The sequence below is a fragment of the Aedes aegypti genome, chromosome 3, assembly GCF_002204515.2.
Source record: "Aedes aegypti strain LVP_AGWG chromosome 3, AaegL5.0 Primary Assembly, whole genome shotgun sequence".
NCBI classification, from domain to species: Eukaryota; Metazoa; Arthropoda; class Insecta; order Diptera; family Culicidae; genus Aedes; species Aedes aegypti.
Genome location: NC_035109.1, coordinates 365195206 through 365267294, shown reverse-complemented (window position 1 = coordinate 365267294; position 72089 = coordinate 365195206). Strand labels below are relative to the sequence as shown.

At 38.5% G+C, this 72089-nt stretch overlaps 3 protein-coding genes across 15 annotated transcripts; 1 reads left to right on the top strand and 2 right to left on the bottom strand.

Moving 5' to 3' along the window:
* Positions 1-12952: 12952 nt before the first annotated feature.
* On the bottom strand, positions 12953-17629 carry LOC110678267 (cylicin-2-like). The gene is made up of 5 exons (XM_021850889.1): positions 17488-17629; positions 15651-16237; positions 15129-15509; positions 13793-14295; positions 12953-13511 (listed from the first exon to the last, which is right to left on the bottom strand). Exons 1-5 carry the CDS (start codon positions 17627-17629, stop codon positions 12953-12955), a joined length of 2172 nt encoding a protein of 723 aa, XP_021706581.1.
* Positions 17630-23184: 5555 nt separating this feature from the next.
* Positions 23185-47366, top strand: LOC5574762 (leucine-rich repeats and immunoglobulin-like domains protein 1). 13 transcript variants are annotated; one of them, XM_021852442.1, is made up of 10 exons: positions 23185-23424; positions 24099-24155; positions 24436-24676; positions 36637-36780; positions 37556-37905; positions 44523-44673; positions 44833-44990; positions 45222-45368; positions 45437-45866; positions 46319-47366. In XM_021852442.1, exons 3-10 carry the CDS (start codon positions 24601-24603, stop codon positions 46504-46506), a joined length of 1644 nt encoding a protein of 547 aa, XP_021708134.1. In that variant the 5' UTR covers positions 23185-23424; positions 24099-24155; positions 24436-24600; the 3' UTR covers positions 46507-47366. The 13 variants fall into 13 exon arrangements, with proteins under 13 accessions (XP_021708134.1, XP_021708131.1, XP_021708133.1 ...); XM_021852439.1 differs by having other exon boundaries at positions 24099-24212; XM_021852441.1 differs by having other exon boundaries at positions 23991-24155.
* Positions 47367-59659: 12293 nt separating this feature from the next.
* Positions 59660-61148, bottom strand: LOC5574763. Its single transcript, XM_001661597.2, has 3 exons — positions 60295-61148; positions 60035-60236; positions 59660-59972 (listed from the first exon to the last, which is right to left on the bottom strand). The coding sequence occupies exons 1-3, from the start codon at positions 61095-61097 to the stop codon at positions 59742-59744; spliced, it is 1236 nt and encodes a 411-aa protein (XP_001661647.1). The 5' UTR covers positions 61098-61148; the 3' UTR covers positions 59660-59741.
* Between the last annotated feature and the right edge of the window lie 10941 nt (positions 61149-72089).

The window sequence follows — 72089 nt, the reverse complement described above, 5'->3', positions numbered from 1 at the left end:
GAAAATGGTCCTAAACGGACCGAAACGTCGGGAAAAATAAAAAAATAGCGTTTTTAATTCCCTGAAGACTGCTCAGCCAACATTGGTTCAATAGAGTTTATTATGAAAACTATTCAAAAAAAAAAGCATCGGCATTCAATAATGCTGGAATATGATCATTTTCCATCGACTTGGGATATTTAAAAGGTTCTGTCAGACCTTCGTATCAAAGCGTGCCACTGTGCAACTGGCGAAGACCTATTTTGCGCCATCACTTGTATGTTTTAGTCAAAAGTCACTCAGCTAGATGGAAAACGTCAGAAGCAGCAAGAGCAACTTTTGACTGCTGCGGGAAGCTGCACCCCGCTTTGACCGAGTGCTGTGTTTGAAGCGTTACAATGGCCAAAGTTTTGGCGAACCATTCTGGGCGTGAACCGAAATTGCTTGGCTTTCTGGGATAGTTTGGGAACTCGCGTAATTACAAATGGCAACCGTTTATGTCTGGATTACCGCAATGGATAAGATGTTTTTTTCATCTTGCGATATTCACACCTAGCTTTATGATTTTTCCATTTTTTTAAATATATCAGTCGTTAACCCCAACTTTTCCGAGTGCTTTGATTTCCCGAAAAATATTTTAATACGCACGAGATTTGGGAAATACCCGCTCTGTGCATCTGCATTTGGGCAATATTTCCACAAAAGGGCAAAGTTCAATAGTCAACCCGTTCCCATATAAAAATGCCATCAAAATAATGAGTAAAACATGCCATGGTCTAAGGTAGGGCTGTGCACTATGAGGATTTATCGGTATCGGCAATATATCGGATTTGACATTATCGATATCGAACCGATATCCGATAATTTTCAAAAGAGATATTTAAAAGTAAAACCGACAATTTTGGCTTTCTTTGACTCTCACTGTTGCATTGTAGAGTGCATAACTTCAATTTTGAAGTGATACTTTGCCAAACCCAACGGATAGCTAAAATTTTATTTAACCATTTTCGATACGTATTATACAATAAATGAATATTGTTCTGATTATCGGGATTGTTATCGAACCGATAATAATTTCATCGATATCGGAACATATCAGGACGAGAGATATCGGATATCGTATCGATAAAATTGGCCCGATAATATCGATAATATCGATATTTGCACAGCCCTAGTCTAAGGCTGGAGAAACTCTTAACCTGGTGAATATTTTATTGGATACAGAGAGAAATCTTTTGAACAGAAACGATATCTCACCATAAAACAATCAAATGTTTCTCCTTTGTAGTAAACTATATTTTAGATAGGGGGAGATCCCCCAGTACCGGACAGCACCCAATACCGGACAAAGTCGAAAAATTGAGAAATCATGGTCCAATCAAGATTGCGTATTAGAAGGAAAGAAAGCTATAATTGAGACTAATGTTTGCGTAGAATAACATAACCTTGAAATATGTATGCCTTTTTTGAAAAGTAGAAAAGTTTGAAAATCTTAAAAAAAATTACGTATCGCCTTAATTTTGAGCCTATTTAGTAATTATATCAAATATGAAAAAATACTTTGGATCACGCAAGCATGATCGAACATAATCCTAATTTGATAGTATGAATGTATTTTGTACCATAATTGAACAAAATATAGACAAATTGAAATTTTTGTTAAGCGCCTCCTGTCCCCCAGTTTCGGACAGCTTGATTTGTTATATGATATCTTTGTAATTATTGCACCAGTGTCTCTAAATACATTCATTTTTCATGGATTTCATCGATCATGGCATCAAACATGCAATAAAATTAAGAAGAATAAACAATCAGAACAACATCGTAAAATGTGCAATTTTTCATCATATATGAAAGAAGTTTTTTGATGGACATCTTGCAAATTAAGAAAAACTCAAATTGTTCTTGTAAATGTGGCAAATGCATTGAATTGGCAATTATATAATATTCCTATAGTAAAAACATTCAATGATGCTCAAATTTACAGAATTCGAGGCATTTCCAGATCGTGTCCGGTATTGGGTGCCACCTTTCAAGATCGATCAATTTGGTACTAATATACATCAACAAAATCGAATGTCAAAATTCATATTTATGTTTTCGAATTTGTTTTTGTATACTATAAAAATGATAAAATTTATATTTATATATGGGTAACACGAGCACATAAAACCAATATCTTTCGACTTATGAATTTAGTGTCTTAAGTGTCCGGTACTGGGGGATCTCCCCCTATAGATCCAAAACAGCATCTTCTAAGGAATCCACCAAAAATTTTGTGTAGAATTTCGTCAAAATTCTTATAAAACATTTCTCAAGGATAAAAGACCACACTGTTTATTTATTCAACAAAGATCTGGTCTTGAACTCAAGATTAATCTAACAATAGATTTGTTGGGAATGATTGGAAAAATTCACTGTAAATCTGCAGAAATCCATACAAAATTTCTTCCGGGGCCTCATGAGGACTTTTTCCTACGGCACGAGTTTGATAGATTATTTCAATGAAAATGTCCAAGAGTTTAATAGTTCTCTCGAAATTTACCAAATATTTGTACAGCTCAGTTTTTGTCAACTTCTACGAATAAACTAAAAATTTGGAAGCTGAGATCAGCTGAGGATCTTTATTATCATAAAACTAATAACATTTTCAGCGTTCTTTCGAAGAACTTTCAAGAAAGTAGTTAAATATCATATCGATTCTAATTGGGATTCCTGAAAAACTAAAACTGGGATCCTATTGGGATTCCTGAATATCTAAAATTTACTCCTGTCTTTTTGTCTATCTTGTCTGATGATTTGCTAATTGTATTTAGCATATCATTAGACAAGACAGACAAGAAGACAGGCAAGAAGACAAACGAGAAGAAAAACAATAAGACAGACAATACATACAAGACAGACGAAAAGACAGACAAGAAGACATACAAGAATACAAACAAAAAGACTTACGAGAAGCTAGACAGGAAGACAGACAAGGAGACAGACAATAAGACAGACAATAAGACAGACAAGAAGACAGACAAGATAACAGACAAGAAGACAGAAAAGAAGACAGACAAAAAGATTAACAAGAACACAGACAAAAAGACAGATAAAACGACAGACAAGGCATACAAGAAGACAGAAAAGACTTCTTGTATAGACAGACAAGACAAACAAAAGACAGACAAGAAGACAGAAAAGAAAACAGACAAAAAGACAGACAAGAATACAGATTCATTCCTGTGGAATCAAGGCAGTTTGCGAGTGCTGTTTGGAAGGAAAGATGTCACGAAAACCATTTCCCAAGAAGGTCAAGCAGCAATCGAAGGCGATCATGGATCTCGTGCATAGCGACTTGTGCGGACCGATGAATACGAATACTCCAGGTGGTTATAGGTATTTTCTAACCTTTATCGACGACCACACCTGCTATTCATGGATTTATTTCCAGCGCAACAAATCGGAGACTGTTGATTATTTCGATCATTACGTGCAATTGATGAAAACGCAACATGGACGGATTCCGAAGATACTGCGATCTGATCAAGGAGGAGAATATCGCAGCAAAGGCTTGGAGGAGCTGTGCAACGAGTTTGTCATACTACAGCAATTCACGACTGCCTACACACCCCAAAAGAATGTTGTGGCACAGCGCAGGAACAGACACCTGGTGGAAATGTCGTGTTGCATGTTGCTGGATGCAAGGATGGCATACCGGTATTGGGCAGAGGCGGTGAGTACAGCAAATTTTCTTCAGAACGTTCTACCAACAAGAGTCAAGACCATGACACCGTACGAGAGCGTATTTGGGTACAAACCGGATCTGTCTGAGCTACACGTTTTCGGTTCAAAAGCTTATGTGCACATTCCGAACGAGCAACGTATAAAGCTGGAGCCGAAAATGAAGAAGATGACGTTTGTTGGATACTCTCTGCAGCACAAGGGGTACCAGATGATCGGCTTAGAATCAAACAAGATCGTGATCAGCCGAGACGTGCGGTTCCTGTTGGAAGACGAGCAGAACATCTTCAGCGCGGAGGAGGTAGTTTCAAAAGATGCAGTAGAATACGAATTCCAGGATAGAGATGAGCAAGAGATGCTAGTGTCACAGCAAACAGTTACACCAGCCAATGATAAGGATCAAGAACTGGTGGATCACGAAGAGGATGGAAACGTTACTGTATTTGAAGATGCCAATGAGTTTGAAAAAGACGAGGATTCGGATGGAAGCATTATCAATGATGATTCAATGCTGGAGGAGCCTACAGTCGCAGTCCGACGTTCCGAGCGGAGCACTAAGGTGGGACTCCCGCCAAAGTATCGAGTGGATATGCTGACCGAAAGTTCGTCTTTCAAACAGAATGTAGAGCCTCGATCATACCGTGAAGCAGTTAGCGGCCCGGAGTGTGAGCAGTGGATGGCAGCCATCGAGGAAGAACTTCAATTGCTAAGAGAGAATGGCACCTGGGATGAAGTCAACCTACCAATCGGAATAAAACCCGTTGGTTGTCGGTAGATCTTCAAGAAGAAGCAGGATGCAACATGAAAGGAGATCCGGTACAAGGCACGTCTTGTAGCACAGGGCTACATGCAGGTTTATGGCCAGGACTTCGATGAAGTGTACGCGCCTGTAGCGAAGCAGGTGACGCTCCGTGTATTTTTGACGATCGTTGCAAGAAAAAAATTTGCTGGTGAAGCACATCGATACCAAACCCGCTTATTTGTACGGGACGCTGGATGAACAGATTTTTATGACATGCCTACTGAAGAGGAGCCTTTATGGACTGAAACAGTCGGCGAGAATGTGAAAACATCGGATCGATGATACAATGAAGAAAATGGGCTTCAATGCGTCGGATGCGGATCGTTGTTTGTATATACGACATTGAAACGGTAAGAGAACTTTCATCATTTTCTATGTAGATGACGTGTTGGTGGCGAGCTCGAGCAAGGAGGAGTACGTCCGACTATTGAAGAGCCTGGAAAATGAGTTCAAGCTAACCGAATTAGGAGACGTTTATAGCTACCTCGGAATCGACATCGAGAAGCGCTGTTAGAAGCACGACTTGAATCGAACAGCTTTGGTCCGGCAGTTGGCTGAACGATTTGAGATGCATGAAACGAGAACAAACAAAATTCCTATGGATCCGGCTTCATCCAACAAAAGGAGGAGCGAGAGAAGCTTCCGAACAACGACAAGTTTCAAAGCCTCATCGGAGGTTTATTGTATTTAGCCGTGACCACCAGACCGGACATCGCGGTAAGCACTTCCATTCAAGGTTAACAGGTGAGCAAACGATGGATTGATTATCACTATCGTCGATCGAAGCTGAATACATCTCGCTGTCCATATGCTGCCAAGAACTGGAATGGCTGCTGAGACTGCTGATACTGCTGAAAGGCTTTGGTGTAGAAATCGTTCAACCAGTTAAGATCGAAGAAGACAGCCAGAGCTGCATCAAGCTTCTTCAGAATTATAACACCAAGCGCTCAAAGCATGCTGACACCCGCTTTCATTCGAGATTTGTCGAACAAAGGGAAGATCAACGTGGAATATTGTCCGACTTCGGATATGCTTGCCGATATGCTAACGAAGCCGCTCAACCAAGTCAAATTGGAAGATTTCCGATCAAGAGTTGGCCTGATCCCATGTTGAGGAGGAGTCTTGTAGATCGTAGCAACACGCGATCTAATAACATGATCATTGTAACGATCTTAGTAACCTAAGTTGTTTATATCAAATAAATTTTCATTAGTTTTTCGCTCACCACCAAGAATAGGTGGAGCAGAGCAGCAAGAAACGTAAAAAGGGGAGCAAAAGGTCGTATTCTAAGCAGCCAGAGCTGTTTTCAGACGCGAGATAACGCTGACCAAGTCTGAGTGCTCCAAGGAGCTGTGCCGAGCAGCTGACGATAACACCTGGGGACGCTTATCGAGTAATTATGGCGAATGTGAAGGGTCCATCAATGTCGGTTGAAACGTGCGCTTAAAAGCTGTGGGTTATTGTTGAGGGTCTCTTCCCAACGCATGATCAGACACTTTGGCCACCAACACCGTATGTCGACGAGGAAGAAACAAACGCCGAAGGTCTTTGGGTCTTCAATGACGAGCTTGTAGCAGCGGCGAAAGCATTGAAGATGAAAAAGGCCTCTTGACCGGATAGAATACCGATCCTAGCGTACCCGGATATTTTGCTGAAGGTGATGCAGAAATGCTTGGACGAAGGTCACTTCTCAGATGTATGGAAGATCCAGAAGCTGGTGCTGCTATCGAAGCTAGGAAAACAATCCGGTGAAATTCATCATACAGGCCTATATGCTTGCTGGATACACTGGGCAAACTCTTGGAACGGATTGTCCCAAACAGGGTGGCTAAATATACGGAGAGCAAGAACAGACTATCAGAAAAGCAGTTCGGATTTTGGAAGGGAAAGTCGACAGTAGACACAATTCTGACGGTCCATCGCCACAGCGCTGCATAGAGTGCGGGTTCTTGACTACCTGTTACGTATTCTGCAGAGCTACTTTGAAAATCGTGTGTTGTTGTTTGCAACCGACGCCGGACGGAAGGAGTTAGGAGTAACGGCGGGAGCTCCGCAAGGGTCCGATGCTGTGAAATGGAATGTACGACAGGGTCCTATCACCGGAGTTACGGATGGGCGTCGAGATCGTCGGCATTGCTGATGACGTCTTCCTAACAGTAATAGGCGAAACGTTGGACGAAGTGGAAGTGCTAGCTACGGAGGCAATGAGCACGGTCGAGTACTGGATGAATGGAGTCAAGCTGAAGATAACCCACCACAAAACGGAGGTGCTACTAGCCAGCAATCGCAAAGCGGTTCAACACGCTGAGATTGCCGACTGAGGACATGTCATTGCATCACAGCGTTTGCTCGGACACCTGGGCGTGATGTTAGACGATCGGCGACCAACGCACTTACAAGGATCTTGCGGAACGCTCATGGCCCGAGAAACAGTAGGAGGCGTCTTCTGGTTAGCATATCATCGTCGATACTGAGATACAGTGTTCCGGCCTGAGGTGCAGCACTGCAAACCAAGCGCGATCGGGACAAGCTCAACAGCACATTCTGGCTCATTGCCATGAGAGTAGCAAGCGCATACAGAATAATATCGTCGAAGGCAGTATGTGTGATCACCCTGGGAGAAGACATCGAGTGTTATCAGTGGAGAGACACTAAACAGGTGAGGAAATTGGCGATGATCGGCTCTCTGGTCAAGTGGCAGCCATCATGGGATGCCACCGAGAAAGGTTGGTGGACCCACAGATTCATCCAGAATGTGTCAACCTGGGTAAACAGGGAGCATGGCGTAGTGAACTTCCTGAACCTGACACAGTTCCTGTCCGATCACGGTTGCTTCAAACAGTATTTGCATCGGTTCTGCTACGCGCTGTCACCGTTCTGTTCCGTGTGTTGTGAGAGAGATGAAATGACGGAACATTTTGTCTTCGATTGCCACGAAGTACGAAGGTGGCTGCTTTTGAAAAGGACTTCAATGCAGACAAAATGTTAAGCAACGTGGTTAGCGATTGTTAAATTTGGAATCTGGCGAGCAATATCGTGGTGAAGATAACATCTTTCTTGCAGAGAAGCTAGTGGGAAGAGTAGCGAAATGAGAGGCAGAGAGCAGTACCTGGCATCGGGTCGACGGGGCACTAATAAACCGGAAGTCAACCCCCAACCGGAATCGTTTGTGCAGACGTCTCTCCAACCAGTAGGGTAAAATGGTCCAAAATGCCACTTTAAGGATTTGTGTCGTTTTCTCCTAATGAGATCCACATTTTAACGCCATTCGAAGTCCTAACAGTAACTTTACAATATTTGCCAGTCAGCATCATGAAAACATTTCCCAAATTTGAGTTTTTTTACGGGTTTAAATCGTGTAGAAAAGTTGGTTGAAAAATGGGGGTGGTTCAAAATGACCAAATGGATGGGGTAGAATGCCATTTAGTATGGAGAACTAGTAGTTAGCAACCAAGTTTCTCCATGAGTTTACTTTACGCTTATTCCTTAACGAAATCATCGGAAAACTTTAATATTTAGGCAAAAAAGTGAGAAATGTTTAATTTCACCGGAAAATTAAGGAAAAATCTTTGAGTTTATGTCCAAGGGTTGTGGCGGTAACTCTTGGGTAAACATATTTCAACACCGTTTGGCAAAGAATACAAATTGGAACGTTCTAGGAATGATTTAATGAGGTGAGCCATTTTAACCCATCAGTGAGTCTTGGACCATGTTCCCCTACTAGTGACAACCTCTGACGCCGGGTGGATTCAGGAGGAGAAGGAAGCGAGAAGGGAAGAAGAGGATAAACGACGGAAGGAGACAGAGAAGCGGAGGAAGATGAAAAGGCAGTCTGCTCAACATGCAAGAGCACAGAGCGGGAATACGTCGATGGCGAAATAGAAGTGCAGATGCACTCAGATTGCAGATGAAATTGTTAATTGACAAAGAGCATTAAAAAATTCTCATAAGTAGAAGAAGCATGAGGCATTTCTGACAAAATATGAAGTAATATTCGATTTCGTTATTACAGATAACGATCATAAAATTATGATCAGTTTTGAAAAAAGGCGGTTTCAACGTGTTAGTATTAAATATTTCACATTTTCTCAATGTAAAAGAAGCAAAAAGCCTTACTTGACTGGAATGTTCGGTTTAGTCTATTAGCAGGTCTGTTGAGATAGAAACATAAACATTGCCATCTCATCATCTTGGTTGATTACTCAACCGTTTCTCAGAGTTAGTAGGTATGTATTCGTTGCTATAGGACACAATTTTGGAATGTCTATTGAATAAATGTTGATTCATAGCTGTTACAGTGGTAAGCAACACTTATGCCGATAGCTACATTTGTAGGAAAGCAATTATCTGATGAAGATCAATTTTGTCGGCTCAAATGCCTATGGCGTTTGTTCAACGGTAAGCTTCCCGATCAGAAATTTATATTAAACTGAAGAGCCTTATTATGCCTTTGATACTTAAATTTGTAATTAGTTAGGATGAAATGAGCTGAAATTGTTTCAACTTCCTAGGCCATAGAGCATCTTTATGCTTGTACAAAAATTATTCTTCCTCAAAGAAAGTTCTCAGATAGCTGTGGAAGAAACAGAATCTGTACTCGCTTGAAGCGAACCGCCAGAAAGAAGAACAATTTTGCAAAATTATATAATTGTACACCACAATAATGAACTGATATTTTGTAAGCCATTCGTTATAAAAAATTGAAAAAAAAAATGGATTTGTTTAGTAATGTTCAATATACATATTAATTTATCACCGTGGCTAAAAATTGCTACACTCACACTTTACCGATTTCTTTTCGGGATACCCATTGCTATTGTTTCCACCTTCAAGTAGGAGTCACTCCGGCATTTTCCGCGGAAGCCGGTGAAGTCCACCTGCTTAATGTTTCATGTTGAATTGTTGAAACAAGAAGATACGCCACAAGATGAAGCCTTCAACGGTGCTACACTTGGATGCTCATCCACCTTCGTCGTCGCGCCGTTGAATGGACTTTTCGTCGTCTTTCAATTCCAATACCTACCCCCAAATTTATTCCAAGATAGGTTGGAGGAAAAGCAAAGGGCTCGTTTGCGAAGACGTGATTTATATTCGCGCTGTAAGCGAAGCGATAAATCCGCAATAAACACTAGAAGAGATTTTTCGCTGAATTGGATGGGATCGTATCCGGCAATGTATAATCACAAACACATTATTATTCGCTGGAGGATTGACGAAGCACGGATACTGATTGGATGGCTGGTAATAATGAAGGACTTTATCGTTGAGATCGATGTAGTAATTAAGTTTTGTTTTCAGTATTTGTACATTCTTTTAAGTTTTACGAAATTTCTCTGCATCTTATTCAGCATTTTTCATGTTTCATTTTTTGAGTATTTAGCGTGGTTTGAATTTATAGCTGCGAATGTTACCAAGAGGTTAAGTAAGATATAGTTATATAAATAATTCGGTTTGGTTTGATAATTATTTTACTTTTTAAATCTTAAAACTAAAATGGTTCAAATCTTAAACCAATCTTAAATCAAATTTTAACCAAACCAAGCATAATGTGCTCTTTACTTCGAATGGTACAGTGCTGTATAAGTGATTCCAAAATAAGTCAACTCTTCCCTCTAATATATTTATTTAATCAGCCACAAATACTATCCCACCAAAACAGTTCCCCATCGAAATGAAAACTCAATCCCAGCTTCTGGCCAGCCAACCACAAAGGTGTCAAATAAATAACAAACAAATTGCGAAGCCATGTTGGCACTCCCTCGGAGACCCTTTACCACCTGGGAATTTTTGGCTCCGGAGGAAGAAAGTGTGGCTAACTGACGGATCCTGCTCCCAACTATGAACCAACAACTAGATTAAAAGTTTGCTCTTGTTTAAAATGCAACCTGACCAATGCAGACACCTCAAACATTTCAATCAGCAAGCTTATGAAAATGCTCTTATTCATTTACCAATAGGTAACAATTAAAACTTGCTGGGGGAATTTTCAGATTAATTGACAGTTCATTTAACATATAACTCTTGCAAGCTCAAATTATTTTAAGTGTGGGAATAGTTCGAGGAGAGCAGTATCGTAGTAGCTAGAAAGCTGTTCAATTAAGGAACATTCACTTGAATCACTTAAAAAAATGATTGATATACGGAAAAATTATTGCTATTTGGTTATTTTTGACGTAGAATTTGAAATTATTTTTTTTGCTGCAATCTAATGGCAAAATATTCGGATGAATGTTACGATCTTGAAAAAGGAACACTGAATTGATAGAAAAGGCGTAGCAAACTCTTCACAATTTATTCAAACAAATTTGCACAAAAGAAACTATTCACCGCCTCCGTCACGATCAAATCGAGCAGGTCCATTCGACACTCAAAGCACTCGGGGGAAAACTTCCGAATCAGATTGAATAACCATGGACTACATCAAAGCTTCCCAGTGGATAATCCTTCCCAAAGAAGTGCAAACCTGTGCGGTGGTGCCACAAGCCGAGACACGTTCCGCCCTATTCGGTTTCCCGCCACCCTGAACTGCATGGGAGGAGATTTCAACCGTTGAGCTCCTACGATGCAATCGCTGCATCTGTTTTTAAGGTGAAAATTAATCGAAGTTTAATTTATAAATTTTCAAGATCACAGATCTGAAGAACCTGATAGCCATTCACGCTGAAAATTTTATCGAATGGTCACCACCACCGGACGACCAATGATCAATTTTTCTGCTAGAACGGTTGTTTGGTTCCCCAGATTTGTGCTCTTGAGTATTTGAAGCCTAGCTTCGATTTATCTTTACCCTAAGTGTGATACGAATAAACAGATACCATGACCCCACAGTTATGGATCAAATAGTGTGGAGTCCAACTTATAAAATTCAATAAAACGACATGGAAAACGTAACATTTTAATTTAAAAGCACGAATTGAATCGTTTCAAATTGGAACTTCGGTTAGTAAACTGTTTTGAGTGTAATATTTGCACAGGATTACATAAAAATTAAAAATTGTATCGGTTTCTGAAAACCATATTATGGATCAATTTTCATATTATGGATCAAATTGTGACATATTACGGATCAGTGCGCAAAATCAAGAGATTTTCAACTCAATGCATCTGTATTGCATGATTTGGCGAAAGTCAACAATGTGTCACATACTACTGCAAAAAACAGCAGTGTTAGAGCTGAAAACAAGGGTAAAAAGCCATTTTTTGTCATACTACATTGTAGTAACTGAGACATGAACTGTTTTCGCTCCACACCAAGTTTTCTACTCATTTTTGTCTGCTAAAAAACGAAATTGGCAAACCGTGATCTTTTATTAGTTTAATCCTTAGTGCTATTGTCTGAAAATGTTGAATCCAATGCTTATAATGGCAGAAATCTACATTCTTTGGAAGTGATCCATAACCGTGGTAAACAATCATATCCTGGTCCATATTATGGATCACTAGTAAGAAGTGCTAATATTCGGTATTTAGAATCAGCAATAAAGAAAAATGTTTGCCAAAGATTAATTCATACTAAATGGAAGCGAACGAGCATGTTTTATGCTATAACATTTGAATTTTAGCACCTGTGAGAGCTTATGAATGCTGACGGCACTTCTTACAGAAAACGGCCATATAATGATAGCTGTGTGGTACCAACTAAACATTTGCCAAATACATCGTTATTTAGCGGTTGAATGTTGTGCTTAACATTACAAATGGTAGAAGACAAATAGTGTAACATGGGAAAAATATGTTTTACGTCAACGTTTATGTTTTGAGCGAGTTATCCGATGTTGAACGCCAAAGTGATCCGTCACTGTGGGTGATCCGTAACTGTGTGGGCATGGTATAGATAGTTTACACTCCTACCAATGCCATGAACTTCACGACTTTTTTTCTGTTTGTTTGTTTGTAGCAATTGCAAGAAAATACTTCTTAATCCTTTCCATCCCGCAAAAGCAGCCAAACGAACCGTCATTGAATCAAATCAGCCAGTCAGAATGTCAGAGCGGATTTCCATCCAACTGCGGGAATCGAGTGCAGGGATTTACTCTGTTGCGGCACTTTGTGTTGCTGATTTTTCGCCAGGGATGCTTTCTTATGCTTCAGGATATTAAAGCTCTATTGGGATGCGTTCTGCTCTCCTACAAAGAGTTTTGAAAGTACTACTACAATCATTACATGTTAAAATTGCCAAAGAATTTCGATATAATTAATAAAAAATCGTTTTGAATATACAAGCTCCGTTTGTCTTGTCTGTCTTCTTGTCTGACTTCTTGTCTGACTCTCGTCTGACTTCTTGTCTGACTTTTGATCTGACTTCTTGTCTGACTTCTTGCCTGAATTCTCGTCTAACTTCTCGTCTGAATTTTCGTCTGTCTTCTCCTCTGACTTCTCGTCTGACTTCTCGTCTGACTTCTCGACTGAATTTGAGTCTGACTTTTCGTCCGACTTCTCGTCTGTCTACCCGTCTGACTTCTCGTCTGTCTTCCCGTCTGACTTCTTGTTTGACTTCTCGTCTGACTTCTTGTCTGACGTTTCGTCTGACTTCTTGTCTGACTTCTTGTCTGACGTTTCGTCTGACTTCTCGTCTGACTTCTCGTCTGACTTCTCGTCTGACTTTTTGTCTGACTTCTTGTCTGACTTCTTGTCTGACTTTTTGTCTGACTTCTCGTCTGACTTCTTGTCTGACGTTTCGTCTAACTTCTCGTCTGAATTTTCGTCTGACTTCTCCTCTGACTTCTCGTCTGACTTTTCGTCTGACTTCTCGACTGAATTTGGGTCTGACTTTTCGTCTGACTTCTCGTCTGTCTTCTCGTTTAACTTCTCGTCTGACTTCTCGTCTGACTTCTTGTCTGACTTCTCGTCTGTCTTCTTGTCTGACTTCTCGACTAAATTTGAGTCTGACTTTTCGTCTGACTTCTCGTCTGTCTTCCCGTCTGACTTCTTATCTGACTTCTCGTCTGGCTTCTTGTCTAACTTCTCGTCTGACTTCTCGTCTGTCTTCTTGTCTGACTCTTGTCTGACTTCTTGTTTGACTTTTGATCTGACTTTTTGTCTGACTTCTTGGATGAATTCTCGTCTGAATTTTCGTCTGACTTCTCGACTGAATTTGGGTCTGACTTCTTGTCTGACTTCTCGTCTGTCTTCTCGTTTAACTTCTCGTCTGACTTCTCGTCTGACTTCTTGTCTGACTTCTCGTCTGCCTTCTTGTCTGACTTCTCGACTGAATTTGAGTCTGACTTTTCGTCCGACTTCTCGTCTGTCTTCCCGTCTGACTACTCGTCTGTCTTCCCGTCTGACTTCTTGTTTGACTTCTCGTCTGACTTCTTGTCTGACGTTTCGTCTGACTTCTTGTCTGACTTCTTGTCTGACGTTTCGTCTGACTTCTCGTCTGACTTCTCGTCTGACTTTTTGTCTGACTTCTTGTCTGACTTCTTGTCTGACTTTTTGTCTGACTTCTCGTCTGACTTCTTGTCTGACGTTTCGTCTAACTTCTCGTCTGAATTTTCGTCTGACTTCTCCTCTGACTTCTCGTCTGACTTTTCGTCTGACTTCTCGACTGAATTTGGGTCTGACTTTTCGTCTGACTTCTCGTCTGTCTTCTCGTTTAACTTCTCGTCTGACTTCTCGTCTGACTTCTTGTCTGACTTCTCGTCTGTCTTCTTGTCTGACTTCTCGACTAAATTTGAGTCTGACTTTTCGTCTGACTTCTCGTCTGTCTTCCCGTCTGACTTCTTATCTGACTTCTCGTCTGGCTTCTTGTCTAACTTCTCGTCTGACTTCTCGTCTGTCTTCTTGTCTGACTCTTGTCTGACTTCTTGTTTGACTTTTGATCTGACTTTTTGTCTGACTTCTTGGATGAATTCTCGTCTGAATTTTCGTCTGACTTCTCGACTGAATTTGGGTCTGACTTCTTGTCTGACTTCTCGTCTGTCTTCTCGTTTAACTTCTCGTCTGACTTCTCGTCTGACTTCTTGTCTGACTTCTCGTCTGCCTTCTTGTCTGACTTCTCGACTGAATTTGAGTCTGACTTTTCGTCCGACTTCTCGTCTGTCTTCCCGTCTGACTACTCGTCTGTCTTCCCGTCTGACTTCTTGTCTGACTTCTCGTCTGACTTCTCGTCTGGCTTCTCGTCTAACTTCTCGTCTGACTACTCGTCTGTCTTCTTGTCTGACTTCTCGTCTAACTTCTCGTCTAACTTCTCGTCTGACTTCTCGTCTGACTTTTTGTTCCCAGACAACCAGAAATCGCATGAAAGTTCACGTTACAACTCGTTTATTTATACTAATTACATCAAACTCGCTAAACACCGAGGATAAACTCGTCATATTGATGAGTTTCCTCGCATAAAACACTTCTTTTCTGAGTTCATTTGTACATTTTGTTTCGTCCCGTACACACGTACAAAGTAAGTCGAATTAATTCGTAGCAGCTGTCAAATCATCACTTGTTATCATAAGTTAAGTCGCATAATATTGCAGGTTAGTTCGGTAGAACATATATACACTCGCATTGTATGTCACATAATATATGCACGCAAATCGCCTCCACTTTTGTACGTAGAAGGCCGTTTCGCAACATCTTATAAGTGAAATCTTGCACATATAGAGCCTCCAGGTGATTTCGTTATACGTACATTTTGGTTGTCTGGGTTTGACTTCTCGTCTGACTTCTTGTCTGACGTTTCGTCTGACTTCTCGTCTGACTTTTTGTCTGACTTCTTGTCTGACTTCTTGTCTGACTTTTTGTCTGACTTCTCGTCTGACTTCTCGTCTGACTTCTTGTCTGACTTCTCGTCTGACTTCTTGTCTGACTTCTCGTCTGACTTCTTGTCTGACTTCTTGTCTGACTTTTTGTCTGACTTCTCGTCTGACTTCTCGTCTGACTTCTCGTCTGGCTTTTTGTCTAACTTCTCGTCTGACTTCTCGTCTGGCTCCTTGTCTGACTTCTCATCTGTCTTCTTGTCTGACTTTTTGTCCGACTTCTCGACTGAATTTGAGTCTGATTTTTCGTCTGACTTCTCGTCAGACGGGAAGACAGACGAGAAGTCAGACGAAAAGTCAGACTTCTTGTCTGACTTCTGGTCTAACTTCTCGTCTGACTTCTCGTCTTACTCCTTGTCTGTCTTCTTGTCTGACTTTTTGTCTGACTTCTCGACTGAATTTGGGTCTGACTTCTCGTCTAATTTCTCGTTTAACTTCTCTTCTGACTTCTCGTCTGACTTCTTGTCTGACTTCTCATCTGACTTCTTGTCTGACGTTGCGTCTGACTTCTCGTCTAACTTTTTGTCTGACTTCTTGTCTGACTTCTTGTCTGACTTTTTGTCTGACTTCTCGTCTGACTTCTTGTCTGACTTTTTGTCTGACTTCTCGTCTGTCTTCTTGTCTGACTTCTCGACTGAATTTGAGTCTGACTTTTCGTCTGACTTCTCGTCTGTCTTCCCGTCTGACTTCTTGTCTGACTTCTTGTCTGACTTCTCGTCTGACTTCTTGTCTGATTTCTCATCTGACTTCTCGTCTGACTTTTTGTCTGAATTTTTGTATGACTTTTTGTCTGACGTTTCGTCTGAATTCTCGTCTGACTTCTCGTCTGACTTCTCTTCTGACTTCTCGTCTGAATTTTCGTCTGACTTCTCGTCTGACTTCTCGTCTGACTTCTCGTCTGACTTTTCGTCTGACTTCTCATCTGACTTCTTGTCTGATTTCTCGTCTGACTTCTTGTCTGACTTTTCGTCTGACTTCTTGTCTGACGTTTCGTCTGAATTCTCGTCTGACTTCTCGTCTGACTACTTGTCTGACTTCTTGTCTGACTTCTTGTCTAATTTCTCGTCTGAACCCAGACAACCAGAAGTCGCATAAAAGTTCACGTAATAACTCGTTTATTCATACCAATTACATCAATCCCGCAAAACACGGTGGATAAAATCGTCTTATTATTCATCACATAGTACATGCACGTTTATCGCCTCCACTTTTGTACGTAGATGGCCTTTTCGTAACACCTTATAAGTGGATATTTTGCACATACAGAGCCTCCTGGTGATTTCGATATACGTACATTTTGGTTGTCTGGGAATTCTCGTCTGACTGTCTTGTCTGTCTTGTCTGTCTTGTCTGTCTTGTCTGTCTTGTCTGTCTTGTCTGTCTTGTCTGTCTTGTCTGTCTTGTCTGTCTTGTCTGTCTTGTCTGTCTTGTCTGTCTTGTCTGTCTTGTCTGTCTTGTCTGTCTTGTCTGTCTTGTCTGTCTTGTCTGTCTTGTCTGTCTTGTCTGTCTTGTCTGTCTTGTCTGTCTTGTCTGTCTTGTCTGTCTTGTCTGTCTTGTCTGTCTTGTCTGTCTTGTCTGTCTTGTCTGTCTTGTCTGTCTTGTCTGTCTTGTCTGTCTTGTCTGTCTTTTTGTATATCTGCTTGTCTGTATTCTTGTCTGTCTTTTTGACTGTTTTCTTGCGTGTCTTCTTGTATGTCCTATTGTCTGTATTCTTGTCTGTATTTTTGTCTGTCTTAATGTCTACCTTCTTGTCTGTCTTCTTGTCTCTTCCTGTCTGTCTATTTGTCGCTCTTCCTATTTGTCTTGCTGTCTGCTTTGTTGTCTGCCTTCTTATATTTCTAATTTGTCGTGTTGTCTGTCTCAGAAATTTTAGTATGAGATGAAGATGATTTTCTAGTTTCAAATGGTTACTATGAAAAAAGTTTAGTTATTGGAAAATATAATGTTTGAACAGCAAATAAGATTACTGTATAATTTCCAAATTCTATTACAGTGAAAACTTATTGCTCTTGAGGCCCAACCGCGTAAGGCACAGCTCCAAGTCCCGCTGTATCTTGATGGTGGTCGTTTTCATAACGTTGAAGCTTTTCCTAATATCAGTGAGTGTCCGACATAAATATGGAGCCGAAATGTCATCTTCTGGCTGCTGCTGAACGGATAAGTTCTCATCACTTCCGATGTAGCTTCTTTCGGTGTAGGAGCAGATCAGGGTATCCAAAAGTGATTCTGTACTTGAGCGATTAAGAGGCGGATCGACGTCACCGTAATGCTTTTTGCGTAGACGGGTTACATAGTTCAGTGAAGCTTGCAGTTGATCCTCCAGTTCGGCACAGCGGTCTATGGCTTGATCGAGATAGATAATTTCTTCTTCCATACTGATTGCACACGTGGACGTTTTAAAAGGTTTTAGACGTGGTTTTACGTTTTACTGTTGATGTTTGACGTTTGACGTAGGATTCGTAGTAACCATAGAAAACTCCAGGCTGCTTTGACTAGTTTTTGTTCCAATGAAGCATAGAAAATATAGAACGAAAATAAGAAAAAACTGAAGTGACAAATTCTGGAAGAAAATATGGTTGTCTATATAATAAAGATTCATAAACCAACTTTTGACTCAATATCACCTTCTATATTCCTTTTACAGCATAGATTCTTCACTTCGAGTTAGAGAACCATAGAAAAAGTTTGATTTCATGGATATCTCTATGGCTTCTTGGATTGCATTTGCGCTGGTTTTGCGTTCTATAATTCTATGGTCCGTTTAATATCGAGTTATGGACAGTTGATTGTATTTCTAGTATCTGGTTTTGCTACAGATCAACACTCTATTATACCAAAAGCTTAAGGCTTAAAGAAGATAATTAGAGATATGTATTTGTCACATACTCATCAGTTGCTCCATGTTTTTTTTACATGTTTCCTTTATTATTAGCCATTTTTCGAATATATCAATGAAAAATGGCATATTTTTTAAGACAATCTTGAACCCATGTTTCGTAGGTTGCCAACAGACCTTGTTCCCACCGAGCACCCAAAACTCGATTTCCACTTTTCCAACCGTCTTCTCTAACAATCATTCGTCTTCTTCAAATTACGGACAAATGATGCTGCCGCAATCAACAGTCACTGTGCGACATATTTCGTACCGCTCGAGAAGAGCTAGGATGTCATCAGCCAAGGTCGGCTGTTGTGTGGGAAAGCTCATATTTATCAATGTAAAAGAACACCCAACGCCCACTCCCCGGCAACATCACCACCGATGAAGATAAACCTAATGGTTAGTTGCTGTGCTTGAAGATTGTGCTGTGAGAATACGATGCCTAAAAAGTTGCTGTAAAGATTAATTTTCTTGGCTTGTTTGTTGGCTGCTGCTTGGTTCGCCAAAGACCAACCAAATATACAAAAGACATACATCTTCGATGATAAGTAGATAAAGTACAGTCATAAAACGTAAAATTACATTCATGTGAAAGAAAAACCCCTATTGGTGTCGTAGTATCTCTTCATACATGTGATCAGCTTCGTTTGGAATTATGAGAGAGCCTCAAACCAAACAAAGTGTGAAACATAAAGCCATTATCAACAACAACTACTTTAGTTTACTTTATTTTGTGCTTCCCTCAGAGATACAAATTGTTCATTGTACTTTACGATATCAAGAGCATCAACATCAACAGTCTATGAAAATATCTATAACAAGCTGTGTGCTGAGTTGATTTACAGTTCTTCTTCTTCTTTCTGGCGTTACGTCCCCACTGGGATAGAGCATGCTTCTCAGCTTAGTGTTCTTATGAGCACTCCCACAGTTATTAACTGAGAGCTTACTATGCCATTGACCATTTTTGCATGCGTATATCGTGTGGCAGGTACGAAGATACTCTATGCCCTGGGAAGTCGAGAAAATTTCCAACCCGAAAAGATCCTCGACTGGTGGGTTTCGAACCCACGACCCTCAGCTTGGTCTTGCTGAATAGCTGCGCGTTTACCGCTACGGCTATCTGGGTTGATTCACAGTTCTCATGTTTGAAATTGTCGTCAATCTCTTGCTATCATGACCAAGTTGTCGTCTCTCTGTCATAGGAGCAAACTCAACTGCCAGCACCTATCCAGTGTTTCACTGCTTCTGAAAAACTCGTGCTTTTCGCTTGGTTTTATTCCGAGTAGAAATTCAGGAGAGCAAATCACCCTTTAGAGAACCTTGGTCTCGTGTGGAGTGAAGCTCTCTCTCTCTCTCTCGACAGGATTGTTTTGGTTTAGGTTTTCCTTGTTTACGACTGAACCATGCGAAAGGAAAATGGAAATACAGTAAACTGTAGAGAATGACATGCGATGATTGACAGGAAAAATTGGAACGCTTATATGAGAAAAATTGTCGCGTAGTGCCCAAATTTCGAGCACTCATTCTTGAGGTTTTATTATTCGGAACAGTATCCAAAGAACAGTTTAACGATAGTTCGAGTAGATGATAAGGCAATTTTGCACGATACATCATACTGAGGAGTATAGTTTCACTAGTTTCTCCGAAATTGATCATTGAAAAAAGCTTGGAGATAACGCCTTTTTGAATTGAACATTTTAGTTTGTCATAGAACATAAAAGCTTTCCCAGACAACCAGAATGTACTTATAATGAAATCACCTTTTGCGTTATGCGATTCTTATGTGCGCAAAGTTTCACGTATAAGATGTCGTGAAAAAGCCTTATACGTACAAAAGCGGAGGCGATATACGTGCCTATTTTATGTGATGCAAAATAGCATGTTATGCGAGTGTGTAGATTTTATTGCGAACTAATTTGTACTCCCATGCGACTTTATTTATGATAACAAAATTTATTTGACAGCTGCTACGGATTGATCCGATTTACTTTGTACGAGTATATGGGACGAAACGAAATGTACATACTCAGTCAACATTTTGGTTGGTATAACTTTTGTTATTTATCATTCTATATGAATCAATTCAATCGTATAGAATGCACAAAAAGGCTATATACCTACCAAAGTGGAGGCTATATGCGTACTTGTCACGACTTTTTCGGACTTTCTGCGATATACGATGCCACAAAATTTGGATGAAAATAAAAAAAAAAGTTTTCAGCGAGTCTGGAAAGTAAGTAAGGAACGCGGGACCTCTGGATCAGGAATCGGGCACCTTACCACTGTACCACCAAGGATTACATATCCGTTGGGTGATTATTTGCCAGTATTAATACATGTTTCATGTACAGCGACAAATACTTTGTTGTTCTTTGAGGCCCATCGTCAGCAGCTAGACAAAGTTTGGGTGGCAATTTTTGCTAAGTTATTGCGATTTCATACGATGCTCTCTCGATTGATTTATGATCTGTAAGTTTATATAACATAACGCGATTCTATGTTGCACTATTTACGACATGTTTTGTTGTCAATACAGATTGTCGTTTATGAATCGTATTGGGGATTTATTTACAATTTTTATTGACATTGATAACGCTTAATATGGCATCTTGTGCGATTCTGATTTTGGACGCGTTAATATGTGATTTTGGATGTACATTCTTATATGGTTCACTGCCCAGTAAACACACCATCGTATATGATGGGATATAAGAGTACAAATGTGGAGGCAATATACGTACATGTGCCATAAGGCTGCATGCAAGATGTACGTATATTGCCTCCACATTTGTGCTCTTATATCCCATCATATACGATGGTGTGTTTACTGGGTGAGTAACTAATAAAATTGCATTTTATGCGAGGAAACACATCGATGAAAATGTTTCATCCACCATTTAGTGCGGATGTGATGCAATGTGTATGAGTAAACGACTTAGCTCGTAAATTGTTATGCGACTTCTGATTGTCTGGGTTAACATTAATTTCCATCAAGTTGACTGTTCTTGGTAAGTAGTTTCAAACCAAAGTAGAGGACGATTCTTCTGCTTTGTTCCTAATGTGAACCAGCTCTAGTTTTTTTGGCCCAATGGATCGGGCCCGGGACATCCTGTCTACTGCGAATCGCTGCAGTTGATATAGGGCATGTTCATAGCCTGATTTTTATACACCTATAAATCAGTGAAAAATAAACAGTTTCTAATATATTTTTTAATATTTACAAATGCATTATCCATGAACGTATACCCATACTGGAAAGAATATTCCAAGTGAAATTAAGAGAGTTATCCAACAATCAACTTGTGCGAATGCGTTGGCCCGTTTTCTCCTTCGACGATGGAGTGAAAACATTGTCAAGGATGGAAAATATGGAAATGTAAAGTTTAAGTAAGATTTCAGAGTACCGTCAAGCTCCCATTCACCGTGCATTGAAGAAAAAATTGCACTTCAATAAATTGTATAACTTTGCCAAATAATTTGAAGCGTACTAGAATACCACTACGTAGCGTGCAATTATATAATTATTCAGGAAAAAAATATAAAACTCGTGTTTGATAACAAAAAAATACTCTAAAAATATGTTTGAAAATGTAATGTTAAGGTCGCCTCGTACCGTGCTATGTCACCATTTACCGTGCATATAGTTTTCGTCATGATTTAATTTTGTATCTTGAAGAAACGTTGGTAATGGAGCAACTATGTTGCTAGTAGTGTGCGCACTCATTTTTAAGAATATTAAAATCTTCATTTATAATAAAAACCATAAAACGTTTAAAAATTTACTAAATAAATAATTTTTCATTAAAATCGTTATAGGAGGTTTGACTGTATTGTCCAAACCATTTCATATTCATTCAAACACTCAATATGAAGTTTTTTAATCACGACATAACAATAGATCTAATATTACCGAATAATTTCAAGCTTTTTACAGTAATGCACGGTAATAGGAACCATACATATTGAAAAGGGTCCATTTACCGTGCATTTGGGTTTTGACTGAAACACAATGAAAAATTATAAATTGCATAAAATTTCATTGCTCATACGATGAAATACATCTAACTAGTAGTATCCACAGTGTAAACTTGTTGAAATATTGAAAAAATTTCTTACTCTAACGTTAAAATTAAAAATGGTAATTTTTGGCGTTTCTACTAAGAGTGTTGAAAAATCTCATTATCAAACAGAATTCACGTGATTTTGACTACATAAACTAGGTTTTTCAAAATGCTTTGTGACAAAAACTACTTCATTTTATTAATTTTATCTTATTTTGCTGACAAAAGAATAATTTGTGAAAATTGTATGAATATTTTGTAGGAATTTGTATATGTGCACGGTGAATGGAGCCCGCACGGTGACTGGTGACTTAACGGTACCGTAAACCGTGTATCACTATTTTACTTTTTTTTGTAATTTGATCTCTTAGAATTTGTATTTGTATTTGTATTAAAAACCGCAAGATTGGAAGCTATATACTATTCGTGGCACTTTTGATTCACTTCGGAAGTGTTTTTTTAAGTTACTGAGCTAATAATTGGCCACAATATGCGTCGTATCGAAGCGCTCCGTATTGCAAAGTTTCAGACAATTCTGCCGAGAAAAACCCCCCATACCAAAGTGAATCATGGCAGTACCCAAGTAGTCCGCACCTTACGCCTTAGGATAGGCAATTTTCATTGAGATTCTTTTATAAAATAACAAAGATCAACTTAGTACCGGTTACGGAAACAAAAATAAGCTGATATTTGCGCGCTAAAATGAACACTTAGTTCATTTATAGAAGAAAAATCTACCCACCAACACAGAATTGAACTCCTAATCCAAATTCGAGCAGTTGAGTTCATCTGCTTAACCATTGGCAACGCTATCATTCCTCCCACTTCATCCAACCGAGTTCTCGAGAGCATGGCCTAGCCACGTGAAGCCAGCGCGGCCACAGTTGACTTCGGCTCTCACCTAAATAGGAGCGAACCCCTTCTATTCTCAATCTAATTCTCATCGCAGCCGACCACCGAAAAGTTTCAGACTAGAAAACAGCTGTGAAAACCGCACGCACTTTCCGACCACGTCTTCACGCTGGCAACCAGTGATGGCTCTCTATCAGTCTTTTGCGCGAGGGATAAACGGTCGGACCGGATTCTAGCGGCAGATCCTAGCTTGTTTGATTTGGCGCGAAAACGGTGCGTTTCGTGGAAAGCTGGCAGCGAGTACATAGAAGCGTTGTTTTGTAGTAACCATTTCCGGCTATTGCAAGGTCGAACAGTGCGTGAGTGCGTGTGTGGGTGGTGAGTAGGGTGGTCCGTATTGGTCAAACTATAAACATCTTTAGTTGCAACCCCCAAGTTTGTTAATTTGGAGCCTCAGAAGCTACTGTGAAAGTTTGAGCGATATTCGTCAACTGTAAGACGAGGGTTAAACGAGCTTGAAGTTTGTATGGAGAAAATCAACCAACTATATGGGTAAAACGGTTCCAATTACATTTTTGACCATAGATGGCGCTGTAGACGATGAATTTCTTCCATAATTCATATGAAGATTCCCTAATCAGCTTCGCTAGGTAGAACTTTTTTGATTCTTAACGAAAGGACTTCTGATTTATTGCAGCTTCTTCTATATTGATTAAAGAATTTTCAAATCAATTATGAAGAAAATTCATCAAGTACAGTGCCATCTATGGTTTAAAATGTAATTAGAATAATTTTCCCCATATATTTGGTTGATTTTCTCAGTACAAACTTCAAGCTCATTTAGCCCCTTTGGAGTGGACGGATTCCGCCAAAATTTTCATAGTAGATACTGGAAATCTAAATGAACAAATTTAGGGGATACAACTTAAGATTGTTGTTGTTAGATCATTATGGGCCAACCTAATGTGCACTAGGCGGAAGCACATTAGCTCGTCGTAACGCAATCCGGGCATGAGCGCCGAGTGCATCGAATTGCGCTTTTTGTGTTGCAGTTGATTGCATTATTGTGCAGTTGCGGTGAAAGATTGTTTGGTTTTGAGTGATGAATGGTCAGTTTACGTGCTGGCAATAGTTAGCTGGATGTGGAACGAACGTGCTCCCGTACGGTACTGCCTGTGCTATTGGTGAAGTTGGATTGAATTGTGTGGCTTTGTGCAGGAAGCTTCATTCCCATCGATTCAGATTCACAAGGATTGATGGGTTTTATTGGAACAGCTTCCGACAAGTGAACCTGGGCCACATCAATCGAAAAAATGTCATTGGTTTCAAAGTACTTCAACAAAAGGGGTTCATTACGATATCCAGAGAAAAGTTTTCTATCATCAACAGAAACTGAGATTCTTACCAGTAAATTGGGTGGAGCTGACAGTAACAAGCATCGACGATTCTTAAACCTGAAAAGTGTCGTTTTCCATATTGGGACTTATTTTGATTGATAAGGGTACATCCTAAGTGACAGTTCGAAAGTGAATAGCAAAATAGCTTCTGGATAATATGCTGGATGTAATAAATCGCAGTTGCAGCTGCCTCAGATGGATAAAGGTGCTGATGTTCATGCTGTTTGTTCAAGGTAATTAAAAATAAAATAACTAACTTTTCAAAATGATAACGAATAATGTCAGATTTTGCAAAGTAATCAAATGAAACACCTTTAAAATGAAGACTTTACTATCCTTATGACGGATTTCACGCCAACTCGACAAAGGGATTGGCAGCACCCCTTCAGAATTCAATGAAACTTTCTGGGTGTGAAGACTATGTGAAACTAAGATACTTTGCATACTTTGTTTTTTCAAAATAGATCTAGACTAACATTTGGAAAGGGTCAAAGTTTTTTTTAACTTTTTTATAAACCCGTATAACTCGAAAACGTTAAGACCTACAAAAAAGTGTTGTATGAGGGACTGTCGTGAAATTTCCTGACGTTTTAGTAAAATATATTAAAAAAATAAAAACACATTTTCTACACTGCAAAAAAAAAAAATTCAAAACTTCAAAGTCGATTTAAAAAAAACGGCCACTTCAGATTTTGATCATCCTTAAGCAAAAAGTTTCGTAATTAAATTTACTAAAAGTCGTCAATACATTGCAAATTGGGCATATTTTAAAGAAAAAAGTTTTTCTAACATCGAAATTTTCAAGTCCCAAAGATTTTTTCTTACTTTTTTTATAAATCCGTATAACTCGAAAACGGCAAGACCTACAAAAAAGTGTTGTATGGGGGACTGTCGTGAAATTTCCTGACGTTTCAGAAAAAAATATTAAAAAAATAAAAACACTTTTTAACACTGAGAAAAAAATATTCAAAACTTTAAAGTCGATTAAAAAAAAAACGGCCATTTCAGAATTTGATCATCCTTAAGCAAAAAGTTACGTAATCAAATTTACTAAAAGTCGTCCATACATTGCAAATTGGGCATATTTTAGGGAAAAAAGTTCTTCTAACATCGAATTTTTTAAGTCTCAAAGTTTTTTTTTTACTTTTTTTATAAACCCGTATAACTCGAAAGCGGTAAGACCTACAAAAAAGTGTTGTATGGGGGACTGTCGTGAAATTTCCTGAAGTTTGAGAAAAAAATATTGAAAAAATAAAAACACATTTTCTACACTGAAAAAAAAAATTCAAAACTTTAAAGTCGATTTAAAAAATAACGGCCACTTCTGATTGTGATCATCCTTAAGCAAAAAGTTTCGTAATTAAATTTACTAAAAGTCGTCAATACATTGCAAATTGGGCATATTTTGAAGAAAAAAGTTTTTCTAACATCGAATTTTTTAAGTCCAAAATGAACTTTTATTTAATATTTATTTCGCTTCAAATTGTCTAGTATGATCATATTTTCAAGTGATAAATGAGTTTTAATCACAAAATAGATTATATTTGTTTGATTGGGAGTAGTTAAAAGAAATAAAACGGAATTATACAGTTTTTTTTAAATTAAATTCAATTGATCTCGCACCATACCGCTTATGAGAAAATCAACTCCTTCTAACAATCCGATGGTTTTTTTATGGTTGGAAAGATATCACAATAATATTTAAATTCTTATTTGGTCAAAGCCAATTTTAACAGGTGTCTGGAAAGGGTCAATATTATGCTTATGAAAAAAGTTGTTTTTATTTTTATTATTGCTATATATCATAAAACGTAGTATCTGCACATGAATATTTACATTATTTTGGGCTTTACTGAATAAATTGAATATTTTTGGTTCATCCTCTGAATTAGTATACCGTTTGGCTGCAATTTGTGTATCACTAGTAGGCATAAAACAATGATATTTTTGGGTACCAGGGACAGTTCTAATCTTATCAAACAATTCCACCAATTCCTCTGACATTTTAACATATTGTTCATTAGATATATAACAGAAATTTAATTTGGTGATACATGTATCAGTTTGTTTCACTGCCCAGTCGAATAGTTCTCGCGGAGTTGCGATTGTGTTTTTATAGTATTTAGCAAGACTTGCTTTTTTTGCCATTCGCTTGAGAGTGCCACCAATAGCGTCACAGGGGCCTTTGCCGTGGGATGTGGCAAAGAAGTGCCACTCTGCTTCCAATCCATGTATTTTCTTGAAATTACAAAAGCAGGCAATTTTTTTTCTATTTTTATAATGAGCTGCAGCTCCATCTGACTTAAAAATAACTTTTGATTTGTTTAACAAAATGTATCAATTTTGAAATAAATAGCTGAACTGCTACTGTGTCATGGGTCTGATATTATGATAAAACTAACATTTTCCAATTTATTATCTTTTTTATGATAAATTTAGAATTGGTAATTATTCCAGTGATATTCTTGAGCAGCGTTATAATTTTCAGAAAAGTCGCTAATTAACAGTATTTAACCTTGTTTTAAGGAGTCTTTTTTGTTTCGTGAAAAAGAAGACTGTTATGTGCAAATAAAATCATGAGGTATGAGCTTATAAACTTTTTTTTAGGTAGATAACAATACAAACATATTCATTATTTCTTATTCATCTGGCGTTTAACGCGGGTACGTTTAGTAAGTTATTTTCACAAAACTTTTTCTAGAAGAGAATTTAATGGGATATGGATAAGGTTGTAACTTTTCAATGTTTGCAATACTGTTGTGATACCTTTAGAACCATAAAAATCCGTCGGATTGTTAGACGGAGTTTATTTCCTCATAGGCAGAGGCGAAGTCCATTGATTGCCTTCATTTAAAAAAACATAATCACTGTATAATTCCGTTTTTTAACTATTCTCAATAAAAAATACAATCTATTTTCTGATTCAAACTCATTTATCACTTGAAAACACGACATATTTGACGGTTTAAAACAAAATCTTTGAAAAAAAATTTCAGTTTTGGACTTGAAAAATTCGAAGTTAGAAAAACTTTTTTCCCTAAAATTTGCCCAATTTGCAATGTATGGACGACTTTTAGTAAATTTATTTACGAAACTTTTTGCTTAAGGATAATCAAAATCTGAAATGGCAGTTTTTTTAAATCGACTTTAATGTTTTGATTTTTTTTTTCAGTGTAGAAAATTTGTTTTTATTTATTCAATTTTTTTTTTCTCAAACTTCAGGAAATTTCACGACAGTCCCCCTGTTTGTGCAAACGTCCAATATATGTACTCTTACCTTACCATGATTCCAACACATGTATGAAACTAATAGAGCGTATACATTATTTATTCAATAAATATAACCAGAAGTTCTCGTGCCTCCGCCATGGCAGGACGGCTAGAAAGTCGGTCGTGTTTTACTTCTTTTTATACCAATTATCACACAACGTAATAAGGGTCCAATCCGCTGAGCGATCACCCCCATACAACACTTTTTTGTAGGTCTTGCCATTTTCGAGTTATACGAGTTTATAAAAAAAAAAAAGTAAAAAAAATACTTTGGGACTTAAAAAAATCGATGTTAGAAAAACTTTTTTCTCTGAAATATGCCCAATTTGCAATGTATGGGCGACTTTTAGTAAATTTAATTACGAAACTTTTTGCTTAAGGATGATCAAAATCTGAAGTGGCCGTTTTTCTAAATCGACTTTAAAGTTTTGAATGTTTTTTTTTTTCAGTGTAGAAAATGTGTTTTTATTTTTTTAATATTTTTTTCTAAAACGTCAGAAAATTTCACGAAAGTCCCCCATACAACACTTTTTTGTACCTACCTTACCGTTTTTGAGTTATACGGGTTTATAAAAAAAAAAGTAAAAAAACTTTGACCCTTTCCAAATGTTAGTCTAGATCGATTTTGAAAAAAAACAAAGTATGTAAAGTATCTTAGTTTCACATAGTCTTCACACCCAGAAAGTTTCATTGAATTCTGAAGGGGTGCTGCCAATCCCTTTGTCGAGTTGGCGTGAAATCCGTCTTATGGCTATATCAGCGGTTTAGGATCGAAGCCAAGCTAAGGACGATTTCTTAGATCTTTTCAATCTAGAAATTATTATGGTTCTCATAAATGCTTGATAATATCTTTTGCAACTTTTTTGATTTTCCATACAAAATTGTCAACTTTGTCAAACCGTTATTGCTTTTAAATTTGTGAATGCAAAAATCACTGAAGAATTATGCTGAAATTCATGTTATATCTGAAGAGTTGTGAAATTTTAAGTCAAATCAAAGTTTTGTATGGAAAATTGAAAAAGTTGCAAATGTATTATCCAATTCTGTATCTAAAGTGCAAAGATTTTAAGCTTTAATGATGTACTTCTTCTGACAATACCCACATAGCACACATTGTTACTAGTTAGTCACAGCAACGGCTGCTTGACATATCCAATAGTTATAAACAGTGGCGCGGGAAATGGGTAGAACAAGTGGGACATATCATACGCACTAAAATACCTGGGTATTACGGTCGAAGGATTGTCCTACCCATGATAGAAAACGAAGTGAATTTCTAAAGCCAGATGTAGATATTCTTGAAATGATTGTCATGCGCATTCCTTTAAGTTTTTCTTGACAAATAACTAGAATATGTATGAAGAACTATCAAGAGAATCCTAAAGAATCGTTTATGGATTATCCCAAGACCGATAGCATCGCGTACTTACTAATGCATCTTAAACAAAGCTCGCTTGCTGTACACAGCACTAGCGTTGTGCTGTTGGAGATGGCCGATAATGCTCTTGATTTCTCAAGACATTCCTGGAAGAATCTGTTGACGATCTGTTGAGCAACTCACACAGAACTCCAGAAACACATACCCTAGGAGTTCTTGACTGAATTTTCGTAAACATTTCTACGACATATTCCTTAATTAATCCTTTGAAAATGATTAGATCATATTTCCCATGATTCTCAAAAGTGGAGTGTATTTTGGATAATTTTTCAAAAAAGTAAGTTGAAGCATTTACCAAGAATCTTCAGTTTCTTGAGTAATTTTACAATCAGCCCAGAAGTTTCTAATTTCGGTGATATCCAGTTTACACCACTGCTATCACAAGTCAGATTGAGTTGATATCGTTGTCCAACATATCTTCTAATGATTCTTCACGACTTTTTGTATTTAATTAGGCAAACGCACAAAAATTTCTCAGTACATTTTCTCAAAGCCTACTTTTTGCATATGCGACTAACTTGCGATTCACAACAGTCCATAAATTATTAGGTCTTATAAGTTAAACTCTGCGAGGAATCAAAACCAATCTGTTTAATTCCTAGATGAAATGAATTTATTCAGGAATTCTTCGAAGAATTGGTCAAGGAATCCAATAAAGGATGACTCCACATATTCGTAAGTGATACAATCTGGGATTCTTCTTTATGTTACAATAAATAACTTCTTTAGATCCTTCATGTCCTTTGATAAACATTTTTTTTTTCAGAAATCGTTGCTAAGAGTAGCTTGAATTTCTTCATCAAGTCCTCAGCAAAAGTTTTGAAGCCACCCTTCAATATCCCTTGAGGAATTTGATGATACAAAAATTTTATTCTGGGAAATTTTACTACAAATGTTGAGGAAACTATACAAATAATTTATGAAATAATTAGTTTTCATGAAAAAACTAGAGTTCAAGTAATCAAATAATTCATGAGGAAATACTTAAAAAATTGATTAAAAATTGAAGAGAGATTTCGTTGCTGGAATGAAACACTCTAGTAGATTTGAAAAAAAAAAATACAAGGACACTGTCTTCAGTCGTTTAGCTTCACAGACTGTAACTTAACACTGGACAATGGACAAACATGCACCAGTGGCACAGCCGTGAAACATTCCTGACGAGAAGTTTCAATGACTGAAGCGGGAAACGAACGCACATCCCATGACACGATGCGATTAAATGCATGACGACTCTATCCGCACGGCCACGAATTTGTGAAATTTTCACACCAGGTTTAATTTCTGCAATTCATCTGGTGCCATGCCAAAATTCTTTGAAAGTTAAAAAAATGCCGTTTTTTTCAATTATTTGTATTTAGACATCATACGACTTGAAGTTAATGAATAAATTTCTTTAGTGAATTCCCATAAAGGAAATCATCATCACCGGACACATCGAGCAAGGTATCCTAAAAATCTGAGAAATCAGAATGCAGTGAATATGCTACGTTATGCTGAAACAGCATTATTTCCATTGTTCAGAAAAAAAAACGAACTTTGGGAATCAAATTTCAAGGATATTGACCCTTTTTTGTACCACGATATTTTTTGCAACGGAGATGTCGAAAAAATGTGCTTATCGCGTTCAACAAGAAGTTAGTTCTAACAGTAAACAATTGATCGACAAGCAAGGTTTTCTCTGATTTTCCTATATAATAACTACTGAAGACATTTTTGTCAATAATAAGAGTCATGCAGAAGATTTGCTTCAAACAAACATTCATAACAAAAATAAACCTGCTAAATCAGAAGAAAAATTTTCAAGACAATTAAATTTTGTATTCCATAAATTTCTGTGAGGGATACAAAAAATCCTGAATAAATCCTTGGAAGACTAGGGTAAGTGATCCATTAGTTGTGGTGTTTCCTATAGTTGCGATAGTGCCATTTACACAGATTTAACTGAATTAGCTGCAGATCCAACACTACCAATCGACGTATTGGCTTATTGTTACACAAAATAGCTGAAAACATCATTCGAATTGCTTCAAAATTGATGAAATATCACCAAAACTGCTTAAATTTTCCTAACGTGTACTAATAGTTGCGACAAAATGTTCCTATTATGGAGATTCCCATAAGAAAACAACGGATACCGCAACTATAGGAAGGCAAATTAGAAATTTACCTCAACTAAAGGAACAGTGCATCAATAGTGGAGGCAATACTTTTCACTGTCTTGCCGATGGTTACTGCGATGGAATCAGTTTGAATCTTTAGAAATTTTTACGAAATTATGCGCAATATAAGGCTATAAAGAGATTTTGAGAAAATAACTGCTAGGAATTTCTTTAAAAAATATCCGCAAAATAGCTCTTATATGGGATTTTGTCGGAATTTTGATGATTAAAAAAAATCAGGGAATTCCTTACAAATTTATTGGAAACTTATATGTGAAAAAACTTGAAGGTCGTGTACACAAAAGTCAATTCGGACAAATTGAGATGTAGAATTGTGAAAAATAAAAGAATCGTTCTGGTGGGTTTCGATCCCACGACTCCCAATACGCTAGACTGGACGCGTTAGCCAACTACGCCACAGAACGGATAACGCAATCAGCCAATCTGAAACCAAAGTCCGTCACGACTCAATATTCTCCTTCACAGCCCTACATCTCCTTCGGCTCTCTGAGATGCCCAATTCTACTATCTTAAGCGTGCCTTCAGGTTTTTTCAAAACACGGGGCTGGTTTAAGCTGTAATAGACAGGACAACCCTAGTTGCGTAACTTATATATTTCATAAGCAATCCTTAAAAGACTCGTTCAAAGAGATTGATGGAAGAACCTTTGATAGAATTCCGATACAAATATGGCAGAGTCCATAAAATATATTCAGAGTAATATGTTATGAAATTTATTGACGATATTAAATTTGAAAATAAGAAGAATCTCCTGACATTGTTTTGAATTAATTCCTGAAATCTGTAAGGGGATTCTGAGTGTAATTTCTGCAGTAATTCGAGCGGAATTTTTTTAAGGAACCTGTTGAGAATTTGAATATACCATTAGTGCAACTTTTAGAAAAAATACTTGAAAAACCTTTGGAACTATTGCAGAGGAATCTATGCAGCAATTGTAAATAAAAGATTCGTGAACTAAAGCCCTGTGTTTTCAAAGCTTACATTTGATAGAATACAAATCTGAAGAAAAAAATCAATTTCAATTGGGGAAAGGGAAGGAATGTTAGTTAGGTAACCATTGTTTCTAGAGGCCAAATCATCTTCTGCATCTCCACAGTTATCAAGGCAGCTTGGATTCCGTAATCGCGTGTGCGGAGAATGCATCTAGGCAGATGAAAAGAGGCAAACGATACTACGTAGTGTTGATAATAGATTTTAAGAACGTGTTCAACAGTGCCCATCTGTGTAAAGTTCTGAAAAGCTACTTTCAGTACCGGGTACTGGTTTACGACACAAACCTGAAACGGATGTCAACCAAAGTACGCAGATGACATCGTTCTTGCGATAATTGGCTAGACTGCGGAGAAGGTGAACATGCAGACGGCGGAATCGCTAGACATCATTGAATCGTGGATGACTGGAGTCAAGCTGTAGTTGGCTCATCACAAAACGGAGGTGGTGCTGGTCAGCAGCTGCAAGGCGGTGCAGCAATTCGAGATCAACGTCGGAGGACACGGACACTCAATCTCATCGAAGCGCTCTCCAAAGCACCTTGGAGTAATGGTCAACGACAGTCTAAACTTCAACAACGTAGACTATGCCTGCAAAAAGGCAGCGAAAGCAGCTAACACTGAAGCTAGGAACAGAACAAGTGAGGTGGACCCACAGGCTTATTCCTAACGTGTCAATGTGAACGACCAGAAAATATGGAAAAGTTAACTTCTTCTTGACCCAGTTTTTTCCAGGCCAAAGATGCTTCCGGAAATATCTGTACAGATTCGGACTCGCAGAGTTTCCATATTGTACGGGCTGTCCTAATATCGGGGAGACACAGGAGCAATTTATATTCGACAGCCCTCCGTCTAATGTCTGAAATCGCAAGCGTCTTAATTCCAGACACCATCGTGCAGAACATGTGCAAGCACTTGGAATGCGGTGAACAGAGGGATGACGCAGATTACGTCATCGCTGTAAAGGAGATGGCGTGAAGTCCAAAGAGCTCTGGGCAGCGATCGGAGCAGACTAGATCCTTCGTCGGGGACTAGATCGGGTAAAGCGGGCGTAGCGTAGTATTGATAATAAGTCGTCGGGGCGCCTGCAAACCGGAAGACATTCTCCAACCGAAATTGAAGAACCGACCCTGGCACTTGGCCGAACAACATCGAGTCAGCGTAGGCTGAGTCTACCGCCAGGGTCTAGCTGAGTAATACGCGAAACAGCACCGGCAAATGATCGTCAGGGCGCCCGTGAACCGGAAGTTTCCATCCACCAAAATCGCAGGACCGACCTCGGCATCTGCGCGAATAGCATCGGTTCGGGTGATCTACCGCCGCACAGTATTTCGATAGGCCGAAATCGTGAACTTAATTCAGTAGCACTCTTAAACGTGATTTTTCTGGAATGGTGTTAGTTCGCAACTTTGCCGTAGGCGGCGCTGTAAAATTAAAATTTCTGAAATGACGATCTTTGAATATAGTGTCTTCGGCAAAGTTGTAGATAATTTAAATACAAACAACTTTGCCGAAAACACCTAGTCTGTATCTAGTTACATTTCCAAAATATGGAGGTATTTTATGAACGACCCCCAAAAAACAGTTTTTATTGAATATTTTGAAAATGTGAAATTTTCGATAGCAACTTTGTTGTACAAAGTTGTGTAAACAGTCAAAACGAATCATTTTCTCGAAGACACTAAAGTTCTAAAATGTAAGGGAAAGGAATTATAGTTATTTAAGTGCAAATATCAGTCACTTTTCGGGGTCGTTTATTTTTTCGGGTGGCAAGTGGTGGCTGATGAAACCCATTGGGATTGAAAATATATCATAAGTAGTTTTCAATGTCGATAGTGTCATGATTATCCACGAGTATCCCTTCCAGTTAACGGGATTTGTATCAGAGTCTATTTAGGCAAGTTTTGACAGCGTGTTGTATAAATATGTTTGCTCTGACTATCTTCATGAGAGTCATACACTTGTTTTCACTCTCCCCTTCTCCCTACCATTTGCTGTTTTGATTTTTATGCTTCTGCACTCTAAACTAAACAAACACATTCAATGCATGAAATTTTAACAGCGACGAAAAATTCCTTTGTCTATTTACACATCTTGCTTAAAATGTGAACTACTCTTCTAGTCAAGAACTGATAAGTGATTAATAATTTTTCGGCCGCTATGTGAAAACCCTAGCTTAATATTTGTCTAAATTTAGTTTAGAGTGTGTTTATGTTTTATGTATGCTGTCAAATGTGCCCTTATTTTCATAGCCAGCGATTGTTTTCAAGTGCTGTTTCAATTAGTAAAATTGGTTGACGAAGAAGATAAATTAAAAATAGTTTTAACAAAACAAGCAACAAAAAAGGCAAACATGCAAAGGAGCTGTTGCGTACCTTAGCTGGAATCTATACAATACTTCAGAAAAGCGCGAGAGTGAGCCTTCGGTTGATTTTAATACCTTTATACAAAAAATATTCTATTCTGCAATAAAATAGAATACGACTATTTTTAAGCCAAAGCGTTAGATAAAAAAAAAATCCTCAATACATCGGTATTAAATCTTGATTCTTATCCTAAAAACCCTTATTACCAAAAATAATAAATAAGAAACATAAAAAAGGGATATACACAAGGAACGTAATAAAAACAAACATACCTTCTCCTGCGCGTGATCGAAACTTGCCTAAATAGACTCTGATAACAAACCCGTTAACTGGAAGGGATACTCGTGGATAATCATGGCACCATCGACATTGAAAACTACTTATGATATATTTTCAATCCCAATTGGTTTCATCTGCCACCACTTGCCACCCGAAAAAATAAACGACCCCGAAAAGTGACTGATTTTTACACTTAAATTACTATAATGCCTTTCCCTTACATTTTAGAACCTTAGTGCCTTTGAGAAAATGATTCGTCTTGACTGTTTACACAATTTTGTAGAACAAAGTTGCTACCCAAAACCTCCCATTTTCAAAATATTCAAGAAAAACTGTTTTTTGGGGGTCATTCATAAAATACCTCCATATTTTGGAAATGTGACTAGATACAGACTAGGTGTCTTCGGCAAAGTTGTTGGTATTTAAATTATCTACAAATCTGCCGAAGGCACCATATATAAAGATCGTCATTTCAGAAGTTTTAATTTTACAGCGCCGCCTACGGCAAAGTTGTGAACTAACAGTTACCGCCAATATATGCGCCATATAATTAGAAAATTTTCGTCCGAAGACACCATTCCAGAAATATCACGTTTAAGAGTGCTACTGAATTAAGTTCACGATTTCGGCCTGTCGAAATACTGTGCGCCGCCGGGGAAATCTCCGGTGAAGCAGGATAGATCAACCGCCAAGGAGTACTATGAGTAATTCGTAACGTAGCACCGACTTGAGTCGTCGAAGCGCCAGTGAGCCGGTGCTCATCATCCAACTGGAGTCGCTGTACCGATATTCAAAACAGGCTAAAGGCCTGATTTGCTGATGAAAAGAAATTGGTAAAGAAATGTTTCGCCGATTCCTTGCAGATATATTCTACAGCGACTACCGTTTGAACTAGAGATGGGCAAAAAGAATCGGTGTCGTTCAAAAGATCCAGATCACTCCAAAAAAAAAAAAAAAGAAAAATGAGTGATCCGTGGTTCTTTTTAGGCGAGAGTCAGTTCGTTTCATCAGTAGTCAGTACGGATCAGACAAAAAAGGACCCGGAAAAATAATGAACCGGTTCTTTTCTCTTATTATCCTATGTTCGTTGCTCGGCTTTATTAGGCGAAATTCTCTTTCTTCCGCTCTTCAACAAAACTTGAAAAGAATGGTGCCAGTACCTGTCAACTTTGACAGGTACTTGTACTATTTGTTTTCAGATTTCCCGAAGGAGGGAGAAAGAGCGATTTTCTGATGACGTCACCGTGCAATGGCCAATCAGGTATAACGCTTGACACATGCCTTGCTTTGCGCGCCACGGCACGCATGCAAATACAGTTTTCTGCAGCTCCGTGCTCTCAGCATAAATAGACAAATTTGCCTCGCCCACTTTTTTCCTTTTCTTTCAGGTAGGGAAAATGGACCGAGAATATCGTGAGCTTCTGAGGAGGACTGTACGGTCCGGTCTCAAGTGACAGTGACAAAATCGATGGACCAAATACTACTCTTATTAAGTAATAATTAAATGTAATATTAAATTGTTACCAATTCACAGATACTTCAGTTATATTTTACTCATGCGTTTGATTTAACAGTTTGATATTAATATTTCGACTCAGTACACTGAAAAGTTGCACATCTTGATGTATTGTAATATTAAATCGCTGCTTTCTACATCCCTCTCTATAGGTACAGCACCAACATTCTCGCGTTATTCCGGCGGAAATTACTTGGAGGAGGACAAATACTCGCCCGGTTTCCTGACGCTGGGCCAAAAGTACAGCATAGCCCTCGGCTCCACGGTAGTGCTGCCATGCAAAATTAATGAAACAGGTGAGAAAAATGATTATATTTCCCTAGTAGCTGGAGGAACATGCCGTGCATGGCTTAAGCCTGAATAATTAGATGACAATCTGCTGGTGACCTATAAATCAGTCTGTGCTACCATGTTTCAACTCTAGGGTAGATGTACCAATAATGGGTCAGTATCAATTATGGCAATAGTAGGAGTAAACAGATTTTTTTTATTGTCTCACTAGAATAATATATTTACAGAAATGCCAAAATTATTTGTTTCGATGATAACTAGACCAGGTTAAGAACATTCGTTCAATAGGGTAACCCGGGCAAAATGGTTTGGTGTCATTTTTTGGCACAATATACATTTTTGATGACACGAATAATTTCGTCAGATGAGCAGCATATTTTACTTAAGCGCTGCTCATCCATTACTGTAATTTCAACGTTTTCAGCTTGAAAAAATGTACCTTTGTTGTTGTTCTTAGAATTTGCTTTGCCCCGCATTTCGAAGATTAATTATTATTGGTATTGCATTATCAATCGCTCTGGATTGTATTTGAGTGTATTTCGATACTCGATAGTCCATAATTGGTGCGAACAAGTCGTTTTTTGAAACTAATTTCTAGAAGCTTTATTTAAATTTAATATTTTAACTACTTATTTTATTCGTTTTGAAAGGCTTCAACCTAGTAATTAACAATAACAAGTCATGCATACGGTTTTTGCACGCTGTAAAAATCTGATTTTAATCCATACTGTTAACTTATTGCATCCATAATTGGTACACATACCCTTTTTGTCCCCTTAGAGAGATCCGCTCAGTATGTGCTTGCGTGGAAACGGGGCATCGCGATCCTGACGGCGGGCACCCTTAAAGTCACCGTCAACCCCCGGATACGCCTTATGCCGATGGTGCAAGGTCAGCCCGGGTATAATTTGGAAATTAGAGACGTGCACATCGGCGATGCCGGAGACTACATGTGCCAAATCGGAACGATGGAAGTGAAGGAGATTGTCCACACGCTGGAGGTGCTTGTGCCGGCTAAGATTGATTACATCGCTCCGGCTCATCCGGTTGAAGTGCACAAAGGGGCAAGGGTGCGGTTGGAGTGCAAGGGAACGGGAAATCCCACGCCGAGGATAATATGGTCCAGACGGGTAAGTGGTGCCGGTATGTATGCAGCAGGGGGAAAGGATTCTGTCACAGTTTTCCCCGAATACTATTCGACAGAATTTCGAACGAATGTAACAAATGCCTGGAACAAATATACGTGCATGAACACCTTTTGATAAGTGTAAACAAATAATATTTAGTGAATTAACGTTGCTCAATCATTAAGACATTGCAAATAATGTCATACTTAAACATCATGGTGAAGACGCTTCGATATGGCTTAAAATAGGGCACCTTCAGTTGAGTTCCTTCATTATTTCTAAGTTACCACTTATGTCAGCTCTTGTGGTTTAGTATGAGTGACATGATCGAATCTACGGCTCTAGATTAGGCGTTTCCTACTTTTTTCGAAAATGTTAAATGTTTTGAATGGGGGAAGGGGTGGTAAAATGAACACCTTAAGGTGAAGATAAATCTAAGCCTAAAGACATTAGAGGTTTCTTGCGGGACGCAGTGAATATATAGTCAGTTTTTTGTTGATGCTGTGCGATTTCTAGTGGTATTTCATGTATGTTTGGCGAAATCTTGAGGATTCTGAACAGGTTTCCAGAGGAATTTGGGGATTACTAGTGGTAGTCTGGAAAGTCCTAATAGAGTTTGGAAAATTTTCCATTGGTGACTTGGGAATTTTCCGTAATATTGCAGAGGAATCTTAGAAAGCCCTCAAAACTATTGGCGAGCGCTTGGACAGATGTCAATTCATATTTGAATGCAAAACAAGCTCCTGGGAGATTCCTAGTGAACTACTTCACTATTCTAGCGGGTCCCTGTGGATTCTCAATGACCATCTGAGGATTCCTATCGGGATCTTGGGGTATCATAACGAGATCTGGCGAATTATCGTGGATTCCATATGATTAATTTATAACATACAAGCTCAACCTCGAAAACACAGTAGAACTCATTTCAAATTAAAGTTGTCAGAAGCTTATTTGTGTATTGTACGAAATTAAGGGCCACATTTTTGAATTATTAGGGCCTCGAACGATTTTAGGATCGCATGTTTAGCACCACTGTTTTATACTATTTTGAAATCATTTCACTTTGATCAACGAAGCATCCATACTATTATGGAAAATCCCATTGATGGTTTAGTCAATATTTTGTGAGTTCTTGTGTAAATCAATCATTCGATATGAGCTACCTCATTGTGAAAAAACATTATTCTGAAGAATTATTTCAAAATGACCGCTAGGGCTTCAAAAATAAGCCGATTTTTAGTAGATGAAAAAACCGAATTTAGTACTATACCATTTAATTCCACTAGAGTTCGTATCCTTTGACAGATACGCGTATTTCGACCTCAACTGTAAGGCCGTCTTCAGTGTCGTGTACTAGAATGGACTTCCAATTTTTAGGTTATTTAAAGGGGCAGGATCCATTATCAGTTTTGAAATTTTCGAAAGCAGTTTTTTCGGTAAAAATTTGCATTGTTTAAATGACAATATGTTGACTGTATTCTATTTTTCAACCAAAACACTGTGAATATTTTCAGTAAATAATTTTTAGTTTTGAGCAGAAAAACTGCTCTTGCAGTTTCGATGATTGTAATTGCGGATTCTTGAAAGTTAAATAAAAAAAATTAAGATTTGTACCGTTTTGAAGTCTAGCAATCATTTTATTCCATAAGAATGATGTAACATCATCCTAATGATATTCTAGAAATAAAATAAAATGGGTTCCGATTCTGGTGTGGATCCGTTTTTGGCTACTGAAAATTTCGACTTTGTTGCTAAAAACGGGAACCTACTGTATTGTAAAGTACTTGTTTCTGTGAGATGCAACATGAGTAGTAGGATGTCCCAAAAGTTCAGTTTATCAGAAATCTTGGTAGATCAACGTGTGCTTAGGACGATCTTCGGCGGAGTATGTGAGAACGGCGTATGGAGGAGAAGAATGAACCACGAGCTTGCGCAACTCTACGGTGAACCCAGTATAACGAAAGTCGCCAAAGCTGGAAGGGTACGATGGGCGGGACACGTTGTGAGAATGCCGGACAACAATCCCGCAAAAATGGTGTTCAACTCAAATCCGGCCGGTACAAGACGAAGCGGAGCGCAACGAGCTAGGTGGTTTGACCAAGTGGAGCAGGATCTTGGAAGTGTGGGGCGATCGAAGAATTCGAGGTTAGGGTAACGGTCGTATTTTGGACCCCCTAAGGAAGTGATTTTGGTTTTTTGTTCCAATTAATTAATTGCACAGCGTAATCAAGTCAAAGAACATGCCAAAATGTAGCGAAAAACTTCCTCTACGAGATAAAAATGCTCATACAGTCATGTAGGATCCGAAAAACGTCGAAAATAATTGAATTGTAAAACACTGTCTGTCATTATTTTGGACACACCAATACATTTTGGACCCTCAAAGTATATATTTTGGACCCCTGGCATTTTTTTATCGTTTGGCGACAAAGTCCACGACACTGGTTGTATAATATGCTTGCCCATAGTCTAATCAATCGATTGACATTGGAAAACCAAAGAAATTCTACGCTTTTAGTTCAGAAATTTGAAAAAAGTTTTTGTTTACATATGAAAAATTTCTGACGGCTTCGATTTCTGTGTGTAACGTGTTGTTACGGTTGCATGGATGAACCGATTGAATTTAATTTATTTCAGATAGAATAAACACATTTGCTATGTACAAACGCTTGATTCAAGTGCGGAATAGTCCTATCTTTCAAAGTGGCATGCGAATTGAGTTGGTCTTTCAATTTAAACTGGGAAATTTGCAGGAAAATATCCCAGGGGGTCCAAAATATATAAGGGTCCAAAATATATTGGTTACCCTAGCAGCCATGGACCGAGTTAGTTGGCGTAATATTGTGGCGCAGGTCATGTCTTGAAGGACGTAGAGCCAGCAAAAGTAAAGTAATATAAGAACCAATCTTTTGTAAGGGGGGCTCTGATAAATGACGTTTAGAGGTTACCCCGGTGAGATAAAAAAATCTTGAGTAATATCAATAAAATATTTCTAGTTTACCAAAACTTAGTGTAACCCATTTATTTTTTTTATTTTTTGTACATTCCTCGGAATCGAAACTATCTAAAAAAACATTCACTGTATATTTTGCTTGTAAATTTTGCTTTTTTTTTCGTGTCATCAAAAGTGGGTATCAGACTTAGCGCTAGGAAAAAGTAATATTTACGTTACGATGATACAAAATTGTAAATGTACTGGAAAAAGCATAGTTTTCAAATATTAAAAAAAAATGTTGTGCAATATTTTTGAGCGAAACATACAATGAATGATTTGCTCCGGATAGTTTGGATTACACGGGATGTGCAAATATATTAAAATAATGGATTTTATGAAATTTTTCTGAATAAGATATATTTTATTGATATTACCAGAAAATAAAACACTTTTTTTTTAATTATCAACGGGGCGACTTCTTAACGTAGTTTCTCAGAGTTCCCCCCATACAAAAGTTTTACTGTTACATTCTTAGCTACTGATTGGAAATTGAGCCCCCAAGATTTCTGACAAAGTGAAATTTTGGAACATTAGTGTGTGTAGTAGTGTGGCACTAAATTGAGATGCTCGTTACAGTCAATTTTGCAGGTCCTATTCGGGTCCAATACTTACTGTGCAAAAATTCAGCGCATTTGATGGAAGTATTATTTAGCATGAACCGTGCAATGTTCATGTAGGATTTACTAGATGAGAGAAGTGATTTCTCGTCCGATTGCTTCGAATATTTACAGTAGCTTTCTCTTCAGTAATTTCCCTCGGGATTCCTCTAGGGATTGTTTCAGGGATAGTGTCACGTACTTTGATGTTTTTTGAACGACGTCAATATTAAATCTTTCAAATTTCATAAAAATATTTTCTTGAGATTTTTTCATAGACACATAGAATGCCGCAAATCGCAAGTCATTACCATCTGTAAAAAGTAGGCAATGAGAAAATTTACAGAGATGTTTTTTATCTCGTTTTCCACTTAAAAAATTCCAGGAGACTGGAACATGTTCCAATCTCAAAAAAACTTTCATAATTTGCTATTTACTCTGTTACCTTTCCAAGAAAAATATAAGGATGACCAAATAACGATTCATTTTTGTGTTACACGATGTAAAAATCTGCAGTGGGATTGACATGCATTTACTTTTCAGTATGGGACAATTCGACTTGGTGTTTTTTCCTTATTTTACTGAGCAAAAATTGATTCCTCGTTAGTGCAGTTGAAAGATCATTAGAAGATATAATAAAAACTGCTATCAACTCAATTTTGACCAAAATGCAGATGGGACTAACTTGCAATTCACGGCAGTAAACTTCAGTCATACATTTTCAGTAATTAACTTTTAGCATGATCTACAATATTTTCCTTACTTTAATCGTTTCTTTTGTTCTACAGTTTTTATGACTTTTAAAATGTTTGAAGCAAGTTTTAAAGAAACTTCCATTCATAAGTGTTATAGAGAATTTGAAAAAAATCCATAGCAAACCCGTAAGTAGTCAAGTTAAGTTTTGATTTTAGTTAGGGTACTTCATCAGAATAAGAAAGTCTTATCTAAAATGTGATTTGCTACAATTAATAGGTTGTTTTGAAAAATTACATTATCTGTTTATTCCATTGAAAAAAAAATGTATTGTTAAAATTGTACTTACATTTCAACCAAATTTTATTGAAAATTTGATAAATTACAAAACTTATTGGAGTTATAATGATGCCCTAATTTCGAAAATAATCCGAGAATAAATGCATCTAAAAAGAAATTTCCGGAATGATTTAATTTATCTGATGTGTACGGTCAACTTCCTTAAAGACACCAACATAGAATTCCTGGAGAAATTCCTGGGATAATATCTAAAACTACCTAAAGCGAATTACTGGAAAAGAACTTTGAGCTTTTTTTTCAGGGATTCCATGCCTAATGCTATGTTTGGAGATGTTCTTATTTAAATTCCTTGTTTGGTGTAAAATCTGTAAAAAAAATTGAGAATTAAAATTAATGAACTGTTTGGAAGAATCTCTAGAAGAGTTTTCAAAAGTGCTATCAGAGTCTGAAGTATTTTTTAGACTAGTTGCAGATTGGATTTAGGATTTCTATGAAAAAATAAATAAATGTATTTCGATGGGAACCTTTAAATGACTTTATGAAATATCTCGTGAAAGAGTCCCAAGAGAATAATAAGTATTAATTTCTAAAGCAATTTCCGACCGAGTTCGAAAGGATGAAGAAACTTCTAGAACGTATTACATTTTACACGAATACTTGAAGGAAACCCTTCAACTTCTCAATATGTTCTTTGCTGTACTTACTAATGTAACGTAATGATTGTTAGAGTAAACCCTGGAACAAGTCAATAGAACCAAAAAAGAAATTCCTGACAATATGTAAGACAATTAATTTCTTTCCATATTATGGATGAATGTATTTTGGGATATCGAAACAAATGCTTGAGTTCCATAATAATTTTTTGGCAAGTTTCTTGCAAGATGTTTTGCGGAATGTTAAGTAAACCTTCGATTGACTAGACAACGCAACCACTCTGCTCCTCCCTGGCAAACCCTATGCAAACAGTTATCAATCAAGATGCTTCTTTGCAACAGATATTTGATACTCAATACCCTACAAAAGTCGATAAGTTTGCAATTCTGAAACAATATGAAATAAATTTTGCCAAGAACTACCGTCACGAATATTACCACGCAATTAAAAAGGCCCTCATTAAACTGGTATCATTTCTCTGGATTAAAAGTGCTAAAATTACGAACAAGAATTTTCTTTTACCCTTTTTTTTTTACCTCGACTTTGCTTTCCTACATCCGTAGTCATTTTGTGTTTTTTTTTTTGGTTTGCGATTAATTCTCTGTGTAGCACACGTATGTGATGTGATTACACGTTTTTATCGTGACAACGTCACGTTTATATAACTGATAAACACCCTCACCGTGTTTATAGTGGATATGCAGAGATAATCTCGATCTCTAGGAGCAACAATCATTACACACTACCATTCCTTCTCAATCCTAACTGACTGTAAGGACTTGGCCATACAAGAAGACGTCAAACATCTAAAATTTTCCTAATATAAAAGCGTTTTTGTAGTTTTTCATCCACTTTTCCAAGCGTAACTTTTCAAAATGGCGCAAGCGAAATTAAAAAAATTTTCTCGTTATTTGGATAAACATAGCTTAAGGTGTATTTTAAGAATTTTTGGTAAAGGTAGTTTTCGATTTTCTCAAATGAATGTGGTTTAAATTATTCCTCAATTTGACTTAGAAACCAGATTCTATCGACGGCTTGAGATTGTAATTCAATTACTGACGAATATTTCATAATACATTCATAAATAATGAATCATTCATATCGCGAACAAGCAGATTGTATATGTTTATCATTTTTATTATTGTTATCATGTATTTTTAGTATCATATTCATAGTAATTTCAGAGACTTGGATTCCAAGATGTGCCATACAAATTTTTGTGGAAATGGTTTTTTCGGACAAAAAGAATTTATGAGTATGTTTGAATTCTGACGAATTGTTTTCGGGAAAATGTGATAGAATCCAGAAAAGCATAGTTCGATGTCGGCCTAGCATAATGGGGATTTTGGCCTTTGATGGCACATTTTCGTAAATTTTTCCAGAACAAATTGCTGCCCACTGGCGATGCCAACTTGACGGAATCCGTTTTCGAGATGCTGCACGTCAACCGTCACAGCAGCGGACATTACCTGTGCACGGCAGACAACCGAGTGGGGCAACCGGACGTCCGAGAATTTACGGTCAATGTGCTACGTGAGTTTGTAGAATTTAAGTGAACCTTGTTTGAAACGTTAACTTAGGTCAGTTCGTCTGTTATTTTGCCAAGTATTATTGAAGTTAATCAGACAAGGCAATATGATAAACTGATTTTTTCATCTTGCTCTTGATTCTCATCAATTACCTGGAACGTAGATTCACCGGAGGTTGAAGTGGAACATCCAACAGTGCACAGTGGTGTAGGATACGAGGCCCAATTAACGTGCGTGGTTCATTCAGAACCAACAGCCAATGTGGTTTGGCTGAAGGAGGGGACCGAGTTGGATACCAACGCAAGACATCATTCCCAATCGGTATGTACATATTTTTTCTTTTTAAGTATAACCAAATCTGATTGGAGATTTGAAAATCTAAAGAAATACCATGTAATTAATGGACAGCCCCTAAGCAGTCTAGGAATTGATTCTGTTGGTTTCGTACTTTTTGTTGTTGTAAATGTGGATTTTTATTTTCGTAAAGATTTATTTGCCTGAGTAACAAAAGGGCTTTTAAGAGGCTTGACTACATCACATTTTTTACAACAGGTCAACGGAAACAAACACAGTTTGCTCATTCGGAATGTGACCCGCTACGATCTCGGAAACTACACTTGTCAAGCATCGAACCACTTGGGGACCGATCGTGGAACTCTGCATCTCAGCGGACTTCCGTCAATCTGCCATTTTGATTCGGTGAGTCTCAACGCTCAAAATCGTATCTATAATTGTCTACAGAACCGTCATTGTTTTTCGAACCACAGCCAACGGCAAGCAACGACCGGGATCAGTACAACATCACTTGGACAGTGGAGAGCCATTCACCGATCGAAGAATACCGACTGTTTTATCGGCTGCATTCTCCTAGTAGACATTCGCTGGAGAACCGTATTTTCTCGCACTCTGACTATGCTCTGTACAGCGCTACCGGTTATAATACGGGTGGATATTTTGGAGACGAACCGTGGGAAACTGTATCCATTCCGGAGCTGGTGGACAACGGTTTTGGAGCGTATGGTAGAGGACTGTATTACAACAATCCGTACAGTTACCAGCCGGAAGTTGTTCATAGGGCAAGCTTCCAACTGAAGAAACTTCGATCGGGCAGCAGCTACGAGGCACGAGTTCAGGCTCGAAACGAGTACGGCTGGAATCAACTGTCGAGCCTGTTTCAGTTCTCTACACGAACGGAAGGTGAGTGTAGTAAATGACTAACTGTTAAAGTGGCCACAATTTCTTTAATCTTTGAAACACACATGTATATCTCACATATTCGGAGGAGGTTGATACCACATGATACCATGTGGGGCAATTGAGTTCAGTTCGCCTCCAAGCGTCGCGGTCTCTCAAGGGGCTCCGCAGCTTAGGTTGAAACGCCCATCAAGCGAATAAGGAGTCGTGGGTTCGATCCTCACCGGAGCACCTGCTTTCTTTTCACAATTTCAATTTGTACATTTGACACGTGTTCGTCATATACATGTTAAGTTCAAAACCTTAAAAAGGCAATTTTCACATTTTTTTACTAGCTTTTTACTGTATGAAACAGTTATACGATACTGTATGACACAGTTATACGATTACAGGCGTTGAATGATTGTGAAAAAATGAGCTTAAATTTTTTTTTGCTTATCTACATTTTTTCTCAGATCCAGAAGTGGAGCCATCACCCCAACCGGCAGTATATGGAATCGGCTTACTAGAAAAGAGTCGGATGATTTTCGGTGGTGGAGCGGCCAAGTCTAATATCAATAAGCTGTCGATTTTTTGTATATGCATTCTAGGCTTCCTAGCACAAATTATTGCCATGATGACCAGTCAATATTTGCTTTTTTAAGCCATGAGTTTAGGTTAGAGACCATTAGGTTATTGATGACTGAATTAATTAAGTAGTATTGAGTTATATTCATTTGCGTGGACTGTATTAAATATAATTAATATGTAAAGGTAATTGATTCTTTATTCTTCTATCATAATGATTCGTAAGGCTTTTAAACTTTTAACTAGTGCAAGATTTTTTTTGATTTTGATTGAATGTGTCATTGAATTAAGAGCTTCATATAAGCTTGATATAGTTTTTTAAAGACTCAATATTAAATGAAAAACAGAACGTATTTTTTTGCTAACGTTGTTAGCAAACCATGTGCCCTTTAAGAAAACTCAAATGCATGTAGTATCTCAAAACTAACAATCTTTTATATAAAAAAAATGTTCAAACTTGTATTCAAGTTTCAAGCATTCTTATCTGGACGAAGATCTGTAATCGTCTAAGAAAAACAACTGTTTGTGTACTGTACATATCTATTAATGTGAATAACTATTCGTCAACTTTCCATCTCGTGATGAGAATGATTTTCAAAAGTGTCGTCAGCTGATTGAACACAAAATAATTGTTAAACAGGTCGAATAATCATTATTTGATCATTGAATTTACCAATTTACTAATAAATCGAAAAGTGAGAGATGTTTACATCATTTAATTATTATGACCAATTCCTATTTTAAGAATAGGCAATAGGAAATAAAACGGATTTGAACGCTCAAGCTGTCAGTTCTTAGTTCTTACAGATAAAAAAACATTAATATTGTTACAAAGCCACTGAAAACCGGCAGCTTGAGCTTTTGATTCTATTTTTTTTATTTCAAACAGTAAACTATGAATGCGACGAAATACAAACTTATTTTTGTAGTCACAATCTGTATAGGTAATACTTACTGTTGAAAGTGAAATATCACCCCTCCTTTTGAAAAACATTAAAACATGATCCTTAAACCGATGCTGGAACAATGTGACACAACTGATATGTAAGTAACAGACCACGTTGGTGGTCGTGGATTTAATCCCAGGTTTTATACATTTTGAATCAAATTTATTACAGGAATGAGAAATGGAAATGAAAGATTTTCATCATTATGGCTCGTCTTATCTGCTAACCAAAAGTAAGCCATAGCTATAAATCAGCTTACCTCAAATTGCCTTTACACTCTCGCATAAACTTGCGTCGATGCTGTGGTATATACAATGGATGAGCTGATAGAGCAGCTAGAAGTGGCCCGAGAAGCTAGTACTTACACACATTTTTGTGGAATGAGAGTTGAACAGATGATTCTGAAGCACTTGGGTAAGCATTTCAATACAACGCGTTAATCTGACAATTTGGACTTCCCGACAAGCAGACAACCGTCAAATGAGAAGAATGTAAAATCGATAAAGATTACGTTGCTCAGTTGATGACAAAGTAAAACGATTTGAGCGAAATAGGATTTAAAGTAAACAATCAGTAATATGATTCAATCTGCTCAAAATGCTTTTAAGTTCTATTATAGCCCTATTACTAACACGGAGCTCTTCTTCAAGATTATAAACATCTGGGCCTATCGTGTCGCTACATCAACCTTGGCTGCTTTATTGACTGTTTAACGATAAACTTGCGACGACCGACGCGCCACCGTATTTTATATAACGGAGGTTTTTAGAACTAACTTAGAGGTGATGATTTGGAGGTTATTTGGCAATTTAGAGGTTAAAATCACCTCCAAACACTAGCGATTTAGCGGTGGGATGTTGACGTTTGATCACGAATGGCGTTGGTCCAGCTGCCCTTCTAAGCATATCTGTCCCATGTCATTTTTAATGTGTATCGTACTTTTTTCACTCATGAGTCAAAGTTCAAAGATATTGCAGAATTTCGATGATCACCTGAATGATGCTGAGAGTGAAAGCAAGAAGGATCAAGACATCGGAGAATGTCCGCTTCAGTAATGCGAACGATCAAGAACATTCACTCTCCATTTTTATGGAGGTTAATTATGACTTTAAATTGCTTAAGAACAATAAAACAGCTGTGGAAAATGATATATCGAAAGACAAACAAGTTTAAATCTTTTCTTTGTGCCAAAATTTCAAGCCATCCTGAATGATTGCGACTAACAATGTCATTTGTGACGTGCGTTGGCTCTTGAAAATGAGCGTTTTTAATGGACACGTGTTTATTTATATCATTAACTGAAAACTGAGAGGAAACTTTGAGCTCTCAAACATCAGCATCACACGCTAAACTTCATCCGGTCAAAAATGAGTGCCGAGTACACAAAATCGTCTCCCGCACGGCAGCAAACAGTTGGCCGTTGGTAAGATGGGGAGTTTTCTGGGATTTTTTCTAGCGAAAAGGCTGAATATGGTCGCAAATGCGGAAGTTTTTTCCCCATTTGCTCCCGCTTCGGCCATTCGAATGACAAAATCTCTGAAAATTTTAAAATTTGAATGTATTATCAATGTTTTCAGAAGCAAAAACAAAAATGGAAGCGTATTCCGTATTCCAAAAGTTCCTCCTCTGTGCGCATTTCACTCATTCGGTTTGTTTACCACCGTTTGCACAATACTGTGTACAGCACCCTTTGCACAGAATCTGTGCTGCATGAAGAGAGGCCGATTTTGTGTACTCGGCACTCATTTTTGAGCGGATGAAGTTTAGCGTGCAGTCTGCCGGGTGAGCACTTTTGTTTTCTTGTCTCCCGCTCTTGCGAATGAAAAGAACACGGTATAGTCAACAAGAACGTGGAATATAAAAAAATAATTATAATAATAAAAACTAACCGTCACAAAGTAGAGTCGGAATTTTGCAGTTATGGTTTGGAGCTGAACGAATCAAGAACGGGCTTTAGAAACTCATCATTTGTCTGCATTGATAGACAATATCTGGAAAAAAAACACGAGAAACACGACATGTTAGAGAGCGATCACCATTCTATATGTGGCTAACAAAGTGTACGTAGATCATTTTTCGTCATCTGTAACTTATTGTAAACGAGTTCGTGGCTATCAAGCAGGCATTGTTGATGGCCCATTAATTACGGATTAGATCTTAACTTTATGGCAAATCCTTCGAAAAATGTTTTCAATACTAGGTTCCAACGTATTGTCACGAACACGCTTCATTCTACGTCCAACTTAGTAACTACAAGGCAGCAAAAACTAAAAGAATTCGATGGATAGGACATGTGTCAGGAATGCTAAACAACAACCCTACAAATATGGTTTTCGGTTTTGAATTTGGTTTGGACCAAAAGACGTGCATCATAGTGCCCCCGCATGTGCCCAGCAAACACATACCGTACCTTGTAACTTGGTGGCTTAAGGTGAAGATGAATCGAAGCCAAAGTTAAAATTTTCAAGCGCACAAATCTGGAGAATCGAATGCCCGTTTGACCTGAAAACATAATCGATTGGTCACCACCAGCTAGTGAACAATCGATTAAGTTTTCAGCTCAAACGGAGGTTTGGTTCTCCAGATTTGTGCTCTTGAAAATTTGAGGTTTGGTTTCGATTTATCTTCACCTTAAGCGTAGCATTACGCCATTCCCGGCGTATTGTAGAGCTCCATCTTCGTCGGTCTTGGTCGATACTTCTCCAGTTGCTCCGAACGTTTAGTGTCGCCAAATCCTCTTTCGTGGTCATAATTGAAATCGCCGACCTCTACCAGGTCCCCTGAAGAATATTGTTTTCATAATTATTTTTTCCGACATCCGCGCTTAGTGACCAGCCCACTTAAATATGTCGTATTTCATACGATTAATAGTATTTACATTTTTATATGCTTCCCTCGAGTACGGTCCGCAGCAATCTACGCTCAAAACCACCGAAGCCCTTTTGGTCTGTCCACGCTTCATGCCCGTAAAGAGTCACAGGGAAACATATTATTTCATACAGAGCGAACTTTGTTTCCGTTTGCATGTTGCGGTACCTAAGCTGGTTACGTTGTCCGTAAAAATCCCTATTCGAAGCCGCAACACGTCTTTTCACTTCGCGGAAAACGTCAAAGTCACATGTCACAAGTGTCCCAAAATATTTGTTTCTATCATTTATTTAGTTAACATCTAAACAGATAACACTAAATAAACAATTTCATGCCATAATACTCGGATCGTGGCCGAATCTCTCCATCCTCGGTTCTGCCCCATGGTCGCCAAATCGATACGCACCACCTAGCTCGCTGCGCTCCACGCCTTCTTGTACCATCGTCCACGTTTCATGCCCGTAGAGGACTACCGGCCTTATGAGCGTTTTATACATGGTACATTTGGTGCGGGTGTGAATCTCTTTAGACCGCAGCTTCTTGTGGAGGCCATAGTAGAGCCCGACTTCCACTGATGATGCGCCTCCGTATTTCACGGCACGTCAGCAAGGATCCAAGGTAGACGAACTAGTCGACCACCTTGAACGCATTCCCGTCTATCGTAACACTACTACCTAGGCGAACCCTGTCGCGCTCAGCACCGCATTCACCACCGGTCCAACTTTCGCTGCCTCACGTTTCAGGCGGCTGTACAGATTTGCCACCTTTTCAAATGTTTGGTCGACAATGTACATATCATTCGCGAAACATACAAATTGACTGGATCTCGTAAAAATCGTACCCCGGCTCTCCGCATAGCACCTTCTAGCGCAATATTGTCATACGCTTATTTATATAACTTTAGAAAAGAGTGAGAAAAAAAGTTCTATTTATGTGATGCTTGTCGTGGAGTTTGTACATTTTGTGCTTTTGATGTACTTCTATATATAAATAAAAATGGAATTGTGATTGTTTGTCACGAAATGACTTGAGAAAGGCTAATAGACTTACATGGCTATTTCACTGTTTCATTGGTCAAGTATTCCGACGTGTTTGAGTGAAGAAAACGAAAAATTCTCTGGAATAACCGAAAAAACAACTGAAAACTAATCTGTCGTTTTGTATGGGAGATGGCAAAACGAAGAGTGACGGGACCGCTAGTATTTAATATTATTTTTACTTAACAAAAACTGGAACTTTGGGATAGTCTATTTCCTGTCTATTCGTGATCTAACGTAAAGGTAAAAAAACAATGGTGACGCTGTTCTAGATTGGCGATTAGTGCATCCCTGTCGAAGTTGGTAGTAATAACTTTAGAAGAAAGATCACCAAAATCACTTTACTGATAAAATTTTGGCATCTCAAATTACAGGAAACCGTAAATATTCATTTTTGCAACATAACTACTCATTTAATCGTCTATCGGGTGTAGCCAAAAATGCAAAAAAAAAAAAATACCTTGGTAAAGAAGCTCTCAGCTGATAACTGCGGCAGTGTTTATAAAAATACTAGGCTGAGAAAGAGGCTCTTTCTCAGTTAGGATGTAATGGTATAAAGTAGAAATAGAAGCAGAAGGATGAGGATGAACAGTACAAAAAGAAGTTGTTTCTTGTTTAGCCCGTCTACTGCCAGCTTCATTTTTATCGCCAAATATATTCAAATCGCGATAATTTTTTTTTTCTCAATGCTGGTGCACCATTTTCTCACAAGCTCACAAAAATCTCTTCTGGTTTAAGAATCCGAGTCGATATTAATCATCGGTGATCTATTTTTCAAGATATTCCGATGTTCCTTGGGGGACCGACATTCTCTATATAAAATGTCTGTGGCAGCCATTTTTTTGGTCAATTTACCAAAACAATAAAAAAGAATAAAAGAATGGTGTAAAAATATCGAGAAACAACAGAGTTATCGTGATTTATTTTGTTTTTTTGCGGTAAAAAAGGAAGTTGCCAGTAGAGGGGTTAATCTTACTTGAAAAAAAACTATGATCAGCTAGACCCACTTTCTCGTAGTTATTTCAACAAATAGGATGCACCTTATGATGTAAAGGACACTTATGTGATCAATATTTTAATATCATATATTACATTTATTGAAATTCAAACAAAGAAAACTAAAACTATTAAGGATTCATTATAAAATCATGTGGATTGATAGGAATCTGCAATCAACTTTCATTTCGAACCTATAAGAATGAAAAATCTAAATGCTCCTCACCGCTCCTAAAAATCAATTTCGTGTATTTTTTTTAATAAAATTGTGTATTATCCTGACAAAACTTCAATTTTCCTTTCAGGTTTGTAAAATATTTTGTCTAAGAAAATTATTCCGTTTTTGTCACGGTTCCTTTTTTGTCAACTGAAATTTGCCGATTGTGTTGATAAAAACGGAACATACCTATATAGCGAAACTCATGAACGGCGAAGTTGACTATAGGATATAGTTCTAATTCATAGTTTAAAAGTCAGATGGATAATATCCAAAAATACAAATATCAATACCACTAGGCCTACCTCTATCTCTTCCTCCAACCATTTACGACGATTTGGTAGAATTAATGGTCAGGCCTATCCTCGCTGTTTTTGCTTTTCAAAAGCTCGAAGGCTTCCTCCACTGACCGGCGATTGATTCCAATAAGGTCGATTTCATCCCTCGAGTGGAACCGTAAATTCGAAAGGCAGCGTCCATTTATTACGTAACGCTAAAATTGAAAATTTTTGACCCCCACCCTCCCCCTCCGTAACGCTTTTTGTATGAATATTTTCAAATCTTTGTATGAGTCGTAACGCTCGAGCCTACTCCCCCCTCCCCCTAGAGCGTTACGTAATTTGTGGATGACGCCAAAGTGCGTCTCCTTGCTTCAATCCGTCTATCATCAAAAAGGAGGTTGACATCTCATGTACAATCCAAACACTTGGTTTCGAACTGCCAGCGCTGCACGTATCAGCCTTATAAGTTTCACCAGAAAACCATGTTCAAACATTATCTGCCACAGATTTCATTCAATGTTTTGAAGTTTTTTTTTATCTAGTTCATTTATTTGGGGCTCAATCGCGTTTGACGCTCTACGGAGCCGAAACTCATTTTTTGTACTATTTACAATTTATTTACTTTTTAGTACCAAAATTAGTACGGGATGGAGCCAGGGTACTCGTGGCTACTTGAGGTTAGTGGTCACAATTTTTGAAGAAAGGACATGGTAGGGATTGGGATCAGGGTTCTCTGCTGCACATCCGGGAGGAATATTGTGGTAGATCGATTAACGTATCATGGCGTTGGTACCAAATTCTTGCCGGTCTTCGTCTGCCGGATGGCCAGGATCCTCAATCCAACACAAAGGGGACAAAACACAAAAAAAAATCTGGAGAAGAGAAAACAAGAGAATTAAACTTTTATACAAGACAGGCGAAGGAAATCGTAAATTGCGACCATATAAATGAAATCACGGGTTGTCTACCTCGGGCCGCAAGGGTATCCAAAAGTTGCGCTCTGGAGGCGTCCATATCCGAGCATTGCCAAACTACGTGATCGATGTCATCATAACCGGAACCACACCTATTACAAACATTGCTCAGCGCGAGGTTAATTCTGTGTAGATGTGCATCTAGCGAGTAATGGTTGGACATAAGTCTTGACATCACGCGAATGAAATCTCGACTTACGTCCAAACTTTTCCACCAGGCTCGCAAGGAAACTCTAGGAATTATGGAATGTAACCACCGTCCCAGTTGGCCATTTAGCCAATTGCTTTGCCAACCGTGAAGAGAACTTTGACGTATTAAATGAAAAAAATCATCGTGTGAAATTCGTCTATCATAAATCTCACCTTCCTCAGCGCCCACCTTTGCGAGAGAATCCGCCTTCTCATTGCCATAAATTAAGCAATGTGAGGGGACCCATACAAAGGTAATCTTATATGATCTTTCGACCAGTACACACATCTGCTCTCTTATTTTTGTAAGAAAGTAAGATGCATGCTTTGCAGGTTTCATCGATCGGAGTGCCTCAATAGAACTGAGACTATCCGAGAAGATGAAGAAGTGGTCTGCGGGCATGTTTGAGATCATCCCCAAAGCGAAGTTGATTGCTGCCAGCTCAGCAACATAAACCGTGCTAGGTTCCTGAAGCTTTCGGAAGGCGGAAGAGTTTTCATTAAAGACACCGAAGCCAGTGGATCCATTGATACGGGACCCGTCAGTGAAATATCTCCTGTAGGAATCGACATTCTGGTACTTTGCATTAAAAATACGTGGGATAGTTATGCATCGAAGTTGATCTGGAATTCCATGAATAGCTTGTTTCATGGTCAGATCGTATTTAACAGAGGAACTGTCATTGGTGAAGCGTACACGTGGAGGGTTATAACACGGAAGGCTAATGTCAGATGACATATAGTTGAGATAAACTCTCATGAATTTCGACTGAGTATTCAGTTTAAGCAATTCTTCGAAGTTTTCGATGACGAGTGTGTTGCTCACTCCACACTTAATGAGTATTCTTAGCGAGAGCTCCCAGAATCGGTTCTGTAGTGGTAAAACCCCTGCCAGAACCTCTAAGCTCGCATTATGTATTGAGTGCATACACCCTGAGGCGATACGCAAACAACGATATTGAACTCGTTCCAATTTAATCAGGTGACAGTTTGCTGCTGAGAGAAAACAGAAAGAGCCATACTCTAGAACAGAGAGAATGGTTGTTTTATAGAGTTTTATGAGGTCATCCGGGTGAGCACCCCACCATGTTCCGGTAATTGTTCGTAGAAAATTGATCCTTTGTTGGCATTTTTCCGTTACATACCCAATATGGGTTCGCCAAGTGCCTTTTGAATCAAACCAGACCCCAAGGTATTTTGTAGTCAAAGACTGGTCGATGTATGTTCCCAAAAGCTTAAGCTTTAGTTGGGCTGGATTCCGCTTCCTAGAAAATACAACCAGTTGAGTTTTTTGCGGCGCAAACCCGATCCCTAAATTTCTAGCCCAAATGGATAGATTATCAAGGGAATTTTGCAATGGTCTTTGCAGGATTTCCGCTCGTGGGCCCTTCATAGAGACCACAGCATCATCTGCAAGTTGTCTAAGCGTGCATGGTTCTTCCAAACAGTTGTCAATATCTTTAACATAAAAATTATAAAGCAAGGGACTTAGACATGAGCCTTGGGGAAGGCCCATATAGCTAATTCTGGAAGTTGTCAGTTGACCGAGAGTGAAGCTCATGTGTTTTTCTGACAACAGATTGTACAAGAAATTATTCAATGTTCCAGGAAGTCCACTATTGTGCATGTTTTCTGACAAAATTTCTATGGAAACAGAATCAAAAGCGCCCTTAATATCCGAGAAAACCGAAGCCAATTGCTCCTTGTCAGCAAAGGCTAGTTGAATATCTGATGAAAGCAACGCTAGACAATCATTTGTTCCTTTGTCCTTGCGAAAACCAAATTGATTACTGGAAAGCATATTGTTTGATTCGATCCAGTGGTCAAGTTTCGATAGGATCATTTTTTCTAACAATTTCCTTAAACATGATAACATAGCAATCGGGCGGTATGAATTGTGATCGGACGCTGGTTTCCCAGGCTTTTAAATAGCTATTACTTTGACCTGTCTCCATTCAGGTGGAACAATGTTGTGTTCCATGAATGAGTTGAACAGGTCAAGCAACTGTCTTTTAGCGATATCGGGGAGATTTTTAAGAAGATTGAACTTAATCATATCGCGTCCCGGAGTGGAGTTGTTTGATGAAAGAAGAGCCATAGAAAATTCCAGCATAGTGAATGGTCTGTTCAAAGAATCATCTCTTGAAGTTTCCCAAAAAGGCGGATGAGCTGGAACTGAGTCTGGACAGACCTTTTTTGCGAAGTTGAATATCCAACGATTGGAGTATTCGTCACTCTCATTTGAGGATGAGCGGTTTCGCATGTTGCGAGCCACTCTCCAAAGCGTCGTCATTGAAGTTTCTCGTGAGAGGCCATCCATGAAACGTCGCCAATAGCTACGCTTCTTCGCTTTAATAAGATTCTTCAGTCTTTTTTCGAGCTTCGAGTACTCTAAATAATGTTCTGAAGTACCATATCTACGAAAAGCTTTAAAGGCATTAGGTTTTTCTCGATACAACGATGATTTGAAATTAATAAACAAGTTATGCTCCCGAGTCTGCAAGTTATACTCTCGGAATTTATCTGAGATCATTCGCAAAGTAAACATTTGGTTCGTTGTCGAGCGATCCTCAAGAAAACCAGCCTGGTATTCGCCGATGAAGGAGCGGTCTCAGTCTGTTAAACAGGGGTGTCACAGTATTTTGTATGCTGAACTCAGGAGGGTAATCGCTCTGTAATTGACGCATTCTAGTCTGTGCCCTTTCTCGTGGGTTGGATGTATAAGGCATCCAACCAAGGACATCCAAGAAAAGCAAAAAGTAGAGTCCAGTAAACACACGATCGTAAACTATGTGCTATCGTATACCAGTGTATGAGCCAAAACCGAGGATGGCGAGATGTGGCCACGAATCGAGCATTGGGGCAAAGACGAAATAAAGATCCAGGTTCTTCAGATTTGTGCTCTTGAAAATTTGAGGTTTGGCTTCGATTCATCACCACCTTAAAAGCATGTTAAAAGATCGGTTGAGTATTAATAAAGTTAACAATTAACAAAGATATTTTGTAAATAAAAATGGGGAAAAATTTGGAGGAAACTATTTTAAAAATAGACTAAGACTTGTTCTGATTTAAGACAAATTTGTTGTTCCACAGAATATTCATATATTTAATTTTGAGAAGAAAGATGCTAAAAGTTTCAAAATTGGTCAGGTGACTTCAATGAATGACTTTATAACTTTATAATTCGGCTTCAAGATGCTTGCGCCACCTCTAAATACTACCCAGACAACCAAAATGTACGTATAACGAAATCACCTGGAGGCTCTATATGTGCAAAATTTCACTTATAAGATGTTGCGAAACGGCCTTCTACGTACAAAAGTGGAGGCGATATGCGTGCATATATTATGTGATGAATAATAACATACAATGCGAGTGTATAAATATTCTACCGAACTAACCTGTAATATTATGCGACTTAACTTATGATAACAAATGATGATTTGACAGCTGCTACGGATTGATTCGACTTACTTTGTACGTGTGTACGAGACGAAACAAAATGTACAAATGAACTCAGAAAAGAAGTGTTTTATGCGAGGAAACTCATCAATCTGACGAGTTTATCCACGGTGTTTAGCGAGTTTGATGTAATTAGTATGAATAAACGAGTTATAACGTGAACTTTCATGCGATTTCTGGTTGTCTGGGTAACCCCTCTATCAGCAGTTTCTTATTTTCACCACAAAGAATATTCGAATCGCGATTCTTTTTTTGTTTCTCGGTATTTTTCGCACCATTTGTTCATGACTTCCCAAAAAACTTTCTTATTTTTGGAATGTGTATCGGTATCGACGATTGGTCATCTAATTTTCCGGTATTCCTTCGTGGACCAACACTTCCCATATAAAATTTATTTTGGTCACCATTTTGTTTTACTCAATTTATCATAAACATTAAATGTGGGCTATCAATATCAGGTACTCCCTAGCAGAAAAAAGTGCTTCTGAGTATCTAATCAAGGTATTCCATTTCCAAAAATATTTTTTTTTCAATAGTAGTTCAATACCTCCAGCAGTCCTCAATAGCTATGGAATACCTAAATGAAGTATTTTTAATTGTATTAAATTTTTTTCCTATACTATTATAATACCAAAATGTGGTATTGACAACTGTACTAATCCTAATTATGGCATGATACCAAAATATGGTATGCATTGATTATTGCGAGGTATTTGTTCCTCCTCGGGATAAGGAGTGTCTCTAAACAAAGAAGAGTTTTTTGAGAACTTGTGAGAAAATGGTACAACAATATTGAGAAACAAAAATAATTTGAATATTTTTTTTATAGCAAAAAAACGAAGCTGCCAGTAGAGGGGTTAATATTTTAAGATCAAACTTTGAGGTTTCTCTATTTATGTGATTTCAAAAAAGAAAAGTACACAAATTTCAGTTCCAAGAACTTTTGAAAAGTAAGCCGCAACAAATTGACTGTATTTTCAAACGATATTCGTGTACCAGAAAATATCCTCACAACGTGTAATTTTCATTGAAAGAAGCTTTTGGTGTATCTCATTTTAAGGGTTTTTACCATGCGATCATATGAAGGGGAATGGGCATCTGACCTATGACACTGACTGACAAATTTTAAAAAGTGTGGACTAAAGTCCACAAAGAGAGAAGGGAAGATCTGAAAACCCAAAAAAAGACCACGTGTTTCATGGACAGCCCCATACCTTTCTCCTCCATAAACTGTGTCATGCAAAATATGGCCATTTTCGATTTTGGTATGGCGCTTACGAAAATTGTGTATGGATCGTAACGTTTCACTCACGTTCAGCGTGACTTAATTTATGGATGACGCTTCGGATTATGTTCCAAGTAACATATCATTGAGGCAGATTAACTTTTATGTGATCAGATTTGGTCAGTTGATACGTCTTAATTATAACCTCTGTCTTACTTGGGGTGGCTCAAAAGTATATGATTCAAATTCTCTTTGTTTTTCTCTATTAAAGGCTGGTTTGCTGGTTAATGCATATTTCGATGCGTAGAAAATTTCTATTCAGAAATGGTGGTGAAAATCAGCTTTCTTTGATCGTAGTGCGCAGCTGTGCAGAAATGTAATTTCATATGGAGTTCTCTGCAGGAAATTTGAGCGAAACAGCATACTTACAGCACCCTGCGGGGCCCAGATAGCCGTAGCGGTAAACGCGCAGCTATTCAGCAAGACCAAGCTGAGGGTCGTGGGTTCGAATCCCACCGGTCGAGGATCTTTTCGGGTTGGAAATTTTCTCGACTTCCCAGGGCATAGAGTATCTTCGTACCTGCGACACGTCATTGGCACAGTAAGCTCTCAGTTAATAACTGTGGAAGTGCTCATAAGAACACTAAGCTGAGAAGCCGGCTCTGCCCCAGTGGAGACGTAATGCCAGAAAGAAGAAGCATACTTACCTGAAGAATGAAAAAATCATCTAAATTTAATTGACTTCAAGCAATTTTTCGATCAACTTTCAATTTATTAAAAATGGTTCTTTGCAATATGTGTATATTTTACATTAATTTCTGATTATGTAGATACATTTGTATTTATGTAATCATCATCGACACATAGAGATTGATTGCTTCTAGGCGTTGAGATATGGTAAACTACACTTTTCACTATATTTTTATAGTGTTAGGATCACCACCAACAATATTTCAAAGTGTAAAAATAATTTTATTTCGACTTGGACTAAGTCATTACTTCAGTAAGCTAGATTCTCAAAGTACATAGGAGAAAAAAATTGCAATGTCGCTCGAAAAGCTTCATTTAGATCAAAAACGAAAAAGTATTAAGAACTTCCATCACAAGTCGCTCGTTTAACTCATGTTGATCAGAAACATCAAAACCGAGTAGCTCACGTTAACCAAATCGACAAACGCCAGCGTAGATATGTCGAACAGCCCCAGACATCGCATAGCTCGTATATTGCAGCTGTTGGTCCACAATATCAACATGTTAGACTTCAAACGAACGTAAGCCGAGTGTTGATCGCGAGTATAAGGTATCCGGGAACACAACTCGAACATCACGTATCCAATGGTCTCTGCCTGTGAATGATCAACTACTGTGAAATTTTGATTCGCTTTTTTGTACTAATTTTTCATATTACCTCGTCCTGAATTGATTCCACCAAATTGCACCATAAGTAGTATTCCACCAGGAATATCGGAGTAGTTGCCATCAGAAGTATCGAGAATGCATTTACACCGATATTTTGAGTAATGTAGTAAAACCCTCCAATGCTGAAAATGGCATAGTAATGCACCAGGAAAAACGTTCTCTCAACTATTTTTCTCAAGATGTGGAGATGTCTGGAACGCAAATGGTAGAAGTATGAATCACCCAAGAAACATCATTCCGTTGATTAACCTCCAGTAATCCATCTGTTGATCGACGGCGCTCCGCACTTCTCGATCCAACTGCTCCAAGTAATATTTCTCATCTAAGCGTCGATCCAGTATGTTAACGTAGCGATTGGCTAAAATTTTAATGTTGGCTTGCATTCCCAAAAGAAGCATTCCAACGGTCGCCATGTTACAAGAAAATTTACAGAGAATCAGAAAAGGCATAACGCTTATACCGAAGAAATGGATAATCAACGTAACTGTGCGTCCACCTTGGCTCATTTCGGGAGGAACAAAAAATACAATCGCCGTTGCAGCGCTCGGAACAGAAAGGCAAACTGAATCCATAGCCATCAGCACAAACAAAACTCGCAGTAGCAAAAGAGCAGTTCGCTTGAATTTGATTCGCTGAAGCTCATCGAAGGCCGCATCCCCAGACTGCATTTGCTTACTGGTGATGAAACTCCGGACGGCCGCTACTGATCGTCCCAGCCGAATCATGATCAACATTTTGCAGTAGGCAACAATGAAGAACGTCCATTTCATGACTTCGACGAAAACGTCAAACACGTTATCCCGTTCCAGCACATGTTTGGTCTGCAAAACTGCTATGAATGTTTGGAAAGCATACAGGGCATGCAGAAAGTAGCGAACATTAGTTTCCCACTCGTACTTAGATGTCATCCCGTTGGGAACCCCTGCAAGATGGAGCAACAGATCCAACACGTGGAAACAGTCGTTTCCTTCGCCGGACCATGCGTGGTTGACCTTGTTGGCGGTAACCTGACACCAGTGGTGGACACTGTCCCAAATCGAACGACCAATCATCTTGCGGTGAAGTACAAAGGATAACTGGTCGCGCTCTGGTGTTGCCAATGTGTATCTTGATGAGGATAGGTGCCCGAGCTCATGAGTGTTCTCAACAAAAAGCTGTCAACTAAACTATATAACAAAAATGTACAATAACGCAACTACTATCAAATGGTAATTTATACACGCAAAAAAATCCGTTCCCTTTTGAGTGAACAAAAAGTCATGGAAAACGAAACGCATCACTTGTTCTTTTTCATCTTCCATGGTGCTTTCTTTGCTTCAGGATTTTGTTTTTACTACCACTAAAAAAGAGTCATCTATTGCATTTTCGGTTTTGAATATCGCCCTTTAGGATAATGATTATTTACATCGTTCTTAAAGCCAACAGTTAGCGCCAGCGGTAAAAGGTACAGAGAACAATCTTTCGATCATTCTGTTTCTCTCACTGGCCACTGAGTGGCGACACTGATGCCTGTAGTCCACTCACTGATCGCGCTCCGTTTGGTTCTCAAATTTCTCTAACTTCCAACACAAGCGATGGAAGAATGGTAGCCGCGAACTGTCAAAACGCATGGAAAATTATTGAAAAAGTAAATTACTTGCAATTAAGAAACTGTTTCGAAAAGTAGTGATTACAAATCAAGTGTATTGTGAATATAAAACTTTTTGTGTATAGTTCATCTTCCGTGGTGCTTTTTTTGCTCTAGGATTTTGTTTTTACTAATATTGAAAAAGAACCGTCTATTGCCGTTTCAGCTTTGAATATCGTCCTATTAGCAGTTTTCAACCCCTATCGTACCTAGCCGTATCACAGGCCAGAGAACTGGCATTTTGTTTATACATGAAAGTAATTATTACTATTACAAAGAGCAGTTTTGGATTTGTTCTATTCCTTCGGTTTGGATGTACACAGAATTAGAAAAAGATTCTTTGGATTTCTTCGTCAAATGAAACGCTTTCTTAGCTTTTGATGAAAAGCTTTACCTGTTTCTGATGATAAGCTTTCTAACCAAACAACTGTATGTTTAATTATTACACGTCACCAAGTAAAAATGGTCACCCCAATGATACTATTCTTGGCACTAGTGAAGTGCCATGAAGTGATGAGGCCACATTCCACCTTCTGATGAGAAGCTTTCCTAGCCTATGATGAGGAGCTTTCCCAGCTTTTGATGAGAAATTTTTCAGCTACTGATGAGAAGCTTTCCAAGCTCAAGATGATTCCAGCTTTTGTTGATAAGCTTTCCCAGCTTTTAATGAGAAGTTTTCCCAGCATCTGATGAGGAGCTTTCTCAGCTTCTTATGAGAAGCTTTCTCAGCTTCTTATGAGAAGCTTCGCTAGCTTCTGATGTAAAGCTTTCCCAGCTTTTGATGAGATGCCTACCAAAGCATCGAGGTTTTTCCAGTTTCTGATGAGAAGATTTCATAGCTTCTGACGAACAGCTTTCCCAGCTTCTACTCGGAAGTTTCCCCACCTTCTGAAGAAAAATTTCCCAGCTACTGTTTAGAAGGTTCGTTAGCTTCCTCAGAGATGGCGGCTCTGGCAGGCAGGGCTGGCATCAACTCGCACAATGCGCGCAAAGAGCAGAATTTAACCACTGCACAAAGAGGAGACAGACGCGCGCAAAGTGTAACAATACGAACACAATGAGGGCACGCAGTAGGAAAGAGAGTGTAAGCGATTACGCAAAGAGTAATGCTGACGGAGTGTGTTGGCAAAACATGCTCAAAGTGTACACAATTTGGCTCTTTTTACCTTATAACATGGGTATTTTTAAAACGAGACCAACGAATAGATGTCGGATATCGATGTCCGTAGTTGTTTTGGTACTCAAGATGGCGACTTCCGGTTTGTGAAAAGCGTTTCAAACCCATTCAATATGGGTATTTTTGGAACGGGGCCGATGAATACATGACGGAAATCGATGTCCGGTGTCGTTTTGGAATCCAAGATGGCGACTTCCGGTTTGTGAAAATCACTTTGAACCCATGCAATATGGGTATTTTTGGAACGGGGCCGACGAGTAGATGACGGAAATCGATGTCTGACGCCATTTTGGAGTCCAAGATGGCGACTTCCGGTTTATGAAAAGCGCTTCAAGCCCCTGCAATATGGGTATTTTTGGAACGGGGCCGATGAGTAGATGACGGAAATCGATGTCTGACGCCATTTTGGAGTCCAAGATGGCGACTTCCGGTTTGTGAAAAGCGCTTCAAGCCCCTGCAATATGGGTATTTTTGGAACGGGGCCGACGAGTAGATGACGGAAATCGATGTCTGACGCCATTTTGGAGTCCAAGATGGCGACTTCCGGTTTGTGAAAAGCGCTTCAAGCCCCTGCAATATGGGTATTTTTGGAACGGGGCCGATGAGTAGATGACGGAAATCGATGCCGAACGCCATTGTGGAATCCAAGATGGCGACTTCCGGTTTATGAAAAGCGCTTCAAGCCCCTGCAATATGGGTATTTTTGGAACGGGGCCGATGAGTAGATGACGGAAATCGATGTCTGACGCCATTTTGGAGTCCAAGATGGCGACTTCCGGTTTGTGAAAAGCGCTTCAAGCCCCTGCAATATGGGTATTTTTGGAACGGGGCCGACGAGTAGATGACGGAAATCGATGTCTGACGCCATTTTGGAGTCCAAGATGGCGACTTCCGGTTTGTGAAAAGCGCTTCAAGCCCCTGCAATATGGGTATTTTTGGAACGGGGCCGACGAGTAGATGACGGAAATCGATGTCTGACGCCATTTTGGAGTCCAAGATGGCGACTTCCGGTTTGTGAAAAGCGCTTCAAGCCCCTGCAATATGGGTATTTTTGGAACGGGGCCGATGAGTAGATGACGGAAATCGATGCCGAACGCCATTGTGGAATCCAAGATGGCGACTTCCGGTTTATGAAAAGCGCTTCAAGCCCCTGCAATATGGGTATTTTTGGAACGGGGCCGATGAGTAGATGACGGAAATCGATGTCTGACGCCATTTTGGAGTCCAAGATGGCGACTTCCGGTTTGTGAAAAGCGCTTCAAGCCCCTGCAATATGGGTATTTTTGGAACGGGGCCGACGAGTAGATGACGGAAATCGATGTCTGACGCCATTTTGGAGTCCAAGATGGCGACTTCCGGTTTGTGAAAAGCGCTTCAAGCCCCTGCAATATGGGTATTTTTGGAACGGGGCCGATGAGTAGATGACGGAAATCGATGCCGAACGCCATTGTGGAATCCAAGATGGCGACTTCCGGTTTATGAAAAGCGCTTCAAGCCCCTGCAATATGGGTATTTTTGGAACGGGGCCGACGAGTAGATGACGGAAATCGATGTCCGGTGTCGTTTTGGAATCCAAGATGGCGACTTCTGGTTTGTGAAAATCACTTTGAACCCATGCAATATGGGTATTTTTGGAACGGGGCCGATGAGTAGATGATGGAAATCGATGTCTGACGCCATTTTGGAATCCAAGATTTGTGAAAATCACTTTAAACCGGATTTCGCCATCTTGGATTTCAAAATGGTGGCAGACATGGATTTCCGCCATCTACTCGTCGGTCCCGTTCCAAAAATACCCATATTGCATGGGTTTGAAGAAATTTTCGCAAACCGGAAGTCACCATCTTGGATTCCAAAATGGCGTCGGACATCGATTTCCGACATCTACTCGTCGGCCCCGTTCCAAAAATACCCATATTGCATGGGTTCAAAGTGATTTTCACAAACCGGAAGTCGCCATCTTGGATTCCAAAACGACAACGGACATCGATTTCCGGCATCTACTCGTCGGTCCCGTTCCAAAAATACCCATATTGCAGGGGTTTGAAGGGATTTCTGTGAACCGGAAGTCGCCATCTTGGATTCCAAAATGACATCGGACATCGATTTCCGTTACCTATTCGTCGGTCCCGTTCTTACAATTCTCCCATATATTCCAATAGAAGCTCCTATAGAAGCATTCGGTAGGTACTCAATGAGCCACACAAAGAGTGTGTGTTCACCATTTTCCATCAACACTTTGTGTCGAAGGATGCATTGCAGCGAGAGCAGAAACACAAAGAGGCGTCAAAGAGGTAAGAACCAGTGAGAAAGTGTAGCTGTCGCACTGCACTCAAATTCATGATCAACACAAAGTGCGCGCTCTTTGTGTTTTTCTGTTTTCACTGAGGAGATGCCAGTCCTGCTGGCAGGCATACTGCGATGGTCTGTGCCGTTCAGAAGCTTCTGATGGGAAACTTTTCCATTCCCTGATGAGTAGCGTACGACGCTTCTAATGACATACTTGCCAACTTTCTGATGAGAAACTATCCTATCTTCTGATGGGAAGATGTTCGGGCTTTTTGTAAGAAAATTTGTTATAAAATACTCGAGCATGAGCAAATCTCAAGTAACACTTAGTAACACACTCTTGTAACACACTCTTGTAGGAGCCTAATACTTCCAATTTGAGTATGAGTTGTCTTAATTTTTAAAAAAAGCTTCTCAACCTTCTTAAACGCTCTGTGAGAAAAGCTTTAATATTTTTTCAGAGGAGCTGAATAAAATTAAGAGACAAGAAGCTTTATTTTCTTCCCCGGAGAAGTTTTCTTACCTATGATTTACTTTCAAAGCTTCTTTGGAGAAGCTTCGCATGCCTCTTAGAAGAAGCTTCCAATGTTGCCTAAGTTTTCTAGGAGAAACCTATTCAGCTGCTTAGCAGAATCATCTTAAACTTTTTAGGTGGAACATCATAAGCTTTTCAAAAGAAACAGCCTAAGTTTCTTAGTACGCGTTTCTAAAGCTTCTTTAGAGGAGCTTCCTAATCTTCAGAGAGAGCTTCCTGAGCTTCTGAGAAGAAGCTTTCTGGGCTTCTGAGGAGAAGCTTTGCAACTTGTAGGTGGCTTTTAAAGAGTTAGAAAGTTTTAGAAAGGACTGTCATGTCTACCTATCTCAAGTGATATTAATTATTCTACCGTTTGTCTCGGTACCTTTTATGTGTTCGTACCTACGGCATTTCTGAGCTATAAGTACTGGCTGCAGTTGGCGTACAGGGGAGACTTCCCGAACTATGGACTGTTTAACATGTCATTTTATTCTTTATTTGCAAAATATGTAAATGTCCACCAAATATTTCGGATTTCTTCTGGAGATACTTGCACCGGAATTCTTCTCGAAATAGGGTAACGACTCCTTGCATCGTTCCGAAATGCTGGCGCTAGCAGCAAAACAACCTTCTAAACTTTCAGTTTCTAACACTGATTAACGAACAGTTACACAGTTCTTTGTATTTCACTCATGAATGGTGGTAGAGAACTGTCAAATTGTATGGAAAATAACTGCATACGTGAATAACTTGAAAATCAGAAACTGGTTTTTGAAAGTAATACTTATAAAACATAGCGTGATGTGAGTTTATAACTTTGTGTGTTGAGTTCATTTACCGTGGTGCTTTCTTTGCTTCGATATTTCAATTTTGCTATACCGTTTTGGTATACCGTTAACATGAGCAGATGCTACTCGGTTACTGCAAGACCAGCTGTACTTGCACAGAGAACCATCAGCCGGGATCCGTAGCATCCACAATATGTAAGTGGTGGCCTGTCAATCTTTTTCAGATATCTCATTCATTCCTTCAGTAGTTTCTACAGGATTTTTTTGAGAGATTTTTAAAAATTCAGATTTCTGAAGAGATTGAATTTCAGATTGATATATAAGCTATATAGAGATCTTTAATTCCTCAAGACATTTTTAAAAAGTATTTCAAATATTATGTTTTAAGTAAAATTTTCCATTTTTTTAAGTTGCTACAGAGTACAACACAGTATTATAAAAGATCCTTCTCAGGTGTTTCCCGAAAAAAAATGTTTGGATTTCTTCGAGATTTGCCAATTTTTATGCAGTGATAAATTCAAGATGATTTGATTCTGTTGATTGTTTAGGAATTTATCCCGATCAAACGATACCAACAAAGAATTCATACAGAACAGGGTGCCTTAAAATAATACTTCCTCAGAAAATACTACAGGTGTTTTCAATAGGATTAGAGAAAGTTAATTAAGAATAATCACAAGCTGTCTTACAAAAATGTTTTTAAATAAATCGCCTATATAACATTTTTTCTCCGTGCACAGTGTTTTGATTTTGCAGGGGGAGGGACGTTTCGCATAAAGACGTTTCGCATAAGGACGTTTTGCATAATTTTATGGGTGGACGTTTCGCATAATGGACGTTTGGCATAAAGAGAATTATATGCCTTCTTTAAAATGCTACCTGTTCTTATATGAAACTGCTTTATGCGAAACGTCCATTATGCCAAACGTCCGTATGCGAAAACGTCTTTATGCGAAATGGGTCACCCCCGATTTTGCATTCAATTAGCTCGGTTTGAAAAACTACAGAGTTTCTCATTTTTCACAAAAAATGTTAGAAAAATCAGGGGAACATGGTCCAATTCGGACCTAGTAACTGTTATTTGGCCATAACTTTTCAGCACGTTTGACGACATAAAAAAACTTTATGTTTTCTCGTAAGCCTGATTTAGCGCGCTCACTTTTCTCTTTCTTGTTGAACTTCTTCTATAAGCGCAAGCATAAAAAAGCTCAATGCGTGAAAAAATCCAATTTAGTTCGAGTCAGAACTAGCTCAAGTAAAATGTGAATTTCATAAAAAAATCCGAAAACTGGTTCAAAATTGAGTACAGTGAACCTTCTCTAACTCGATTTTAAACTGACTATCGTGTATGGGAGATGTTAAGAGAGCATAGAGGTGACTCGTGGCCGATTTCCATTTAGCAGGTCGCAATCTCCGTTATTGGCTGCGAATCAACTTTAAGCTGAAACAGATTTATTTATTGAATGTATTTGTTAAAGTTACATATAATATACTTACAACCAGGGCTGTTAAGAATCATGACCGGCTTGCGACACTGACGAAACTAGTCTTCTCACTGTCACTAGGCGAAGTTATATTTCATGTGCTCACTATGTCAGGTCGCCATGACGGGGCTCTCACGAGAGCAATTATAGTGTTGTTTTGCTTTTAAAATTTCTATCTCATTTTGTAGAATTTCGGGAAGCAAATGTGTTTGATAAGTAAAGTGGATATCCTTTCATGATTCCAGCGATATAAACAACAATTATACCGGAAAATTAACTAAAAATGGTCTGGTTTACAATTCCGTCACAAGCCGTAGCGACGGAAAAATGCAAGAGAATTTGAAGGAAGCTTCTGTTATTGTCTCGCCGTCCGATGACAGTGAGAGAAAAATGTATGTTAAAGTCGCACGACACCCTCTATTTATTTTGACGCTTTCCAGCACTGCTTACAACAATCGGTTTCGAGCATGATACAATTTCGTTTTCTCTTTTACCTCGATGCTCATAAAGTTACATATCATGGTGCATTTTCATAAGGGGTTTGTTGCGAGTTCCAATCTCTCTGGTCGGAAATTTTTTCAGGTTAGAAAATTCTTCTACTTTCGAGGGCATAGGTTTCCTTGCCAAGTGGCGAAGAATATTCTCAGTTAATCACTGTGGGAGTACTAAAATGAACATTGATCCGAGAAGCACACTCTGTCCCAGTTGAAACATCATGCCAGAGAGAAGAAGAAGAAAAAGAAGAAGTAGTTGGCACTAATTGAAAACCCACATAACAGCATAAAGTTCATACTAATATCTAATTCCAAAGGTGGGGATAGAGTTGTGGAGGGCGGCACAAGCCTTACAAAATTAGTCAAATATGTCAAATTTTTGCGTTAAATTATTTGTATATTACCCAATGACTCAATATGACCCGAAACCAACTTTTGAGCACTTGTAACTTTTAAACGGAACCACCTAACGCTTTGAAACTTTGTGACTTTTCCTATTTTCTGGAAAACTGTGTTATGGCAAAAAATCAAATTTCTAGCATGTTTCTGAAGAGCGCCACAAAAAAAAGTTACACTTAAGGCATTCGGGTCATATTGACCCGGATTTGACATTGCAATTTTGTAGGTATTTTCCAGCCAAATTTCAAACTTTTTTTACTCAAAAGAATCGTCAGTTCATGAATTTGAGCGGTAAACTAAGATTGACCGGGTTTAACGGCTTAGAATCAGCCACAAAATATGCAAAATTTCATACACAAATCATCCGAGGTAATCTGAGCAGCCCTGGGCCATGATTTGACTACTCGGTGGCCAAATAATCGGTTTCGTAGGTTCCAGAGGTCCCGGTAAAGTGGCCAATTTGAAATTTCCATAGAAGCCTGCCATGCGACATATCAAAATTTGCCGAATTCCATGTAAAAAAACATCCGAGGTAATCTGAGCAGCCCTGAGCCATGTTTTGGCTAGTCGGTGGCCAAATAATCGGTTCCGTAGGTTCCAGAGGTCTCAGTAAAGTGGCCAATTTGAAATTTCCATAGAAGCCTGCCATGCGACACACACTGGGGCAGATCGCTGTTTTCGACGGCCAAAACCTCTAGTACTCTAGATATGCACCCTAGAGGTTTGGTGTCTTCGACAAAGTGTTTTGGAATAACTTGTACTATATTTTGACACATTCAGATTTGATCTAGATAAGTGAAAACTGATCTAGATCAGTTTAATCTTTTGATAGGAGCGTCCTAGCAAAAAACTTTCTTCTGCAAAGTTGTTCATTGAGGCATTTTTGGCAAATATTAAAACATTTTTTGTCATCAAGTATTAGAAACTTAACTATAACAAAGTAAATTTACATCATTCACTAGCAAAATTTTCAGATTTAATTATATTTTTGGTAAAAACAGTCTAAAAATAGTGTTTTACAAAATCCATGATAACTCATGAAGCGGCAGATGGCGGCAGCTAATTTTTTGTATACGGCTAGCGAAGAACATAAGTTTCATTGTCGCGAAGAAAGAAAAGTGGGGCCACATGGGGCTTTTTTGTTGTTGTGGTTGAAAATTGATGAAAATATGTTAAAAAATGCTTATATTTGTGAAACTTTTCATGAATTTATATTTTCCAAATGTATTTCTCAAACATATTGCATGTTGACGAAGTGTTTTGAAGAAGTCATCTCTAAACTGGTATTCCAATAAACTTTTAAACGGATTTCAAGATTTTTCGAATCACTTCGTCAACATGTAATATGTTTTAGAAATACATTTGAAAAATATAAATTCCTGAAAAGTTTCTCAAATATAAGCATTTTTTAACATATTTTCATCAAATTTTCAAACCACCACAACAAAAAAGCCCCACGTGGCCCCACTTTTCTTTCTTCGGAACAATGAAACTTATGTTCTTGACTAGTCGTATACAAAAAATTAGCTGCCGCCATCTGCCGCTTCATGAGTTATCCTGGATTTTGTAAAACACTATTTTTAGACTGTTTTCATCAAAAACATAATTAAATCTGAAAATTTTGCTAGTAAATGATGTAAATTTACTTTGTTTTAGTTAAGCTTCTGATACTTGATGACAAAATATTTTTTTTACATTTTTTTGTATGAAAAAATGGTCAAAATCGATTTTTTGACTGTTTTTACTAAATTGTCATATATCGTATTCCACGTCAGTGATAGAGTGTAAGTGTCTTCCGAAGAAATGTCAAAAATGCCTCAATGAACAACTTTGCAGAAGAAAGTTTTTTGCTAGGACGCTCCTATCAAAAGATAAAACTGATCTAGATCAGTTTTCACTTATCTAGATCAAATCTGAATGTGTCAAAATATAGTACAAGTTATTCCAAAACACTTTGTCGAAGACACCAAACCTCTAGGGTGCATATCTAGAGTACTAGAGGTTTTGGCCGTCGAAAACAGCGATCTGCCCCATTGTGCGACATATCAAAATTTACAGAATTTCGTTTCAAAAACATCCAAGGTAATTTGAGCAGCCCTGAGTCACGCTTTGGCTACTCGGTGGCCAAATAATCAGTTCCGTAGGTTCCAGAGGTCTCAGTAAAGTGGCCAATTTGAAATTTCCATAGAAGCCTGCCATGTGACATATCAAAATTTGCCAAATTTCATGTGAAAAACATCCGAGGTAATCTGAGCAGCCCTGAGCCATGATTGGACTATTCGGTGGCCAAATAATCGGTTCCGAAGGTTCTAGAGGTCCCAGTAAAGTGGCCAATTTGAAATTTCCATAGAATCCTGCCATGCGACATATCAATTGCAGAATTTCGTGGGAAAAACATCCGAGGTAATCTGAGCAGCCCTAGGCCATGCTTTGGCTACTCGATGGCCGAATAATCAATTCCGTAGGTTCCAGAGGTCCAAGTAAAGTGGCCAATTTAGAATTTCCATAGAATCCTGCCTTGCGACGTATCAAAATTTGCAGAATTTCGTGTTGAAAACACCCGAGGTGATCTGAGTAGGGACGTTCCGATATTGCGAAGTATCGATATTTGGTTCAATACGATTATCGAGTCAAAGTATCGATACCACCGATATATTGATTCAAAATATCGATATATCGGAATATCATATGATATATTTGAACGGAGCAAAATTTATATATCGCTTAGTGGCGTGCCATTTAGTTTCCTAAGATTTGAAAAAAAATTTTGAACACTCAAGATTTTTGCTTTTTTGATCGATATTAAAATAAATATCTTCTATTAAGATACATTTTAGTAGAATTCGAATGGGAACTGTTTCTTGAAATACAAAAAAAAATGTTGAGGAAACCCTACAATCGTCTTCCTCTTATGAGAGGATTTAACAATCAAGCGAATTTTTGGTGGATGTAAATTTGTATCCAGTCAATTATCATTTCTTATGCCTCCACTTTCACAAGGAAGTGGCCACGACAATTTTCGGCTATCAGAGAATGCGTCAGTTTCGTCTAAGAGACAGATTTGCCTCAATTTTTTTGTCTATGGTAACGGACGGGAACGAGGCAACCCTAATCAAGAACTACAAATTTACGTACCGTTTTGATTCATATTACGAACAGCTTCAAATTCCGGACACTCTACTTTGTATGGGAAACATTTCACGCGAAATGTTTCAATTTTTGCTGTTCAAAAGTTCTCAATTTCAAGGCTCGTTTTGGTAAACTTTTTCCAT

Coding starts and splice junctions, on each gene's coding strand:
- LOC5574762 (XM_021852446.1), top strand. CDS start 24,601: ATGCTGGATGTAATAAATCGCAGTTGCAGCTGCCTCAGATGGATAAAG. Junction 24,677..36,636: donor GTTCATGCTGTTTGTTCAAG/GTAATTAAAAAT, acceptor CCCTCTCTATAG/GTACAGCACCAACATTCTCG. Junction 36,781..37,555: donor ATGCAAAATTAATGAAACAG/GTGAGAAAAATG, acceptor TTGTCCCCTTAG/AGAGATCCGCTCAGTATGTG.
- LOC5574763 (XM_001661597.2), bottom strand. CDS start 61,097: ATGATTGGTCGTTCGATTTGGGACAGTGTCCACCACTGGTGTCAGGTT. Junction 60,237..60,294: donor CAACAGATGGATTACTGGAG/GTTAATCAACGG, acceptor TTTGCGTTCCAG/ACATCTCCACATCTTGAGAA. Junction 59,973..60,034: donor TGGAATCAATTCAGGACGAG/GTAATATGAAAA, acceptor GATCATTCACAG/GCAGAGACCATTGGATACGT.
- LOC110678267 (XM_021850889.1), bottom strand. CDS start 17,629: ATGGAAGAAGAAATTATCTATCTCGATCAAGCCATAGACCGCTGTGCC. Junction 16,238..17,487: donor TCCGCCTCTTAATCGCTCAA/GTACAGAATCAC, acceptor ACGAAACGTCAG/ACAAGAAGTCAGACGAAAAG. Junction 14,296..15,128: donor CAAACCCAGACAACCAAAAT/GTACGTATAACG, acceptor GTCAGACAAGAG/TCAGACAAGAAGACAGACGA.